This window comes from Empidonax traillii, unplaced genomic scaffold (genome assembly GCF_003031625.1).
Source record: "Empidonax traillii isolate 1590-97213 ecotype Southwest subspecies unplaced genomic scaffold, ASM303162v1 scaffold221:size740363, whole genome shotgun sequence".
NCBI classification, from domain to species: domain Eukaryota; kingdom Metazoa; phylum Chordata; class Aves; order Passeriformes; family Tyrannidae; genus Empidonax; species Empidonax traillii.
The window spans coordinates 630,756-683,527 of record NW_020955414.1 but is presented as its reverse complement, the minus strand read 5'-3'; the positions used below and the strand labels follow the sequence as shown (position 1 = coordinate 683,527).

The 52,772-nt window shown below is 39.9% G+C and overlaps 3 protein-coding genes and 1 non-coding gene across 10 annotated transcripts; 3 read left to right on the top strand and 1 right to left on the bottom strand.

The window, feature by feature from the left end:
* Nucleotides 1-3,456: 3,456 nt before the first annotated feature.
* Nucleotides 3,457-32,058, bottom strand: XPOT (exportin for tRNA). 4 transcript variants are annotated; one of them, XM_027887754.1, is made up of 25 exons: nucleotides 31,969-32,058; nucleotides 27,581-27,714; nucleotides 25,838-25,920; nucleotides 24,840-24,896; nucleotides 23,282-23,351; nucleotides 21,889-22,107; nucleotides 21,128-21,312; nucleotides 20,619-20,787; nucleotides 19,112-19,348; nucleotides 18,759-18,797; nucleotides 16,438-16,500; nucleotides 15,341-15,465; nucleotides 13,384-13,528; nucleotides 13,114-13,233; nucleotides 12,860-12,954; nucleotides 12,013-12,082; nucleotides 11,478-11,716; nucleotides 10,694-10,979; nucleotides 8,873-9,062; nucleotides 7,642-7,758; nucleotides 7,441-7,556; nucleotides 6,909-6,956; nucleotides 4,995-5,066; nucleotides 4,404-4,460; nucleotides 3,457-3,938 (listed from the first exon to the last, which is right to left on the bottom strand). In XM_027887754.1, exons 2-25 carry the CDS (start codon nucleotides 27,638-27,640, stop codon nucleotides 3,912-3,914), a joined length of 2,889 nt encoding a protein of 962 aa, XP_027743555.1. In that variant the 5' UTR covers nucleotides 27,641-27,714; nucleotides 31,969-32,058; the 3' UTR covers nucleotides 3,457-3,911. The 4 variants fall into 4 exon arrangements, with proteins under 4 accessions (XP_027743555.1, XP_027743554.1, XP_027743556.1 ...); XM_027887753.1 differs by lacking the exon at nucleotides 31,969-32,058 and adding an exon at nucleotides 31,007-31,138; XM_027887755.1 differs by lacking the exon at nucleotides 31,969-32,058 and adding an exon at nucleotides 28,644-28,747.
* Nucleotides 32,059-32,172: 114 nt separating this feature from the next.
* RPL18A (ribosomal protein L18a) lies at nucleotides 32,173-35,774 on the top strand. Its single transcript, XM_027887761.1, has 5 exons — nucleotides 32,173-32,259; nucleotides 32,679-32,858; nucleotides 33,458-33,587; nucleotides 35,092-35,201; nucleotides 35,625-35,774. Exons 1-5 carry the CDS (start codon nucleotides 32,242-32,244, stop codon nucleotides 35,715-35,717), a joined length of 531 nt encoding a protein of 176 aa, XP_027743562.1. The 5' UTR covers nucleotides 32,173-32,241; the 3' UTR covers nucleotides 35,718-35,774.
* On the top strand, nucleotides 34,204-34,335 carry LOC114059400. The gene has a single exon (XR_003571655.1). It is a non-coding gene; the product is annotated as a small nucleolar RNA SNORA68 (small nucleolar RNA).
* A 1,471-nt stretch (nucleotides 35,775-37,245) lies between the features above and the next one.
* On the top strand, nucleotides 37,246-52,507 carry CUNH12orf66 (chromosome unknown C12orf66 homolog). 4 transcript variants are annotated; one of them, XM_027887760.1, is made up of 5 exons: nucleotides 37,246-37,517; nucleotides 39,501-39,574; nucleotides 39,653-39,789; nucleotides 44,370-47,522; nucleotides 50,849-52,507. In XM_027887760.1, the coding sequence occupies exons 1-4, from the start codon at nucleotides 37,283-37,285 to the stop codon at nucleotides 45,184-45,186; spliced, it is 1,263 nt and encodes a 420-aa protein (XP_027743561.1). In that variant the 5' UTR covers nucleotides 37,246-37,282; the 3' UTR covers nucleotides 45,187-47,522; nucleotides 50,849-52,507. The 4 variants fall into 4 exon arrangements, with proteins under 4 accessions (XP_027743561.1, XP_027743560.1, XP_027743559.1 ...); XM_027887759.1 differs by having other exon boundaries at nucleotides 39,501-39,789; nucleotides 50,849-50,932; nucleotides 51,690-52,507; XM_027887758.1 differs by having other exon boundaries at nucleotides 39,501-39,789; nucleotides 50,849-51,224; nucleotides 51,690-52,507.
* The last annotated feature ends 265 nt before the right edge of the window (nucleotides 52,508-52,772 follow it).

Genomic DNA, 52,772 nt, shown 5'->3' with positions numbered 1-52,772 from the left:
TTTTTACTGATGTGTTTTAAAGCAAACTTCCCGGTTGATTTATGCCTTGCTATGTATTTCTTGTCTGTCTGGCAATGTTGATTTTCTAATACATAAGCTATATAGCTTCTATAATGAAAAATGTTGATACCTTTATAATTTATGCATAAGGTAGTCTGAACATCATCATCATGGCTAGGCTTCACGAACGAAGATTTGAGAAGGGCTCTACCCACGCTTGCTACAAGCACGCTGATGGCTAAAAAGGCCAATGCAAGATAGACAAGTCCGGTTGCAGAAGGTACAGCAGAAAGACTCCCCAGGTGATATTGACGAGATGTGATTCTTTCTGCGTTGTCTTTTCTCCTCGAGAGTGATCCTGTATGTGTTCTCAAAAGCAGCAGCAGCGTTATAGATGGTGTGTCTCCAGGCCTCCCGATTGGAGGCCAGGGTAGACCAATGGTGGTGATTGATATGGCCAAGGCTGAGGGACTGTTTCAGGCAGTCCTTGAATCTCCTCTTTGGGGCTCCTCTCTTGCGGCAGCCAGTGGCAAGTTCCCCATATAGCACGATCTTAGGGAGCCGGTGGTCCTGCATCCTGGAGACGTGCCCTGCCCAGCACAGCTGAGTTCTCAGCAGCATGGCCTCAATGCTCGTGACTGCTGCCTGTTCAAGGACAGACGTGTTGGTCACATAGTCAGTCCAGTGGATGTTTAGGATTGTACGGAGGCAGCGCTGATGGAAGTGTTCTAAGAGACGCAAGTGGTGCCGGTAAATGACCCGTGATTCAGATCCATATAAAAGAGCAGACAGTACAATGACAGTCTGTAAACACTGATCTTAGTACTTTTCTTCAGGTGTTTGTTTTGCCACACTCTTTTATGGAGTTTACCAAAAGCACTGTATGCCTTTGCTAACCTGTTGACAATTTCAGCATCAATCTTGCCGTCAGTCTGAACATAGTTATAGTGGGAAAATAGTCAAGACTGTGACGATGTGTCATTGCCCTCCCCCCCCCCCCATTGATCCTCTGCATTTGGGGAATTTGAGATGGAAGCTGGGAATTGCCATCTTCACAAATCTTAGAAGTTTCTTGAGGAACTGACATATATGAGATGGCAATCTTTTGCTCACAGGCTCTGTTTATTGTTATTTTCTTGCTTTACTGAACTTTTATCATAAGTCTGCACTCTCTGGTTCACTTTTTACAAGACTCTAAGGTTTTTCTGAAGTTCTCCTTTGTAAAACTGAGAGGTTGACTTTAGTACATTGTATGCTGTTAATATAAATGCTTTACTTACGTTGCTCAGTTTTTGGCAGCTGAGCTTTGCTTTATAATGTTTCTACGTTGTAGAGAGAATAGTTCTCCACCATGTTTATTTTCTGTCCTTGCAGCTTTCCAAACACTGCACCACTCCTCCAAAGCTACATGGTTCATTTGGAACCCTTTCCTCTATATCCAGCTTTGCAAGCTGGTTTTTTTTTAGCAGGTGGATACCCATGAGCTTTGTCCTCGTCAAAAATATTCATCAGATTGTTCAAACAGATTTTAGCAAGAGCCCTCATAAAATCAAGAAAACACCTGTGAACTTTGTATCTGGAACACATTTTTGCTTTCACTTTCAAAGAAAACTAAACTGCTGGCTCAGTATGATGATGCTTTTTAGAACTGGACATTTTAAATCATAGTCTCATGAGGTCTCAGGTCCAGCCACCTGCTCAAAGCAGGGGCAGTGCTGACTCCAGATTCCCCAGGACTTTGTTTACTGGAGAGCTGGAGTATCTCATCTGCCGTGGCACTCAGTCCCTGGGTCTGGCTGCTGACTGCTCTCATCACTCCAGTTACCATCCCATCTCCTTTTCCCAGTTCTTGAAGCAATGAAAATGATTCATACAGTTCAGCGATGCAAATGGTTAATTTTTTAGGGTCTGTCTGTAAAATCTTCTCTAACCTTTAAATGTTTCAAAGTATGAATCAGAGGAAAACAGTATGTTGAATTTAAGAATAGGAAGAAATAGACACCAAAAAGGAAAGTGGGATTGCAGTTTCACTCTAGAATTTTTTACTTTGTTTGCTTCAATTTCTTTTCAATGTATTAGTAAAACGTTTGGTATTCCTCACCTCATTTGGATTCTCATTCATGTTCACAAATTCAAGAGTCTGTAGCTGTATACGACTGCAACTCTTCATCCTAACAATACGGCTATGGGAATTGCAGCTGAAGCTGGCATGTTGCACAGTCTTCTCACACATGTAGCTGTGAATGCCAGAACTCAGAAAAACATGCTAGGGAAAAAAAGAGTCAAACTAAACATAGTCAATCAGAGCTGAGGGCACTAAAACAGGCAAAATACCATATGTTCTTCTAATCTTTTTCTAGGGACCCTCTGGGCAACCTAGCACCAGTGAGATAAGAACAAGGGAGAGTAGAGATCACAGAAGACGGACAGCAAACGCTCGGCGATAGCTGCAGTGTCAGGGGTGAAGCCTCTTGTGCTGGGGAGGCGCAGCCAGGAGGTGCAGGAGCACAACACATGCAAAGCACCAAGTCAGACAGGGAAACCTTCTGGTGCTACGGGAGGAAAGGGTGGAGTCGGGACCTCTAGCATTGGTATGGCAGCCAAGGGAAACAAAACAGGACTGTGAGACCAGGAAATATGAAGAGCACCACGAGCACCTACTCTGTGATACAATAAATCAAGTAACTAGAAACTTATTAAACACATATAAATCAGGAACAAAATCTTACAGAAGTGATATTGTCCTGTTGAAGAGTAGTAAAGATAAGTGTCCTCTACTTTCTGCACTCAGTGAAAAGGGAGGGAATGGCAGTGAGAATCCTCAAAACATTACCACACTCCAATCCTGGCTGATGTTTCTGATCTACTAAAAGTGATTTATTTTCCATTTAAATTGGATGAAGAACCTAATACCAGATAGTCCAGAAAAAATGCTCACCTGATTATGCTAGAGGCAAGTCAGCTTTTTAGTGTGGCCATCAGTTCTCAAGGAAAGTACTAAATCCCACACACACAGCAAGACTCAAGCTTCACCCTGCCCCTATCAAATATCTAAAAAACTGTAATGTTATAGAATTGGAAAAAAAAAGTAGCAGTGTGTATAGACCATTGATACTACTGAAATACCGCAGTGAATGCAATTCTTTCTTTCTGCCAGCATCTTCCACATGCAAGGGAACAATACAATGTATTATCTAAGCGTAAGAAAAATCACCAAGTTCTACTCAAATGTAACAGCCAGAAGGTTCAAGAATGCTTCAGCTTTGAAAGATTCAGCTAAAATGATTCAGAGAGACTATATGTTTCACTGCATAAAATTTTATTTTTTTATAAAAAAAGATAGAACCAGATGCTACTTTTAAGTGAAATCATTTATTACACCAATCTGTTTTATAGGAGGTGTATATATATATTTTATCATTAAGACAACTTCAATAAAATGACTATCTACAAGAATGACTTTGATTGTTTTATTTTCATGTCACCATACATGAACAAATGAATTTTATGTCTTATTAAAACATTTTACTCCGTATTAAAAAATGTACACATTTTAATAACCATTGCTATGGTCTGAAGGGATTTTTACATTTAATTCATTTAATTTAAAAAATAAGGGTCATTTCATTGCTTTATGTGGTACAGTGTAAGCTTAAATCATTCTATATATAATAAAAGTTTGTGTAGGTATACAGGTCATTTTTCACGTTGTCACATACCTTCATGTTTGAGACAGGTGGAGAAACTGCATTTCTTTTTTGCAAAAGGTTGAAGTATGTACTGATGTGAGCACAAAGCAACATTTCTTAAAAACAAAACCAGTTTGAATGGCACAAGAGTTAGCATTTTTATAAATTAACAACTAGAGTTCTGGATTATGGAAACAGGTACATGAGATTCCAGTACTTTCCTTAGGGTTTGGCTCTCTGGAAGAATACCTGTGGAAAATTATTTTAAAAAAATTAAAACAAAGGAAATACAAGACATGGAATGGTTGACATATAAGGTAATTAGTTTGACAGCTCATTTTCACTTTTAACATACCAGTTAACACATTAGATACAAGGATGTGACTTGTGCTATTTGATTACACTCATACCCCCAAAAATGATGCATTCTGACATTCTCTGCAATTACAGAATCACCTTTTTGCTATTTCAGCTATTAAATAAAAGCCACAAGCTATTGAGGAGATGGCAAGGTGCTAAGAATAGGTGACAATTTTATAGATATAGGTTTTTTGTTTTTTCCAAATAACTGGTTTTAATATTTGGAGATTCCCTATAGCTAAAAACTACTAAATAATTCAATATTTTGATTTTACTTCAAGTCACTACTATGACTGAATTGCATGACAAAGTTCAAATGGAACTAAAAGCTATTTAAAGAAAAAATATTTATACCTTTAAGTAATTTTTAAAAACTTTAGCATCAGGCTGCTGAAGTGCTTGACAGAATTCCTGTAAGAAAGAATAAAGAAATATTAAGTAACTAAATGAAGCAACAAGACAACCTGAGATACATCAGGAGCATATAAATACCTCATACATAAACCCACTGTTATTAGTTTATATTTTCCCTTATGCACAACCAAAGAAAAGCATGTTATGGATAAAAACTTGTAAAAGGCTATGACAGTCCAAGTGCATTCTGCAGTGAAAAACTTTTTTTGCCTTTTTTAAATACAGGATATCAGATTAATTTTTAGCTGAGTAGACAGAAACAGGACCATCTACAAGGATATCCTCAAGTTAAAATTTTAATTCAAGTAGGGAGATTGCTTAGACAGTCACATGCACTGGACTTTTTTTTTTTTTTTGCAAGGTATGCTTGCAGTAACTTTACTCCTTATGCTAAATTAATCCTATTCTAATACGCAGTAACTGAGTTTTACTGCTGGGGGAGGTTAACTTTGTAAGTACCCAGTTTTTTTTTCCCCATTTAACATTTATGATTGTTAAGAGTTTTCCAAATGTTCTTTTAGGAATTCCTACCTGGATTATCTCAGGAGCTACTTGCAAAGAAGGCAAATACTCTTGCTGAAGATACTGAATGCACTCAGGACCCTAAAGAAAAGCAGTACACATTTTTCAAATGGAAAATCATAGTCCTATACTTTATGGTACAGAAAACTGAAAACAGGTGGTTTATATGACTACTATAGAGAAGTAATAGCATATCAAATACTTATGTTATTCTCAGCTGTTAGCAAATAAAAAGATTTGTCAATCTTGGCATTAAGGATTCTACTGCAATTTGGTCTCTTTTGTTACACAGCAAAAGGATGCACAGAAAATTGCACTGAAATAAGAATTACAATAGAACCAATCAGTTTGTTACATGTCAACTGTAAAAGTCAGTTATGTATGAAGGCAGCCCTAATTTCACTACCTGACATATGGAAGAAATAAAAAAAAATGGCTTTTAGTATCTGCCTACTGCTTTACCATACTACTCCTGCTGCAAAATTTAGTAGCCAAGTGCAGCTAAACACAGTATTTCTCTTCTTGTAACTTTAACTATGTAATCTGCAGTGGACTAAGCAGTAATAAAATGGAACTTCCAAACCTTTGAGCAATACAAACATTTTGATTAACACTTTGGTTTTTGTTTCCTTTACTGTATTTATCAGGTAACTCTCATCACAGGAGGGATTACACTGTCAGAATACAAACATGACCCAATACATCTACCTGGGGAAAGTGAATCAACTTTATTAAGTTGATTATTATCAACTTTCCCCTCAGTACACATGAGGGGAAAAGATTTCAGATCATTTTCCCATATTTGTCTTCATTTGTCCTGGTTCCTGCCAGGTTGGGGTGATTTTTGCAGGAGGGGGAGTTATTCTGTACCAACTGTTGGGTAGCCTGGTGGTTCCATGGTGCTTTGGGTAGTACTGGTTTCTGTGCAGTGAGTTTTTTATCACATATAAGTAATTTTCTTTTCTTGCACACCCTTTTATTATTATTGTTACTGTTACTGCTTGTTTCTAATTTCACTGCTGTTTCCAGGAAATTGTTCTTATGTCAACCCACGATCTTTACTTTTGTGCCTCCAGTTCTCCTCTCCAGCCACCCACAGAGGGAGGGAGAGGGGGGAGTAAGCGAGCAGGGCATAGTTTGAGTGTTGCAGTAGGAACACTAAATTGGGGAACACCATTCTAAAGCCACAACAGTGTTAAAAGAAACAGTATTCATAATAACAAGTTATTTCCTTTACCAAAGCTTGATTTCCTATGGATTTCTCTTTTCATTGCATTTGAGTAAAAAAAAAAAAAACCAAACTCAGAAGGTCTCTGCAATTAAAACACAATCCCTTTTCTGCCAGTTTGTAACTTTTTACAATTTTTGTGTAGTTGTGACTTTACCTTGCATTTGACATAAAAGTTAGCCTGTAAGTTAAATGATGTAGGAAGAAACTACCATGAGCATAGAAAGTTTTTCCTTTCCCATTAAAAATGGGAATACACTATTCTGTTTTAGGCATTAGACAATGCAAAATTTATTTTTTCCATAATGTTTTTTAATCTAGTCTCCTACACATCAAAATACACATTTATTTTTCACACAGAAGTGCTCTACAGTACATCACTAATGATCTTTTATGTCAGTTTAATTACTACACTGAAAAGTGATAGTATGCCAATTGATCAATTAAACACACTACCAATCTGTTTGGTACTAAGCAGATTTTTCTTCTTGATGAAGAGTCAGTATTTTGCAGTAATTTATCAAGAGGTGGGAGTACTGGATCCTGTATCCCTGCACAGTATTACGGTCATCTGTTATTTTATGTAACAGTACAGCAAGAATTCAGCCTAATAAGTATCTAACTTTTAGAAACTGATAAAAGCACCAGAAGGAAACCTGCAACAGTTATTCCCTGTAAAGTATGATGAAGCTTACCCTTTTGAGATGAATTGTTTTTAACGTCACTGCACACTCTGATAAAGCCTGAAATGTAATATATAACATTAGATTGCTGCATTGGTCTGCTGGTTAAGTATTCAAAGCTAAAGAACCAAATAGGGACCAAAAAGGCTCATTCACGCTATTATTCTCTCATTTACCCATCACACAATTCAGAGTCTTGACCTTCCAGATTTTGTTCCACTCTAATCAGAAAAATTTCTGCACAACTGAATCCAAAATGAACTAAAGAACAGTCAGCTGTGTATGTTCACTTTCACTGAACATTAGTTAACACAGGTCAATGTTAAATACTCAGATCTGCTACTGATTTCAAGTGTAGGGAAACTACAGAACACATTACCATGATATTCAATAATTAATCAATCAGGTGTCCTCAATTAAAAAAAAAAAAACAAGGGGTGAGATGACAATCTTTAATACCACATGGCCATTGTAGGTTTCTTAGCTTGAATCTGCCCCACAAGAATGCACACTTAAAAAAAAAAAAAAAGTCCACAATACACACCAGTACTGTCTGGGCATCTGCTAAGTCAAATGTTTGCTTCAAAGGTGCTAAGAAACATGCAGGAACAATGTGCTTGTAGACAAAGTCTGCAAAACCTACTGGTCCATCTTTACCTCCTGAAAAGAAAAATAACATTCCAGATTCTATTACTGCTTCACAGATAATAGCAACTGCAAAGGAATTCTGGAAAGATAGTCTTACCCCAAAGCTCCACCAACTTAGAAAGAATAATAAAGCAGGTCTTCTGTGCAATAGGATCTGGGTAATCCACTGCGCCTTGAATGACAGTGAACATCACACGCTCCACATTCTCTGCACCTTAAACACATTAAAATGAGCTTATCATTTCAACTTGCAGCCTAAAATGTTTTGATATTGTTACACTATTTTATATAAATACTGACCTGGAAGACATGCTTCAACTTCAAAATAGCTCTTTTTTGCACAAATCTCAAATATTTTTGGGAAGTTTCCCCTACGATGCAAGACAACTCTTATTTAGGTTATAATTTTTTTTTACGTTTGGAGATTTAAATTGTTTTTCTGGCCTTTAATACACACAAGGTGAGGGTGGTACTGTGACCTGCTTACAAATACAAATTTTCTCCTCTCTACCTAAACCTGGTAGAGTTAATTAAAAGTGGCGCTGAAGCAGTTAGCCTATCATGCAACATATGGCAAGATATTTTTTACACATTTAAAATTTCCGTGCTGCATTTATTTGATGCAGCTTATTTGATTCCTTTAAAAATGTCTTGGCACATCGCAACTACTGAGAGCCTCTTTCAAGAAAGCTTTCCTTTCCCACTGGTGTTACTACCATTTGGTAACTGGAAGGGGAAGGATTTCTGAGCTCCTACCAGCTGAGTCAATTTAAAGAATCAGGCAACTAGATATCTGACTTGAAATTCCTGCCACGAAAAGAAGTAGCCTTCAACTGGCCACTATGGGTGAGGAAAACCTGGTAACTACATACATAGAAAGGCACATGATGCCTTTCACCACCACAGATAACAAGACCAGGTGGTAGTAAAATTTGCAAAAGTTACTGATGTGCACACAACAAATACTGGCAGCTGTGAGTAGTCTTGCCCAACAGTCTGAACACTGTAGGATGTATGATCTCCGATTCACCAGACAAATACAGTGATGCATGAGGATGGATATACCATTCTTGTCCTTACAGACACAGTGATCACATTAAGCTGAAAAGATCAATAAGGAGAATATGCCTATTACAGCTGGATTTCAACCTTAAATTCCTGTACAACAGGTAATTTGAATCAGGCAAGTTGAATACTGTATTTACATAAATCCATTCTGCCTTACCATAGTTAATGGTAATTGACAGGAACTAGGCTAATAATTTTAGTAGATAAAACCTAGTTGAGAATAACCATAGTATTATCTTTTGAGAAACTGAACTCATTACCTTGATTAGCTATGACTTCACTCATTCCACTACCAGTTACTGTCTGCAGAAAAGCAAAGTAACTCCTCCGTAACATTTGTTTTTCTAAAGCAGCAGACTGGTCATTTTCTTCTGCTGGAAGGAGCAACACCTCAAAAATAGCATGAAGTAGTGGCATAAACATCTGTTGCAGAAAAGGTGAAACCTGTGTCTGTGGAGATCAGAAGAGGGTGTCAACTCAAACAGTTACAGAAATCAAACATTTAGAACTTAAAACCTAAGGGCTTGTTACAATTCTCAGCTTTGATTCACTTTTAATATTAGTAATATCATGTATCAACTACTTAAAGCAAGCCCCATCAGGGTCATCGTGAACATTACTGGGTCTTGACTTAAACACCAACTATTTCAAACCTTTTGCACAAAAATAACTGGCCCTGCTTAGTCTCATTCGGAGTAGGAACGGAAGCTTTTTCAGGATTTTTCATCCTTCTGTTCAGACAAACCATTTCAAATTTCCTGAAATACCATCCCTAAGATGCTGAAGCTATCTTTTTGTAGAACTTTTAAGGATAACTGAAGAAGCTAAAACACTTATGACATTACAGAATGAATTTACAGATTAAACTTGTCACTTACAAGCAACACTTTTGAATGAGAAATATATGCAAGGGCACTAAATTAACTGAATACACATGAACTGAAAAACTGAAGGGGTGTGCTATTCAGTCATGCCTTATAATTCCATATAGAGGCAACTCAGATGTTTATTTCTTAATGCTTAAGCACGATTTTATTTTTAATCTTCTCTTTATTATACCTTGAAAGTATTCAAGACTGTAAGAAGTTAGGATCTTTATTTTACCATGTTATAATAATAATAGTACTATATAATACAAAGTTAAATATTTCACACAAATATGGTATTTGTCCAGTCTTGCTCCTGTGAATTTTTTCTTTTACTTTCTTCATCATTCACTGACTATTTTTAACTATCTGCTGTTATCCTGGATTGCTTTTAGCATAACTTGCTAGAAGGACTAAAGTAGTTAGTCTTCCTCTCTAATCTCTTAAATACTTGTTTTTTCAAAATTCCTTCTCTGCTCTGAAGATGGGATACTCCAAACAGCAGTTCACATGCTAGATTCACACATGTATATTATAGCTCTGTTCCACTGCTCACAAAATGCACCTCTCTCTTCAATTGCAGTAATTTTAATTTCAATTTTACATTCTGCTGGAAAATTTAAGTCTTTTTAGAGGACTTCTTTCATACAGCCATGAATTTCCCATACCATTCATAAAAGTGCAATATTCATGTGGTAGTTCCAGGGAATTAACAGAGGTAACAGGTTAGTAACTTCATCTATTTCACTGACTTTACATGTGAGTTGTTTGAAACTAGGAAGCTCTCAAAGATTACACGTGGAGAGCTTTTGCCAGATTATCAGCTGACAGTCCTACTCCTGTTTATTACGTATCTCATGTGTGCCATTTCCAAACCTCCATATTTGTCCATATATTTTTTATTGGAATGCATTAAGCCTCGGTGTACATTTTATGCAACACCACTGCATAGAGATCTTGTACATCATTATTCCTCCCTATACGTGCATCTGATATAAACACAATATAAATATAATCAAAGAAAAACCACTCAATCACTGTGAATCCAGCAATGAATGACCATGATGGAAGACAATGTTTCCCAGTAGCAGCCTGAAAAATATATTGATTTATAAGTTCTTAGCTAAGGTTCTAATAGATACCTGTTTTTCTGTAGTGATGAAAGAGAAGATATCAGCAACACTTTGACCCTGAAAAGCTTAGGCAATATCATACCTTAAACTTAGCCGTTATTTGGTTTATAAGAGGAATGAATTCTTGAAGATCTTTTGCTTCACAATCTTTAAGCATGTGTTCAGAGGCAGAAGGAATGAATGGAAGAACTTCTTCCTCTAGGCAAATAATCATGCGGTGAAGGAAAGTGCGGACACCACTTCTCAGAACTTCTTTTTGTAACGGACAGCTGAGAGCTGGCAGAAATGTTTGTAGGCAGTCCAGATAAACCTCTGAGCATCCACATTGCTTTACAGTTTGCTTATTGCTGAAAGCCTTGCTAGTTCGGCTGTAAAAGCAATACATCAAGCTTTATATAAGCTCATGTTCCAATATAATAAAGAAGCAGTAACACTGAGAACAACAAATGCTTTAAAACCCATGCACTAAACTAAAATATTCCATTTCATGAAATGAGGGTCAAACAGTGGAAGTAATGAACGGAATTATTTGATATGAAGTAGAATTGCTTTGGCAGTTTTTGAGAATAAATTCTAACAATTTACAAACAACATATGATTAGAATAGCTCCATACAATTCTTTGAGCAACAGAATAGATGCTGATTCATTATAAACTTGCTCAATATTCTCTGTCTACATCCATATCAGCCTTTTCAAAAGGACTTAACTCATTTTCTGGGCTACCATAATAAATTCTACAACCACTGATGATTTTCTAGGTCAATAAAGGACAGTAGAAAACTCAGCCCCTCCTCCCAATAAATCCTTTGTATTTCCCTTTTACTCAAACCAGAAATGTACACAGAGTCACTGTGCTGTACCTACCTAGCAAACCCAACGGCATGATTGAGGCAGTCAGCCAGTGCCATCTGTCTGTCCTCATCCTGTGCCATCATCAGTTTTTCTAACAATACTTTGAACTTCTCCATCAGCGGAGTCAACAAATTCCTCATTAGAACCTGTTTTCTTTCTGCAGAGTATTCGCTGTTAACTATTAACACTCCAGCTGTTTCATAAATGAAAAGTTGATCATCACTGCTTAACAGTGCCTGGTAACCATTTTCCTAAAATTGAAGATAACAGGCGTCATTCACTAAGTGTTCTTTATCAAGGTTGTCTTCCCAAAGTTTATAGCCTTCTATATATGTCCATCTCTATCCTATACTCCCAGAAGCCCACTTAAGCAAGATTATTAAAATTAGGTACAAAAGGTACATGCAAGTGATCTCATACCAAAAACTCAAGATTATTATTTGTGTTTAAATGCTTGCATGCTAAGCTTACAATTCAGCAAGTACTCAGACAACAGATGAGTAAGTACAGGCCTTAATCATTACTAAAATCTGCTGCAAATACTCACAGGAGGAGAAAGTTCCATCAGGTCTTGTATTCTATTCAGAACATCTTCAATAAAGGGATTCATTTGCTTACTGAAGTAAAACACAAAGCACATAACACTGTTTAGAAGCACGTGCATTTTTACAAGTTTCCTGATATTTTATTGAAGCTGTAAAGCTAGACACTAAACTGCCTTCTCAATACAGAAATCCCCTTGAACTATCAGAGCCCTGCTGCAGAAAAATCTGGCTTACAGATATGGTGCTAGCAGTAGGCCAGAAAGATACATGGCATAGTGAGAAATACACATTTCTTTCTTTCCCTCATTTTTTCAAAAACATGCATCATCTAAGTGAAATAGTTTCAATAACAGTTGAAAAAATAGGATCATGCTGAAATCCGAGCCACTTCTGAGATTCTTCTACCTTTACATTAAATACAAGCCTGTGAAAAAAGACCAACAAGATAGGACTGTTCAAAGACTTATATAACTATGAGTATACTTCATCAGTATAAATAACATAAATACTCAAAATTTGGTTAGAGATAAGGAAGAGTTACTTCATGTGAGTCTCCAGTTCCACTCACACTCAGCTCTGCTCACTGAAGAAAAGCAGAACAGACATGTACATTTTTGATCAGCTTTAACATCTAATCAAAATAAACTAAGCATATGTATTTCCACTTCTGTTATAAATTCTTTCACTGCTACCTTAGCATTACACAACAGGACAACCCCGCTAGAGCAGTGGTTTGATATATTACATCATGGCAGTCCATTTGAAGCCCAGCCTGTTTCAGTGACGACTGTGACTTGCAGAAGGGCTGTGTATGGTAAATTCAGTGCCATCTGGATGCATTTTACTCACTTAAGAGACTTGACAAATCTGGAAAAGAGGTAAGCTGTTCGACTTCGTACTTTGGGACTTGTATGGCGAAGACCACGGTGATCTAAGAATGCCATCTGCAATCAAGAAAAGCATCTCAGTCTTAGAATCCCTGAACAATGCCAGGGAAATCTAATCCTTACTATAGTGACTTTCAGAAAACAGGAAAATTTCCTGAGTCTAAAGAAGTTCCCTAATCTTTCCCTAGTAAAAAATGTAAATGAGGTGAAACTTACCAGAACAGCTGGAATGTGCTGAGGTTCAACAGCAAAGAATTTTTCATATCTAACCACTGTTTCAAAGAACTCCAGGGTCACTGACGTATGTTGATAGGCACTAACACCAGAAGTCACCAGCTACAAATAAAAGCATTGGCAAGTCAGTATTTCATCTGTTTATAAACCTAACTGCAATATAAGTGACATGCTGGTAATTAAGATGAGCCATTTGAACTGAAATGTTCCAGTCTTTATTGCCATTTTAAATAGCTCTCAACACACACTTACTGTTCTCATCATGTCTTGTAAAGCTGTGGCTTTAGTAACATCACCAGAGAAGTGAGCACCATGAGATACAGGAAGAGCTTCAGCCAACATATACAGCAGCCTTATTGCTACTTCTACTTCCATAAATCGTGTAGTCTGCCAGTTCCTAGAGAAAGAATATGAACATGTGTCATGGTTTTGCTGGTTCTTAGAAACTAAGCAGGAATTTTTTCCTTCCCCCTTCCCACTGTGTGAAGGGGATGCTGAATGGGCAGATTGACTGTGGCTTAGGCAATTGAGTAACACCAACAAAGTGGCTGATATAACCACATTTCTAGTTGATGGCCCTCAGGATCTTGTCTCTGGGGAGGGGTAAGGAGGTTTTTTTTCCCTCTTATCTCCTGGGGGGTAGGGAAGGCGCTTAAGGGGTGGAGGAGTCCAGGTTGCTGCCAGAGCTGGACCCTGTGGAGCTGGAACAAGGTCGGAGTAGTAGCTTGGAGGTGGCTTTTATCTCAGCCCGGCTGCCAGCTGTGCATTCTGCTTGGATTTTCACTGGAGAGGAACTGTGTTGGGAGGCTTTCCCTCCTCTCCGTTCCCGTTTTTCTTTCTTGGCAGCAGTTCTTGAGCACATCAAAAGGAGAGGGAAAACTAAACCACACCATTCAGCCAGCAGGACAGTGAGTTCCCGTTGGGAAGGAGCCTTTTTTTTTTCTCTCCCTCCTTTCCCGGTGTGGGGGGGAAGAGAAGACCTCCATTTTCGGTTTCTTCAGCACACCCGGGAGGGTGTCCCCCCACGTGACCACCAGTGATCCAACAGCGCCCCCTGCTGACTGTGATTAGAATTGCACCAAGGGGCACAAACTGAACTGTTTACCTTTTTTATTTGTTTGTATTAAAAGGGATTATTTTTGGGTATAGGAGTATTGTTTGGTTGTTTTTCTTGTTTTCTTTAGTTGTTTCTGCCAATACACATATTTCTTTTAATAAAGGGCTGTTATTCTTCCTTTTTCCACACTTTTTTTCCCTCAATTGGAACCTCTTAATTTTGGAATTACAATTGCTTAGAGGGAAGAGTTTGGGTCCTCCTCATAACTCATCCTCAGCAAAACACTTGTGTCTCATTTAAACTGAGACAACATGCTAGTCTTTAATACCCTATGAAATAAACACAGTTCTTTTCTTTTGAGCCTTCTGCAGATGCATAGCACAAAAAGAACATATTTATACTAAGAATAACACCGCAAAGGCCCAGGCAGTATTTCAGGATGCTTCTGAAAGACTTTATCCACCAACATACCACTTCTTTATCAGAGCGTTACCAATTTTCTTTTACCAGTTTCAACTTAAAAGCTACAGATTTCTTGAAGTGCTTACTTCGGTACAAAACCACCTACTGTGACATGGGGACAAGCCACTCTGCCTCACACAAACAGAGGCTTACTAAAGAGCAAGGTACAAGGAATCTATAAACAATATTGGATTTCTATTTGTATATACATAATTGTCCTCCCAGTCAGGCAATTAGTAATCACATTTTACTTACATGCAGTTTCCATGATTGGATCTATTTTTTTTTTTTGTAACAAAAATACTTCACTTACATTTTTTAACCCTTGTTTTTCTGATAAAAGTAATGCATAATATTTACACCTCAAGGAAACTCTTAGAGATGTGGCAAAGTGAACATCTGTCCAAATGGCTGTTGCTGTGTAGTTATAAGTGACAAAGATCAAGAAGCACCTCTAGGAAAGAAGCGCTGTCATTTAAGGTTAGAAAAAGAAAGCTTTTTCTTTCTAAGGAGTTGAGTAAAACATTATGCAAAGTCACAATTATCATTAAGTTGTAATGAGCTCATTCTATCAAATTGGCTTCACATTGCCGCATCACACTTAAGTTCATTACTAACTCTGACAGTTTACAAAAGGCAAAAAAACTCCCAAAGGGCATCATGCAAAACAAGTCAAAACCCCCAACTTACTGAAGCGTAGTGTTAAAAACTCTGCGGACAGCTGCCAACAGTAATTCTGGTGAAACCTGAGCAAGTCTGTCCAGCAACAGTTTTAACTGTTTTCTGTACTCCACAAACATTGCTTCATCTTCACCCTACAAAACATTCACATCAATAAAGTCTGTATTTTCATGTTTAAATTCATTCACAACCACTTTAGACAATTACACCTAAACCAAAAAACATGTATATACAAAACCAGTCTTGCACGCTCAGAGAATTCAATAATGCTCACCCTATGCTCTTGCAACATAGCAGCAGACTCCTTTCATGGTTAGCTGTAATATGTTAAGATGCATTGCATTCAGTCCAGAAGCATATTAAAAAGGCTTTCCAAACTGAAAACTGGCCAAAAGTACAAGAAAGAAAATGCTCTTGGCAAAGCCTTATTGACCCAATTCCTGAAAACTGACTCACTCCCCAAAGATGTTTTTTCTCAGCATCTATCTTAATTTTAAACTTGGACCTGATAGCAACATTTATGATGGACCGCATGCAGTTTAACTTAACCTTTTTAAGACTACAACTCTCCAAACAGCCTGAAGCAAAAGTAAGCCTGTCTAACAAACTCAATCACTATATTCAGCTGACAGAGATGTAAGCATGAAAGGAGAACTTGCTCCACCTTTATCTTGTTTTTGCAGAGGTTTGATCATCTCTAATAGCTGAAGCAACATCTCTTAAAGAGTTTCATTACACAACATTTCTCAAGTCTTTTTGCAAGACTGTGCAGAAACACATAAATTTGCACTGAACAAGCCACCTTAACAGCCATGTTTAGGTATCAGCACAGCTGTGTTTGTCTAGGAATATCTTTGCACAAACACAGCCAGAAACATTGTTAACTGAACTGGCTTGAATATTCCTGTACTATGTTGTTTTGTCCTATGCAGACATATCCAGAAGTTAAAAAAGCTTTCCATGTAAGAGAAAAAATTCAGCCTACAGACCTTTGCTTTCTACATTTAAATCTTTAGTTTAAGAAAAATATGGATTTTAAAAGTGTGAGCAAGTTTTACTACATATAATTAAACTGCATTTGCCTCTTTACTCCTATAACAAAATACCTCATTTTCAAAATTATATTCTTCATCATATGTCAACTTCTTCATAACAGCCAACATGATTGCCTAAGATAAAAACAGAACTGTAAGCATAGAAGCAGACAAGAACCAACAGTTAAAGTTACTACAGTAAAGAAAACAAGAAAGCAAGCATAATGTGTTTACAATTCTTGTTAATCCCATTTGAACTATTATTTTCAGAGATTAGGTAGAAGTTAACAGTCCAAATCAAAACAGATGGATTATATCCAAACAATACACAGATACTATTCCAGATAAACAGCATAGATGATTTGGAGCTCTCCGACAGTATTATCAGGCCTTATTTCCGGCTTGTAATCTGTGCTGTTCAGTTCACACTGAAAACAATCGACTGAACTAGGCAGAGGAAGCTAAACAGTTGTCCAAGATACTGTTTTAAAGGGGCAGGTCAGCTTAGCTGTAACATCAACTTCTCTAATAGCTCACAGTCACTGGGATGGGTGAATAACATCAGCCTCTACTCAATAATTGCTTTTTGCTAGCTTTTGCTTGCTGTTTCAACATTGCTTCAAGAAACAGTGCACTACACTCTAGTAGCTATAACTACTATCTGTAGCACGTAGTAAATACTACTGATTGTAGTATTTTAGTCTAACCATTAGTATCATCATCATCATAATCAATAAAATAAAATAAAATAAATCATTTATATATTTGGTTTGCCATCCTTAATCCTGCAGGACAAAGATTCAATTACACTTAAGCAATCTTGTATACATGAACCACTGACTAAGTCTGGGACTAGGACTGGATCCAACTGCACCTAGACTCCTCTCTGAGAAGGAGTCTAGAAAGCAAGGGGGTCCTTTCTGCACCTTGTGACTCAACAGGGAGATCTCTCTAATAAACCTTGTCCACTGCTGAAGCGCAATTCCACCTTAGAAGGGACTGTTGGTATGTCTTAAAGCAGCAAGATCAAGACTTTATTAAGTCTGAAACTCTAAATACGTCACTTTGGTATTACTCAGCATTTACTAGTTCAGGTTTTCATAATTCTCATTTAATGTTTAAAATACATGGAGTATTTAATTCCATGGATACTTGACAGGATGTACAGAAATTGGATTAACACACACAGTGAGCTAAAACAAGTATTTAAAAATCTACTATACTTTAATTCTGGGAACCTACAAAACTTGTATGAAGTCTAAAATACACACAACAGTAAGTTTTAGACTATTTCCCATTACTCTCTTATTATGAGGTGGATGAAAGACAAAAACAATTGATACAATTGCTTCTCAGTTTAACACAAATCCTCACAAAGTGCTCAGTAAAATTAAGAAATACTGGCAACATTAGGATCTCCGGTATGAAAGCAGTTTTAGCAAAACAACATATTTCAGGACAGTAACACATTCAAACTCTTAGTATATTAGGTGCACTGCAGTAGTAATATGATTTGATCTAGTTATAAGAATAAAAAAAGACAGTAATGAAAATAAAAAAATTCAGTGATAGTATCAAAGTTCACCTTAAAGAGGTACAGAATTCAGTTTTCTTTGTAAAAGAAAAGGAATCACACCTGTCAGATGTATCAGCTTACAAAATACCTGCAGTAATCTAACCAGTTCAACATCCAAATTAGGACATTTACACTGGTGCAGAACAGTCTAAGAGAAAAGAAATTAAAAGGACTGGGCTGCAGAATTCAAATAAGAGTTTACTACTTCCAAAACTGGACATAAACCTTACTTATTAAACTTTATGCTTTATATATAAACTGAAGGTTATCTCAAGCATATAAATTTGATCTGAATGTATGTTTAAGGTAATGTTCAATATATAAGTGTTTATAATTCCAACTGTTATGGCTGAATTGCTGCTTCTTTCATAAGTTTAACTTATATTATCATGGGGTTCTTTTTATGACAACCCTTCCTAGACTTCTCTGAATCCTTTGGAATTAGGGCAGGTTTTAATAAAAATACAAAACTTCAAGAACAGAACTCTTCTGTTTTGATTTAAGAATATTCTGTGAACAGTATAGCCTGTACAGGATCTTACCAACACATGTTTAAGAGTTGTTTGGGAAAACCAGCTCTAAAATAGCTTTCATCTTTATACACAATTCAATATAGGTTTACTATTTGAGAAGCAACTGTAGTTACTTAGCAGAAGATGGAACACACTGACCTTACTTTTAAGTCTTCCTGTTTGATTATTGTCACACACATATTTCGAGGCATATACATGAAACGTGATTTGTTTCAGCAAAAAGAAACATTCTGATTCAATGTGTTCTTGAAGAACAGAATCTGTAGTAAAAAGAAAATACTTACCTCCACATTAGCTTTTTGTTGGTCTGAAAGTGCAGGAAGCTGTAAAATAAAATTCAAGTGTTACTTTTTTTGAATACTAACTTCTTTATTACTAATGGGAAAAGATAGGCTTGGTTTTGAACAGCCGTATGATTTGCAAGCCTTCTTTCCAATTAATACAAGATCTAATCAAACTCTTTCAGACCTCTAAACACTACAGAAATAGCACAACCACAGGCAGTAAAGACACTAAATGCTATTAGTAAAAACTTATTTTGCAAGTCAACTTGCACACAGTACAAGAACTATACATTCACAGAAATATCAAATGAAATCGTATGTCAGAATTTGTATTAAACTGAAGTCACACATACTTGTTTCAGGATGTGAAGGTAATCATAACAAAAGCCAATGATGTTAGAGGAGATGTCATCATCTTCGTGAACCAGCAGTTGCAACATCAGGGCCACTTTTGCTTCAATAGCTTGTAGAGTGTCTTGAGCACTCTTCATATCACCACTTTTTATCAGTTTAGTCCAACTAGCTATTAATGCTTGCCCCATCCCATTGACCAGCTTAGAAAATCTGGCCAGAAAATCCACATCATCTTCCTGCAAGGAAAGACACTCAATTAAAAATACTAGCAGAGCTTATGTTTAAATGGCATAAGCTCATAGACTGTACTACACATCTAATATGTAGAAGTAAAACCAACATTTGTCTCCTAGACAGAAAGCACAATTGCCTGGTTCCTTTTCCCCTGGGAATGGAAAAAGAAAAAAATTAAAGCTGTCCTCCATTACACAACAGGAGCTTGCTTCATCTCTTCAGATTAGTTTTTTTCTCTTTTTACTTTACAGAAAGAAGCAGGTTCAAAATAAAAGCAGCAGCACATACCTACCATAAATTTTAGGCTGTATAAGAGGAAAATCTTTTAATGGGAATACTTCAAAGAATTAACAGCTGTAGCTCTCAGAAATACTGATAACAAGTAACTTTCAGTCCTGCCTGTAAGAGTGAGTTATTATTAAACATTTATGGTTTGCTTTTGCTGACATACCTTCATCAGAATTGAGAAATAAGCCTAGACCAGTCACCCCAAAAGATGATTATCCTCCCTGCCATAACTATGCAAAAGCTAAAAAATGACAAGTCTACCTCATAAAGACTGAGGTAAGCCTTTTTTAAAGGAACACCTTCTGAATTCAAGAATGCACATATTCTGCATTTTAGTTGGAATACAAATTTGACAAAGGCTTAAAAATTAAGAGCTAACTGCCTTGCAATCTAAGGAGTACAGCTTCATAAGAACTGGTTGCTCTTTCTCCACAGCAGGTAGCAGACAGCTGTTCCCTAAACACTGCAACTGCCAGGGAATATCTGTTTAGTTAGCAGGTATACTTTTCCAGCTTATCTATAAGCATTTCAAGCCTGATACTTGATGGTACAGACTGCAAACCAGCATACGTGTCCTTAAGAAAGCTCCTTCCCCTACCTAATTATGCATAGCTGATCTAATGTCTCACCCTAAAAAATCTCTACCTTGGCTACAACACCTACTACAGAATCATTCAGGAGAGAAGATTCAAAACACAGAAGCAGCATTAACAGTAAGCACAACAGGCGTTAGGAGAGGAACAGAGGAGTTACATAATACCTTGCTTCTAAAATAAAGCACTGCACTTAAATTAATAATGAACATTAATAACACACTGTTAGTTTAAGTATGAGAAAACTGTAAGAAGCGTTTAGCTTCGATGCAGAAGCATAAGTACTTCTCCCTAATCTGTGGGCTGGTTTATAGTTTCCTGCACATTTGATTACTTAAGAACTGTTGGAAACCTATGACTCATTCCTATTGTTAAAAATCAATACACAAACCTGATCGATACTGAAGAGGCCAGCAGACTGCAATACTTGACACAAAGATTCAACCAATTTTGTTTTATCAATTGGGTCCATTCCCTTATTTACAATTTCAAACAGACAATCACAGGCTTCTTCTCGGAGAACTTCCACAGACATGTGACCTAGCAGCATATTTATAAACCTTCAGAGAAAAAAAAAGTTAATTTTCATATGTAAAGTAGCATTGTATAGAAGCTTTATACTGTGTTTCTTCTTACAAAATAGTTTTAAAGTCTATTGTACTGACAAACTCCAGCATTTTACACATTTTAAGGAGAACACAGGAATCTGAGTAGTGTTTATTTTGGCCATTATATCAGCTTCGCTTGCAAAGACAATCACTCTACTAAAATTCCCAAAAATCCAAAGATTTTTATATAAAGGTCCTTCTTCCAAGATGAATTTTTGATTCTGTTTCATAGAAATACAGTCAGCACTATCACAGTTGTTTTTGCAAACATTTTCCATCAAAACCCCCTTACCTTTCATTGGCTATCAGGCTCAAATCTATCCAGGATACATAAGCTCCAACTACTTCAAGGCACTGGCATGTCAGCTCTGAGTTATTATATTGATAGTTTTGTAAGATTTGGTACCACGATTCCACCAAACTTGGAATGCACTGTTCCCTCATAGTATCTTTTAATAAGGTGTTCCTACGAGCCTCCTATCAATACAGAAAAAGGATAAAACAGCCTTGTTGTGGATTAGCATCTTGTTAAATTAGTAGCAGTTTCTGTATCCACTACCACACACCACTTGTCCTAGCAAGATATGTAAGTCAAACCAGAAACCCATAGTGAATGTTTTTTTTATTTTTCAAGAAATAAAACAAAAATATCCAAGTTTGTTTTCAGTTTGTTTGTTGGTGTGGGTTTTTTTACCTCAATGCCCAAACACTGAAAAAAAGGCTCTCTAGATCATTAAATGGACTTCTGATGTTAGAACTCCTTAAAACACACAATAGAAGAAATTAATATTTTAAAATTAGTCAGTCTAGTATTAAATTGGCTAACTCAGTACATTAGTTTTTGTTTGCTAGCTTCTCAAGCAAAAAAAATTCATTAGCTGAAAAGTATGAAGACATAAAAGGCATTAAGTAACATGTGGCTTTTAGATTTAAACCACCCAATGTTTCTAAGGAACAGCTGCCACAGAAAAAGACTGTATCTGCAAACCTTCTACTCTAATTAAAGAGAACTTTTTTGAAATTTAAAACAAATAAGGCAAAACAATAACTTGCCTCTGATGTATGAACAACATCCCGGTCCACCAGCTCAGCATCAACAGCCATCAGGATTCTGAGGTACATATCTACGCCTCGTGGATTAAGGTCAACTACTGATAGAATGTCAAAAAAAAACTTGGGCCATTTTGTGAGATATTCAGTAACAAAAAGCAATGCAAAGACTTGTGCTGCTTTGTTGCGAATGAAGGTCTTCTCAGGCTGGGGATTCAGCATCTGGTAGAAACAAGACATTTCATTTGTATATTAAATTATACTGTATTAGAGAAGAGTCTTACATATTTGTTGAACTCTCTATAGTGATTAACGTACTACCTCTCTTCCTGGTTGAGACCAGTAAAAAAAAAAATCTCACTTTTCCAAGGATTTTACAGAAAATTTGGCTAAATCATCATGCAACAAGGAAAACATTCTCTCTGGATGATACAGTCCTAAGCCCTTAATTCAGTACCAAGACATTAAGTGTACTATTCAAAGACTAAAAGGTCATTTGCCAGCTTGGTTAAAGAAGTAAACAAAAACTTCCAGAAACAAGTTACAGTCCTCTTGTAGCTAGCTTATGCCTGTATTAGATGTTAGCCTTAAGAATAGGAAAGGATGTTCCTAAATCTAAGATCATAACAGAAAAAAATCTGTCACTACCAATCTCCACCTCTCTCCTTCCCCTTTTAAAAACTCCTAAATGGAACAGTTTGCCATAAAGAGAAAAGCAATTTAATCCACTTCACAATGATCTGTTCTTTTTAAAGAGTTGTACTATATTCCATTTCCAACCATTAAGTTCTCTACACAGCAACCACGTTATTCTCCAGTGGAATGCCAGAAGTGGAATGACAACTAGATAATGGCAGGTATAGAAAATGACTTGTGTAATCCCGCTTAATGGTTCTGCTCACTGCAAACTCCTGGGTCAGACTGATATTACATGCTCAGCTGCATTAACTAATTCCACAAGAAAGAGCAGTTCATCCTCTGTCACAATACTAACAGAGGGGTGATGCTGTTGACTCATAAACATCTGCTAGCATTTTAAGTCGATAGGAGTTTGCTCAGGAGGGTCTTAGAATTACTGTTCTTTCTCCAGGCACTCAGGAACATCAGAAATCTGTATCATAATTCTTTAAAGGGAAACTTTTAATACTCTTTATTTCACACACAACTGATTAAACCACAGTCCTTATCTGATGCAAGGGTTTTATATTTAATGATAAGTTCAAGCACAGACTTTAAACCATTTGATTTAAAGAATTTCTCACAGACCTTTAACCATCAGATACTGAATATCTTCAGGAATCCATCTTTAAACTCAAATAACAGATTAAAGGTTTAAACAACGGTCAACGCCTTAGGCTAGGCTACTCTGTAACACTGCTGTGAAGAACAGACTGACCTGTGCTTGCAGCCATGTTATGAGCGTTTCCCTAATTAGCTGCTGCTGGACTTCAGTAAGTTCAGAGTATCTGAAACAAAACATATTGAGATTAAAATACAACGGCTTCATGACAAGCGCCAAGTAAGGCAAAAACTCTTGATACGGCACATAATGTTGCATGTTAACATAAATGGAAGGTTCCTAGCAAATGAATTTACAAAGCCATTTGCATATTAAAATTTTGAATGAAAGACAAAAATAAGGAAAAAATTATTTTTATTTTATAAATCCATATTAATGGATTACATTTTGAGGTACTACTGCCCCCTATATCAGAGTAGGAGCTTGAAACTTCACAGGAAGGGTGCTCTATCAGCTCTAAACAGGACTTAAAACCCTGACAAAAATACACATTTGACCATACACTGTGGGGAGAATGAAGAGACATCTATATATGCTCAAATTTGTTTACCGCAGGTGGAAGACTGTCAATAGTGAAAAGGAAGTCCTTCACTGATTTGACCTACAGTAATTTGTTATCAGACATATGTCAAAAACCCAAGCAAACAAGTAATTCTGCTTTATGTCACATGTACATTTTGGGAAATTTTGACATTATATCCAGCCCACCTCAAATACTACCCATACAACACCTTCCTAACACAAGCGAAGTTGAGAACACTCTCTTTGCAATAAAGCTAGCTATAGGTCTGTAAGTCCTTATCAGGAATGACTGCTGAATAGGACTCCACTGTTACTCAACAGTCTTAGCTAACTATTCATTAAAGAGAAGAAAAAAACAACCCCACTGAAAATGCTCCAAAGAAAATAAGCAGCAGGAGACCAAGAGAAAACATACTGCAGGAAGCAGATGACAAGAATGGAACAAGCAGAGGAAGGTGGACAGTAAGGTAAAATCAGGTAAATAAAATCATAGAAAATTAAGTCTTAAATATTTGCAGTCAAATAGAACTGTAAAAATTAGTCACAAAATGCATCTTATTTTTATCTAAACCTGACCCACATGTTCAGTGTATTGCAACCAGTCATGCAATATGCTCAAGTCCAGACAAAAAGAGTCCAAAACAAGACAGGAAAAAAAAAAAATTCCATGCAATGATAATGATATTCTTTCAAAGTATTTTCCCTAAAATTACAATTCTATGAAAATACCAATCAGTGAAAAGACTATTTTCTCTTAACATCTCTGCCATGGTTATTGAATGAATAAGGCTTTGTCTGAAGTCTGGGAGTCTGTACTGAGCAAGGCTGCTGCTTGCAGGACTCTCTTCTGCAAAAATCAGTGAGTACAGAATAAGGCTTGAAATTCCAGAAAGGAATGGCTAAGTAAGTTTCAAGAAATCCTTGGTAACTGGGTCTGTGTTGGGCCACACACAGGTGTTAGACTAGCTAAGAGTAAAGTGTGCTGCTTAAAACCTCTCCCAGGAAAAAGTGAAGAAATACAAGAAAGTTCTCTGGACCAGATTACAGCCACCTCATCAACCATGAAAAGACAACAGATACCATTTTATGTGCAAGTAAAATAAAAAGGGTGGTGTCAAGAAAGATTACTCACTTGAACTTAACTTGATGTTCCAGGACTTGAAAGCAGAAGAACTTGATATGATCATCACTAGAAAAGAAAATTCTGTTACTGGTAGCAATATGGTATGCTTTCCTGGGAAGAAAAAAATTCCTCAAATATTACAATAAGATTGCCCCTTTGGCATATCAAGAATAACTTGATAACAAGAATAACACGCAAAAAAAAAAAAAGATGCCGCTGCTGTTAATTCAGAGCAAAAATGAAAAAATCTTGAGCAGTTAATCTGCTAGAAATGAGCAACTGTAAACTGATATTTACACTTGACATTAGCCTTTTTTTTTCTACAGTCACCTATTTGTTTTGCTTTGATTTCAGTAATGAACATTCAAAACTACAATACTGATTGTATCCTGCCTTTATAAAAATCTGCCAGGCTTGAATACTATGTTTGAGGTCCGCTAGTACACCAAGTGTAAGTTGTACACTGCATCTCAAAAATCAAAGGTGAAGACAAACTGAGGTATAGATTAGGACGGTACATTATGCATGCTATATAATCTATACAACTTTATCTTATTATCTAAACATTGTAACAATTCTAATGTATTTTTTTTAAAGATTATAAAATGCTGTTTTTTAATATAGTGTTGTTTTGTTAATTACTGCACTATTTGAGTCAGAAATTTTGATAAATCATTTACAAAAAACCATTCACTATAAATTACTGCTGTTATTCAGGAGATATGCCCCCCTCAATTTCCTTCCAACCTGAATTATTCTGTAATACAGTGACAACCTAGTATTTTTTATGTAAATACACAGCCTTTAGGCTAGTAGATTAATATGGAGTTTAACTTATACATTGTTCTTCCTTGAAACGCATTATACAAAGGCCACAGATCAACTATGATACTAAAGACAGTATGAAGATCATATTAACTTTTAGCAATTTATAGTTTGTCTAACACACTGCACAGATAAATCTCAGCCACGCATATTAGTAATGAAGAAATTATTAACTACATTACCTGTATATACTCTGAGCTAACGCTTCTGCACAGACTTGCCAAGCATCCTGAGATATCTTAAGCTGCTCAAAGTAGGCTAGTGCCTGCAAAAAATTATTTTAAGTTTCATTTAAAAAAAGAACAAAGCACACAGCAAGACAATTAATTTACACCTGGCCTCATATTTAAACAGATCTCCTTCAAAAAAACAGAAGTATTTGGACACATTCAAGTATTTATATGGCTCCTCAATTACTTTAATACAAGACTGTTTTTTTCACCTAATATCATAGGTACCCATTTTCACTTCACATTCAACACAAATAATTTTGTTACTTATATACAAAAGTCATAGAATCAGAAATGCTGAGGTGCAACAGAACCTCTGAAGACAGCTGACTAGAGAAACTTGCTCAGCGCCTTTCTATTCAGATGGAAGTTCACATCCAAGTTAAAATTACTTCCACAAATTCCAAAGAGTAGGTGATTTAGATTTTCCACTGAAAACAATTATTTTTGTTATACCACTTTGCCTGTATCCAACACCCCAAGCTTAAGAAACATTCAAACACTGGTCACTTGGACAACTGTCAGTTTAGGAATCTACTACAGAAATCAGAAAAAACTTCTACTAAATTTTAGATAATCAAGTTGCTTATCAGAACTTCTAAATAGCTTTGGACAACAGGTAATTTAATTCAATTGCTTTAAGATTCAGCGTGCCCTGTAATACAAAACAGTAAAGTAAGTTATGAAACAGAGATTGTAATTATTCAGAAATAAGTTCTAAAATAAGAATTTACTTCCTGTAGTTAGTAGTCGTGATTTTCCTAAACTTAACAGTTTTACTAGAAATGGTTTGATACTTCCTTTATGTTACACCTTATGAATGAAAAGGTATGTCCCTTTCTGATATGAAATGTTTTAAAACTGGGCAGACTGCATAGTTAAAAGGTCAATAAATCTCTAACTCTCAAATTTTTGTGAAATTCTACTATCAGCACACTAAAGATTATCTATATCCACCCTTCCAAAAAGGACAAATACTCAGAACCAACACACTTAACAGGCTGCTTAGCAATACTGCGTCAAACCACATTTGTAACTTTCTTATACGTTCCAGGATTTGTTTTATGAACACAAAACCATGGTATTAACATCCTCATTTCTGACAGATTTTACTGGACATTCTCTTGTAGACAGCTGAATCAACTTGGTAATCAGTAAGCAGAGATAATTACTGAATAGCTATATAAATAGTAATGTCTTTTCATAGGAGCATCTCTTACAAAGTAACTGTTACCCACGCACCAAGACTACTTTCTTAAACTACGACAATACAAGCTGCACTACAGTTGAAACAAGACATTCATTAAAAAGACACTAAAGCTAGGTAATCCATCAAAATAATAATTAAAAAACACGTCTAAGAATCAAAAGGGCAATTTTAAGCAATCTGTTTTCCACAGCTGCTTTTCATTCCATGAGAACATACGTAAGGAGGTGAGCAACAAGTACAAAGAACTTAAAAGACTTAAAAACTCTATGCATGTTGAGTGTAACTTCATTGAATTGATAACATACAACCCTCAACTTACACGTTTGCAACGTGATTTCGTATTATACTTGCCACCACAAACCCTATGCGTTGGTTAACAGAAAAAAATCCCAAACACAACCCCCCCAAAACCAAAAAAAACATGAAACTTTTGCACAAGAACAGCAACCCCAGTTACTAGAGAGAAAAGGAAGTTAATTACATACTCTTTGTCTGAATTCTGCATCAGCATTTGGGTTTAGCCCTAAAAGGGCTTGTTCATCCATTTCTACTGCTATACTCTTTGTTTCCTGCTCCTAACTGGTTTGCCCACTTCTTCTAGAGGGGAAACTACGATCATCTGCAAATAGAGAAAGAGAAATTTTATTTGCTCAGCAAAACAAGAACAATTAAAAGCAGGACAGCAGCAACCACACAAGTTTTCCCAGAAACTCAAACACACAGTATGTACTCCAACTGAACATGAATGCACATACTTCTGATACAGATATCAGAATTTTAAGTCCTTTAATCAACTTTTCACAGTACTATATTTCTTACTGCATAAGGGAATTTTTAAGTTTCCATATATTTCAGGTCTCTTGAAAAGAGTTAACATCATCTGAATTAACAGAGAAATGGCATGATGTGTACAATTCAACTGAAAGGCTTAAACTCAACTTTCAAGCATGCAGAGGTTTCAGCAAGATATGACATAAACAGAAATCTGCTACTTAAATGATAGACCACAGTATTTTTTTCCCCACCACAAACTCAACTGCAAAAAAACCCTCTACTCATCTCTAATATTGTTAGGATGCCTCATAATCCCCTAGAGGGGCAAAGCTGTTAGGAGGTCTTTCTTCTAAAGTAAGTACACACAACAGAAGTGTCTTAGAAATTAACCACAAAATACACCATACTGAGTTTTTAACAAAGTTTCCTGTTCCTCCTAACGGGTGCAGATTTACTAGCAATGATTTTTATTTAGAAAATTCAGTGTAAAATTAACAAGCAAGCTATGCAAATGTTCTAAAGATGACATGCCTCTTCAGGCTGTTCTGCAATGCTCTGGTAAAATGTAGATAATTTAAAAAAAAATTAAAATAATCTCTGTCAAACTGTAGGATGCCGTTAGACAACAAGAGGGGACAAAAACCCATCTATCCTTCAAATTCCTGACCCACCTCCCCCCCCACACACGGTAACAGGCCTTGTTACGTAAGTATGTAGGAGGTAGGGGAAAGGAAGAGACGACAAAAGGGCTGTGGTTTGAAGCCGCCTACATACCCATAGGTAGTACTTCTAATTTCTTAGTATTGCGTGTCTCCTGCATGCTCTACTGTTCACCCTCCCCCACGGGAAGAAAGGTGGCAGTGACAACTCACAACAAGCAGGATTGAAAAGGAGAGCCCCAAATTTAATGTAGTGACAGACTTTTCTATAAAACTCAAGGCAGAATACACTATACCAAAGTGCATAATGAAAAGTAATTTAATAAGTAAAATTGAATTCATACAAAAAAATAAATTGCAGGTTTCAGCCGCATAGAAACCAGAAAGTCTGGAACAAAGAGATGATTCGTGGCAAAAGAAGCCTCACACACTGCCTTAGACAGTGATTCCCCTCGGGCAGAACCTTCAGGGATTAAAGTTGCTTTGCCAGGCCTTCTCCCTCCACATTCCCAGCCCCCAGTCTGTTTTCCCCATAATCAACATCCAGATCATCCAGATTAAAATAAAGGGAAACGATTTTTTTCCAATAGTATCTCGTCAATAGTTACACAAGTAAAACTATTTATTATACAGAAGCATTTTTTTGCACATTTACCTGCTGATATCACTACGTTACTACCTTTTGGACAGATCAAACGTGTATTCTCTTCACCTGTTATTGCTAATTTTATAAATGCTACATGAACATACTTAAAATTTCAACTTCTTTTCTAAAGAGTAACATCCTGACGACCCACCTCTGAAAGACAATTGAGATAAACTATCTGAATGAGCCTTTTGAGAAAGCTAATAAAATAACTTTTCATGCCTCATGGCTTTACTTAAGCAGATAACTTTTCCACCACAAATCTATTTCGCTAGCCGGATACACCTCGAAAGCAAAGCTGAACTGTGATTTTTAATAGTACTCACAGTTCACAAAATCCATTGCAAAATGCACTCAGCTATAACATCAAGTATGTCATTAAAGCAAGTTTTATTTATAAAAACAATCAATAACATTAATACTTAATATGCAGCTCTGTAGATAGTATTGTCTTTTTTACTTAGAGATAATTTTTTTATTAAGCAGTACACCATGCTGGGTGGAAAACTCATCGTAATATAATTCGGAAGGTGCAATTCCTTATCAAGGAAGTCATACAGGTACGTCTCATAAGGATACTTCATCCTCTTTCACTTACTAAATACAGAAGATGCATTTGCTAGTAGAGATCGTTTTCATATGGGAAAGCCAGGGGGGGGAAAATAAAAAGGCAACCCACTTTGCCCAATTAATAATGCAAATGTGGTCAAGGTGCGTAACTTCGGTCCAAATATGCCCCCATAATAAAAGCATTCAAAGCATTTTAACTACAGGTGCTAAGCACAGGAGCAATTAGTAATTAAAGCATACTTAATTTGCAGCACTCGTTTTAGGTATTTACAAGAGTGTGATAGCACAGGGGGAGCCTGTGATGTGCCTCATTTGAACTCCCTCAAGTTTTCTCTCTAATAAAACAAAGACAACAAAATGAATCTTTCACAATTTTTTTGCTCTGTTTTGCTTGCTGCAAACCTTGAGCGTATTCTTAGGGCTCTAGAGCCTTCATGCCGACCGAACACGCGGTTGGAGCGAACAGCTGTGTAGCTGTTGCTACTTCGAGAACTTTTCAACCGGTCTAGAAACTTTTTCTTTCCGTAAGTGACATATTAGCTTTTCATTTCAGGCACATTCTTACTGGCAGGAATTCCCCTTGAGGAGCAAGGCCTCCTTGCCCCCGCCCCAAATTCGGCCAGGAGCGCGGTCCCCCCTGCCTGGAGAGCCAAACGCGGCTCCGCAGCCCGGCCGGGGAGGGCGATCGCGGCATCCAGCTCCGCGACGCGGACGCCGGGGCTGCATTAACCCCCCCAGCGCCGTCCCGGGGCCGCTGCGAGCGACCAAGCACAGGGCTCTCGCGGCGGGGATCCACCGCTCCCACCGCGCCGGGACCGGCGGAACATGGAGGTGCGGGGAGGTCCCTCCCTCCCTCCCGTCACGCTGCGGTCGTACGATTTCTTCCTTCCCCCATCAGAGGGACGGCCACGGAGACGGCAGCTCCCGCGAACGGAACCGCACCGCAGGGTACTGCGCATATTAGCAGAGAAAAACACCGATATTTTTTGGCGGCTCCCAGAGGGCGGGCCCGGCGGGGACCAGTTGGCTGCGCCCCCAACAACCCCCAGCAGCAGGGCCGGGTGGGCGCGGAGGCGGCGGTGCCTTCCCCCCGCGCCTCGGAGCCTCTCGGCCGCGGGGGAGGCAGCGCCGGGCTGAGGGAGGCGGCCGGGGGACTCGCGGGAGCCCGTGGGCGCCACCAGCTCAGCCCACACCGCCCCTTCCCCGCCGGGCTGAGTCACCCGCGCCGCGTGTCGCGTCCTGCCCGCGCCCCCGGCCCGTACCTTCCTGGTCAGTGCTCCATCGCCGCCGGCTCCCGCCCACCCCCGCGGCTCCACGGCCGCCACGAGCACAGGGAGCGGGCCGGGCCGAGCCGCGCCGCCTCAGCTAGCGGCGGCAGGAGGAGGAGGAGCGGGACCTCCCCTGTCGCCAAACCGGCCGGGCGCGGCGCACGCCGGGATGCGCCCCGGCCTCGCGGCTCCCTGGGAACCGTAGTCCCACCCCCCCCCTTCGGTACGGCCAACGCTGCTGTAAAACCGACAGCACCAACGGAATAAACCGGGACTGCCCTGCCAATCGCGCTGTGTCAGCAGCAGCCGCAAGGCCGACCGGGTGGAGCCACCGGCGCGAGCTCCGCAGTCGCAACCGGAGCGACTTGTTCGGGGAGGCGCACGGGGAAGGGCCCGGGCTGGCGCGGACTTGCCCGTGAGGAGCGATCCCGCAGCTGTCCGTACATGTGGCACTGGGCTCTGCGCTGAGGGCTCTGCAACGCAGTGCCGCGTGCGGGGCTGGGCGTGATCAGGCGCCCGCAGGACCCGCTTGAAACCGACCTAAACGGGAATAACCGCAGCAAGACGCTGCAGCCATTTACAACCCGTCCCAGCAGCGCTGCTGTTACAGTATCTTTCAACAGTATAAAAACCCACTCCCGGCCCGCGGCTATGGCAGTACAGCTCTTCAAGGCGTGAGGCGCCCAGCTTTTGAAGACCTTCGCTCGCCCCCCGAGCAGAGCCACTGCCCCCGCACGGTGCGCTGGGGACGAGCGCCCGGCGGGACCAGCCACGAAACAGATCTCGTAGAACTGAGTGCGGGGAGGGTTCCGCAGGGGCAACCTCACGGTAGCCCCAGGGTCACTCTGCGCGCCCGGCTACCGGTCCGAGGGGAGCGCGGTGCCTCCGCCTGCAGCCTGCCTGCCACGTCCCCCGCGGCAATACGAGCAGAACCAGCGGGAGAAGGAGTCACGCACAGCCAGGCCGCCCATTCGGGTCGGCGGGCACGGTGCCCAGAGGAGGGCCCGGGGCACTGGGCAAAACAAGCGCCGGCCGAGCGGGGCCACGCGGCTCAGCGGACCCGGAACCCCCCGCGGCCAGCGAGACTGACAGCGGCGCCCTCCAATCGCGCTCTGCAGCCAGCCAATGGGCGGCGCGCACGGCCGGGGGCGGGCCCGGAGCTGGATGAGTGACGTGAGGCGCACGCGGCCGTCCCTTTCCTTTCCTGCGGGCCGCGGCGGAGGAGCGCAATGAAGGCTTCGGGCACCGTGAGTGCGGGCCGGGGCGCGGAGGGCACGGCCGGCACCGCGGCCGGGGCCGACACTGAGGCGGCCGTGGGCAGGGCAGCGGCGCCGGGTTGCGGCGCTCCAGAGCGACGCGTGCCTGCCCGTGCGGCGCTGCCCGGCCCGTGAGGAGGCGCGCGGCCCAACATGGCGGCGGCGCCGCTCCCGCCCGGCGCGGGCCCGGATCGGCGGCGGCTCCGCGGGCGGATCCGCGGGGAGATCCGCCCGCACGGCGCGGCGGGCTCTCTGTGCCCCTGGATTGAGCTGTTCTCGCCCCGCTGTTCTTCTGTAGAGCCGCCGATCCCGCCGCGGGGTCGGCGCAGGGCGGGCGGGGTGCGGCGGGCGCAGTGGTGGCTCCGCGGCTCACTCATTCTGCGGGCCGCCTGTGTTTCGTGTCCCTCTAGCTGCGGGAGTACAAAGTGGTCGGGCGGTGCCTGCCCACACCGAAATGCACGACTCCTCCTCTGTACCGCATGCGGATCTTTGCTCCGAACCATGTCGTCGCCAAGTCCCGGTTCTGGTACTTCGTCTCTCAGCTGAAGAAGATGAAGAAGTCTTCTGGAGAGATTGTGTACTGTGGCCAGGTGCGTGATTAAAAGCCTAAAAATGTGGGAGGTTCTTAAGGAATTCTGGGTGGTGTATGTGAAAGGAATTTACAGGAATTGCTGTTATTGGGGTGAGACTGAAATACACTTCGCCTTCAGTTCCTGTGAAAAGGAGTAACACATCCGTTTTTTTGAAAGTGGTGGTAAACTAAATAGGTATTTTCCAACACTTCAGAATTATGAACCATGTCACTAGTCAGTGCTGCTGTCTTGGATTTGCTTTGCTTCGCTTCATTGGGCAGCATACCTTTTAAGAGACATCTGGACATTCATAATAGTGGGAGAGTGGACGTTTGTATGCTTGTTCTTCTCTGCCTTGGTTGTTCCTGCTTCAAGAGCATTTTTTAAAGCTGAAGTCTTGTATTTTTCTTTCCATGATGAATTAGTAAAACTACAGTCTGAATTGCCCAGACATAAATCCAGTTATGATGTTAAAGGGAAAGAGAGCAAAGTGTTGGTTTTGACAGTAGAACTTAAAACAGTGATTTTGTAAGAGCTCTAAAATATTTATTCTTAAAACTCTAAAGTGGTGATAAAGCTTTGTCTCTAACCACTTTCACGCTCTTCTGTTATTCCAGGTATATGAGAAGTCCCCTCTGCGGGTAAAAAATTTTGGTATCTGGTTGCGCTATGATTCTCGTAGTGGAACCCACAACATGTACAGGGAGTACAGAGATTTGACCACGGCTGGTGCTGTCACTCAGTGCTGTAAGTATCTGTAAATGAGGTATAAAACGATAGCATCAATATATAATAGAAGATTAAATCTCAAACTGAGCATAAAGCGTGCTTAGTCCATGATAAGATAACTAAAAACTCTAGAAAAATAAAGTAGGGGCTTGCCAAAAAAATCTGTAGTTGTTAAAGTATGTATATGTGGAATCTTATTTGTTACTAGTCTTTATACAGTTTCACTGACTTAAAATATTCCCACTTCATCGTGGTGGGACTTTCTACAATTCTAGTAATGAGTTTTACCATACAAACTGAGAGTTAACGATCTTTTAAGTGCTACATGTATTTCTTGCACTATATGTATTGTTTTATGACAATCGAATATATATATTGCCAAGTCTTGTGGAAAGAATATTTCAGATTTCATGTGGAACGTACTAGCGTCAATCCTGTGGAGAGCAAGTAAATTAAAAAAAAATCACAGGAAAAAAATCTGTAATCTTTGTTACTCCAAGATCTCATTGTCTCAGTTCAGGGAGAGTTAAAGGTTGACCTGATTTCAGTCTGTTTTGTGAAGTACTTGAGGGATGGACCATTTCTATAGCTGATGCTGTTGATATTTTACTACACAGCGTTATAAACACAACAGAATGCACATAAAAACCCAAAGAATATTGTTCTTAATAATGATATTCTTGTCATGTGTGCAAATATTAAATGTATCTTGTCGCCTTTCAAAAGCTGAAGTGCTGTTGAAAGTGAAATTTAAGGTTCTACATTACTTTACAATGATCCCTGTTATTTAACACACCGAAGGACTGCTTAAGAGACCAGGAAACTTATGTATTATGATACAGTGACTGATACTTATATGTTCAAGAATACCTATGGCAGGTAAGTTTTTCATAGGTATGTTAGGTCTTCATGGGAAATGTTGTAAGCACAATAGTATTTCAATAGGCATATCTTGTGGAAGTAGCTATGGACATCTTGATTTGAAGGCAGTGATTTGCACTGCTGCAGGGAGGAATTTTCAGGTAGCCCTTGCACAGATGGCTGCCTCCCGTTCTGAAAGCCTAAGCATGTGAGCTGAATATCAGTTTCTATCACTGGTCAGTTTCAAGAAAAGTCAAGATATCCTCAGGTCTTAACTTTACTCGCACCTTTCAGTAATGATACTTCAGTTTTGACTGTGAATCAGAGAGACTTTTTTTTGTGCAAAAAATTAAATAGTCCCACCTATATTTCTTCTGTACATGTGTGCCTTCTTGAAATAAGGCAAGAGTAATAAAATAGCACTTTCTGTCTGGGAGGAGTTTGGTAATGAGTTACTGGAAGAATTTGCTGCTGCTCGTTGGTTCCGTGATATTTGTACCATCACTTTACATACTAAATCCAGTATGATTTTAACTAAAGTTGATCTGAATTTTAGAAAGTCATAGGTGGCATTATGAACATTTCCTGAAGAGGCATTTGTAAGATTTTTGAACTAAAAATGTCCTTAAGATTCATTTTTTAATGAGTTCTCTTGTATCAGACCGTGATATGGGAGCCCGTCACCGTGCCCGTGCTCACTCTATTCAGATCATGAAGGTTGAGGAAATTGCTGCCAGCAAGTGCCGCAGACCAGCCGTCAAGCAGTTCCATGTAAGTGAACCAGCACTGCCGTGGCTGGTGGGTCCTGGTCTGACACTGGACTGGAAGAGGGGAGCTATCTTGTCTGGTACATGTTTGCTTTGCAGACAGAAATAGGGAGGGAACCAAACTGGTATGCAGAGCTTTACAATTACGATAAATTATGATCAAGGCTTCTAAAGCTAGAATTCTTTGGAAGAAAGTCACAATAAAGTGAATGCGTGTTACAGTGCAGAAAACATGCCTCTAATGGGCATTTCTTTAAAAAAATGCAAAATTTAGGCATTTCTCCTAAGGCCTATGAAGTATATCTAATTTGTGGATGCATTACTTCTCTGTAAGTTATTCATGGAATACGGCTTGGTTATTTATTGCAAACTGATTTCTTTTGTTTATCTAATACCTCAGTTAACATAGAACTATTTTTTCTTGCAGGATTCTAAAATCAAGTTCCCTCTGCCACACAGAGTTCTGCGTCGCCAGCACAAACCACGTTTCACCACCAAGAGACCAAATACTTTCTATTAAATACAAAAACATGCCATCAACTCTGTGTTGCAATAAAGGTCTTATTTGAACCTTTGACTCCCAGTTGTCTTTTGGAGACAGTGTCCTGACTCTGTAGAAATCTCCCCCCCTACTCTTTATTTTCTGTAAACCATTGGCAGCCTACTATTTACAGCTGTGATTGTCTTGAACAGGTGAATGTTTCACATGCTGATTTAAATTACCAAAATACCCCATCAATAAACCAAATTTTAATAAACAACATTCCGGGTAAGAGAAGTTTTACTGAGCAGCTGTACAACCCTACATGCATCTTGTCTCTTCGGCACACTGAATAAACAGTTGAATTCAGGAAGAAGGCAGCACACATTCTGGTGCGCGGAATTCAGACATGTCAACTTCAGTTAAGCTGCTTCAAATTTTAAGCGTTTAAAGCTAAAACTTTGGTTCTAACCTGAACCTTTTCAAGGATGTTACACACTGCTCAGAATTAAGTAAGCATACAGAGGTGCCTGGAAATGTGACAGAGGGCTTAGGCAGACTTACCTTTGTTATTAGATGACTGAAAACTAGGAAAATTAATTTTTAGATCCAACCCCAATCCTTAACGTGTAAAGCCACAGTAAAAAACTTGCAGGCGCTGTGTAGTTAATTAAGAAAGCTGTTTCACACCTAAAGCCAGCGTTTGCATCTGATGCCTGTTTTCAATGAAAATGTTTACTGAACAAGAGGCAGTCAGCTACTTAAGTTCATTCATGGATCTTTCCGTTGTTAAAGAATCGATACAGTGCTTTGGGTGCCAGCTTAGAAACCAAATGCTGGTGCCGATAGGGTGCAGGGAAGTGCTGTGCAGAGGGCAGCCTGGGAATGTTTTCATTCTGGGTTAGCTGGAGGGGAACTGTCCGTGTAAAGGCGTGTGGTTGTTCTGCAGAACTTGGACTCATCGGTGCTGCCACAGCAGCCCCCCTTTCACAGCGTCACGGTCCTCTGGCTCAGCTTTGCGCCTCTCATCACTTCCACAGGGAATCAGTTCAGGGAGCTCATCTGTCCAAAACATGAACTGGAAAAAACGGCATTAATTTGCCGCTACCTCCCAGGGAGGGGGAAACTATAAACTATAAACCCAAAGTAGCTGGAGGGTTCTGTGGGACTCAAAGGATGGGAATAAGGGCATCAGAAAGACGTTGGTTTTTGGAACGTTTCAACTGAAAGAACGATTTAACATGAAAACGAGCTTCAGAGTTAAGTGAAAGCACAAAACGTAACAGCCAGAGTGGAGGAGACCTCAGCAGGAACCAGCGCCGGTGTGTCCAGCCCGAAAATACCAACGTGCAGTACGGACGGGCGGACCTCTGGGGCTCCTGGGTCTCCCGCAGGCGGAGGGCTCTGGAATATCCCCGGACGCGCCGCTCCCGCTTTTGCCGCTGCCCCGCCCACCAGTACTGCGCGCGCCGCCCGGTCACGTGACCCAGCCCCGCCCACCGCCCGCCCCGCCTGTCACGTGCCGAGGGGCGGGCACGAGAGCGATTCCGCGCGCGCGGGGTCCGACCCCGGAAGTGGCGGCCGCTGCGGAGGCGCCGGGCGGGATGGGGGAGTCGATCCCGCTGGGAGCGCCCGTGCCGGTGGAGCAGGCCGTGCTGGAGACCTTCTTCTCCCACCTGGGCATCTTCTCCTACGACAAGGCCAAGGACAACGTGGAGAAGGAGCGGGAGGCCAACAAGAGCGCGGGGTCCAGCTGGCTGGCGCTGCTGGCCGGGCTGGCGCACCTGGCGGCGGCCGAGAAGGCCTATCACAGCATGACCTTCCTGGGACAGAAGCTAGGTACCGCTCCGGGGGAGCAGGGACTGGCTCCGCCGCCTCGGGCCGCGGCTCTCCCGCCCCGCCCCGGGTGCGGCTCCGCGAGGGGAGCGTGCGGTGTGAGGCCGTGTCAGCCCGTGGGTGCACAGCGCTGGGCACCTGGGGGATCTGAGGACTCTGCCTCGGCCTGGTGCGTGCCTGTGCCTCTGAAAGACAAGTGCCGGCTCAGCAAGTGTCCCTGGGCCCGGGGAGAAGTCGGCTGTGCTGTTTATGCTGCCGCTAAAGAATAAACAAGAGTGCAGGTGCAGTGCAGGTGGCACGGTGGCCCCTGTGCCAGTCGATGTAGCTCTTCGCTGGCCGGCAGGCTACCTACTTGCCCATCCCAAGATTTAGCCAGAGGTATTTCTGTGCTGAGAAGTTCTGGCTGAGATCTGGGCAAAGGTGAGATCAGTGAGGTGACGAAAGGCTTAAAGCTTGTATTAGATCTGCTTATGGGCAAGCACTTGGGGCTGGAGATAGCATCCTAAAAGTTGTTACCCGTGCAGACTCTGCAGGGTCTCAAGAAGCTTCGACCACAATCTTGGCTGCTTGTTGCTTTCTCAGTGCATGAATAGAAAAATTCCAAACCGGCACAGGATGAGCTGTCATCATGTTGCCCTCTGGTTACTCTTTGAATTGCAGACAAGCATGGAAAATGGATCAAGGGATATGGGTCTGATGTGTAACAGTAAAGCATCAGGAAAATTCTGCTTTGGTGTTTAAGTGGTGACTTGGAACTATTTTATAAGAAGGTCTTTACAGACAAAACTGTCTATAAGACTGACTTTAAAAAGTTAATTTGATGCTTACAGAACGGGTAAAATTGACAACAGAAGGGACAAAGTTTTGTTTGTTTATATACTTCACGAACAACTGCAATAGATGATTTTTCATCGTGCCCATGACACGAGGACTACTCATGGCTTAGGAAGGGAGCTGTTTTACAGTGATATCCAGTTCTCTGCCTTTCTACCTCAAATTGCTAAGGTCACCTTTGAGCGTTATATATGTAAAATGGATCCATCCTTAAAAAATTTATAAGCAGTTTCAATGTAGAACCTAAAACTGGAATCTTTTAAAAACTTCCACCAGCCCTGTGATCCTTGCTCTTCTGCAGCTGTTGAGTGCCACAGTGGCACATAAGGCCTTCTGTAAATAGAAGGTGTGAAATAAGGTTAGTACATTTGTGCAGTCTTTTGGTAGTGTAAAAGTTAAATATGCTTTACTTTGACCCTTTACTTCTATCTTTTTTCTTTTTAAAATTCCTCATAGTGTTGAGCAGGTAGAAAGAAGCACAGACAAGTTCTTTCCCCTTATCCCCCTCACCCCAGGTTTTAGTTATGGATTAACCTGCACTGTGGTCTCGCTGAGATAAAGTGTGACTGTTTTCCCTTTGAATTCTGGTTTATATTAAGACCATGTAGGGACTAGGAACATTTGGTTTGTACACACAAATGTCCCATGGCTCTGGCTTAAAGGTTGCTTTGCAAATTTGAGTGCTTCCTGATTGTAGAGGGGTTGCTAGGGGAATTATCCCCAAAAGATCTAGATGTAATTGATTCGATGGAGGCTATTAAAATTGGATCAGTCACATCATGATGACTTGATTCTTCTGACTCCCACAGATGACAGTACTTGAGGTCATGTATCATAGCAGCAAATTTAACTGAACCCTTGTTTTCTGAAAAGTCACACCATAACTGAGGGAGTTGAAGTTTTGCAGCAGTCATTGGGTGCTGAGATACAAACTGGACAAGAGTAGCTTGTGTGAAATTACATAAAGCGCTTCTGAGCATATGCCATGACAAAATACTGAATTTTGTGTCTTGGTTAAAAGAAATACTGTGATCAAACAACACTTAGGAACAGCTAGAGGAGAACAAGTGTGGTTATGTAGAATTTTCCAGTATTGCTGTTTGTCTTTGCTGTCCCTGGATTTTGGTAATACCTCCATATTTATCTGAACAGGTGGTCAGTCATTCTTCAGCCGAAAGGACTCCATCCGAACCATCTACACATCTCTGCATAATGAGCTGAAGAAGGTGGTGGCGACGGGTCACAATGCACTAGGAGGAACAGCTCCTCACTTGGAAGAGCTGCTTTCTCACCTGTCTGAACAGCTCTGTTTTTTTGTTCAGGCTCGGATGGAAATTGCTGACTTCTATGAAAAAATGTACACGCTCAGCACCCAAAAGTTCATTAACTCTGAGGAACTGGTAAACATTTTGGAATCCATCTTAAAGAAATACAGCTCAAGGTCAGTGCTTGTTTGCTGGCAGTACGTTCTCAGACCCGTGATCTGTAATAGCTGATGTTGAAGTTCAAAGCAAGCCTAAAGACTTTGCTGTCCTTTGACTGCTGAGCAGCACGGCCCCTTCACGAATGCATGTGTGAAGTCTGTGTTGGCCAGCAGCATCAGATGCATGAAGTTTCGAAATATGACTCCTCCAAAGAAGAAAAATAACAAAAGGAGAGTGTTTCTGCTCACGGTGTTGTAGGAGCCTTCCTCCCTATTCCTTAATACTCAGTATATTTGTTTTCAGCAGAGAGGAAAAGTGATTTTCATTTTATATAAGATGCAAGGCTTCTTGTGCTTTTTCTTTGGGAGGGGAGAGGAAACGAGTCTTAATTCCGTATGAACTTCAGTAAAAGTGACATATAAATAAAACAAGATACTTGTGTGACAGTTTTACTTTTTAGGCTAGAATGTATGTCTACTTAATTCTAAAAGCTTCACCATAGCTATCTGGCCTACCTGGAAGGGTTTTTTGGGGCTCTGTGAACCACTTCTCTTGAGATGTCTTGGAGCCAGTAGAAGAAGCACCTCTGAGCCTTCAATCCCATTATTCTGTGTTGAAGTTAGGATCTAACAGTTCCTGTTAAAAGAATCCCAGAATGTTTCTAACTTATGCTGGGGTGGGTACTGCACATCTGAAATATGTGAGCCTTGAAAGTGAAGGCAGTTTCAAAAAGAGAGAATTTTTGAATGCTTGTCAACACACTGAAATTCTACCCCTTCATTTTAAACCAAACCAAATCTTCGTTAGTGAGATAGTGTCTAAGAAGATGTTTGGGGAGAATATTCTTAGGTCTTACTTTTTTTTTGGTTATGATAAATCTTCGCCTAGGAAAAATCAAAATGATTCAGGGCTGCTTTCTCATATTCCCGATTTAAACACTGCAGGTGACTTCTTTTTTTTTTTAGGAATAACCTTAGAAAATTGCTACGTAATTTTGCAATTTGAAAATCAAAACTAGTCTAATATGGTCTTACTAGTGATGTTTTGCAGTTCTTGGCTTCTGAACCCTTACAAAGGGTCAGGGCTGTTAGTACAATAAAAAGCGGGAACTTACATGTATTTTCTTTAGTGTGATAAACATGAAGGAGGAAAGGGAAGTATGCAGGGAGGGGGGTTGAAAAGCTGATTTGTGTTGTACACAAACCATTGCCATCTGTTCTGAGCCTGTGCTGAATCAACAGCACAGTTAAAAGTCTGAAAATCAAAACTCATACTTTGATGAATTGATTGGAAATTGTTGGATACAAATTGTTTTACTATCCTATTTAAATAAATTTCAGTGACACCTCTGTACTTCTAAGGCATTGTTATATAATGTGTTTATATAACATACATTATATAATTATATGTATAATAACATCTTTCAAAAAATAAGTAGTGTCTCCCTGGGAAAAATACTGATGTTTTTGCTTTGGGTTAATGAGCAGTTCTAAGATGGAGACAATATAAGATGCTGTTAGAGCTGATTCAGTAGCTGCAGTGTGGTCCTCCCCAGTCACATAGTGAATATTTCTGAAAAAAAGTGGGCATAATGATATCTTCCTTTTGTCCTTTCTTTCGGTTTCTTCATATGTCAGATCAGTTTCTGGGAACTGTTCTGTTGATGTGTACTGGCTGGAAGGCATTTCTGATTTACAGTCTGTTGACCCTCTCAGGTGAAAGGTCAAATAAACTCATTACCCAATCTCTTTCCTCTGTCAGTATATTCCTCACTTGTCGTTGAGGATGTGTGCCATTATTTCAGCCCGCTGTGCTAAGGCCAGACAGGGCCTGTGTTTTCTAGATAAGTTCTGGTTTCAGTTTCTTTCCTTTGCATGTGAAAATAGCTGTTCAGATGGTGTAGATAAAATGCTTGCTGGTAAAGAAACGGCTGAATTAATTGACTGTTAACAAGTCATATTGTCTGTAGAAAAATCATTAGTTATTGAGTAGTCTAAAGGTATTTTGTTACTACTTTTTTTGTTACTACTTATTGCTGACTTGTACACAGCCAATACTAGACATTTTCCTTTCCATTTCTCTTTAGAATACAACCAGAGAAGTAACTTTTCCTGACATTTTTGACTGTTGGTTTGGGTGGGATCTTAACTGAAATAATTGAAACAGTGTCAGAGCAGGTTCCTTTAAAAGCTTAGTATAAAATGAGTAAGTAACCAGAAAACCCATTTTGATGTAATCCTTTTTAAGTGTTGAATGTTCCTCATCCAGTCAACATTTTGTAAATACATGCATGAATGTGTGATATAGTGTGACTTCTTCATAGTCTGCAAAACAAAACTCTACCATCCCTCCACTCTGAAGAATGATTAGGGGGGGAAAACATTTCCCAGTGTCTTTTTAAGTTTTTAGCACTCTGACTTATTAAAATATCATAAAAACATGTCTGTTTTGCATGATACTGGGCTCAGATGCTTCTGTGTTACGAAACTCAATTTTATATCAGCAGATACAGTTAGTACATAACTTGTTAGCTTACTTTGCAACCATATTAGCATACTCTGCAAGCTTCTCAGCTGTGGCTGAGGTGTGTATTTGTTGATTAAAACAGTTTAGCAAATCCTGCTGTGAAGTGAAACATTAGGAAAGCCATGAAGCAAAGTAGAAATGGGAAGCTGTACATCATAATTTTAATCAAGAAGACTTTAGCAGTACTGCCTTAGTTTAGATTTTTAAACTACTTTTAAGATTGAAGAAAAGCCTTCTTGATCTGACTGCAGGTGTGTTGAAACCACTGTGATGGGACTGTCTGGAACAAATAACCTTGTATAATGCTTTTTTACAGTCTTCATAATACACAGCAACAAAATTATTTTATTTGGTGAATACCAAAACCATTGGAGATCTTTAGTGTTGACTGTTATCAGAATGTTATTTTTAATTGACTCTTGTTCAGTTTCTCAAAGAAATGTAAATATGCTCTAGCCTTCTCAGAGAGGCCAGTGAGCACTTATCTCTGCTCTAGCAGGTTGATCTGATGGTTGCTGGTATTGTGTACAGAAGGTGACCTGTTTGCACAACGTGGTGCATCTGCTGGTTTATGATATTCATATTTCATTCTCTTCAAATGAATTTGGACTTGTATCTTGATAACAAATCCTTTCAAGACTCAAATTGTGGCTTTCAAAAAAAGAGCTGCTTAAAAATAGTGACAGAATTGTCAGACAGTTTTCACAAGCCTAAGAATTAATGTTTTGACAAGAACCTGATAGAAAATCAGATATAAAATAGTGAAGGATGAGGGTAAGAAAAGCATAAAATTTTCATTATCTCTTCTGCTCCACAATAAAATGAAATGTTTTGGTTTTGAACCAACTATGTCCAAAATGGGTTGTATATACTGTGTCTGAAAGGAAGCTGAAGGGAATAATGGCGTTGCTTTAGCTTTGTCTGAAGAGGAGCTGTTAAAAGTTGGAAAAAATCAATGTGAACTTTTTTGTTTTAAGCCAATAATAAGACCCAAGATATTTTTCTGAAGTGAGAGGATAAATCTATCTTTACTTAAATGGAAACCTCATCAAGTCTTATCTTTGAACTATTGGTTGTTCTTTGTTGAAGACCTCTTTAAGTATCCTAAATGCTAATGAGGGAACACATTTATTAAAAAGGCCACTTTTGTCTTTGCTGAAGGCATGTTCTTCTAAAGTTACATATCTTACATTACAGTTTTTCAGTTTCAATTAAGTATGTTATTATCAATGATGTTATAAATTCACAAGTAATGTGAGTATCATGGGAAGAGAGGTAGGCTGCATCTGTTTTCTTTTTCCCCTGATGTTTAGAAAAAATAAAATGAGAAGAGAAAGCTGTAGAATGGATTTTTAAAATTCCATTTCTTCAAGATTTGTTCTAATAGCAGGATTGGTCTTATGAATAAGATGTGCATTGAGTTGTTGGTTTTGTTTGGGGTTTTTTTAAACATCTTTTAAATTGAGAGCTGATTTTTTACCTGAGTTTTTGATAAGTTAAATTGGTTTTTATACTATCTTTATTGTGATAGGATAAAATCCTGTCAAATGTTTTTTCTGCTCATTGCTTTTAGTACACCAAAAAAAAAAAACCACGTCAACTTGGCTTCCTCATAGCTTTCCTATACAAGCAACAAATTTATAACATAATTCCCGTGATTAATTTAACATCTTTCTGTTATTCCAGAAGTATCAAGACATATTTTATTGCAAGAAGGGATTTAAAGTTGGAAAAAGACCACCTGGATTTAAAGAAAAATGGTGTTATAGTAGTTAATGGATCAAGATAAACAATGATTGTTCTTGAAATGATGAAATGTAACTCCCTTGCTTTGATAGAGAAATGTCTGATGGCTGTTTTTTCTCAAATGTGAAGTGCTGTTTGTTCCTGAAAATATTTACCCTAATTATGTAAAAAGAACTTTTTTTTTAAAATTAACAATTATTATTTAGTTTACACTTTGCTCTGCTTTCGTGTTTTATCTTCTGTCTGTTAACTGGCAAATGCTATCTGATTATTTCACTGTTGTGTACAGCAGTTCTCATGTCTTGACTAAAATTATGTTTTCTAGATTTCATCATCCAATCCTCAGTCCTCTTGAAAGCAGTTTCCAACTGGAAGTAGATGTACTTGCACATCTCTTAAAGGCTCAGGCTCAGATCTCAGAGTGGAAGTTCCTTCCATCCCTGGTCAACTTGCACAGTGCTCACACAAAACTACAGACTTGGGGTCAAATTTTTGAGAAACAGCGAGAGACCAAGAAGCACCTGTTTGGAGGGCAGTCTCAGAAGGCTGTACAACCTCCACACCTTTTCCTCTGGCTGATGAAACTCAAAAACATTCTCCTTGCCAAGTTTAGCTTTTACTTTCACGAAGCCCTTAGTCGACAGACAACAGCATCTGAAATGAAAACTTTGACTGCTAAAACAAATCCTGATTACTTTGGGAAAATTTCCAGCTTCATCCGGAAGTATGATGCCGTTAACGTTTCCTTAATTTTTGACAATCGTGGATCAGAGAGTTTCCAGGGACATGGTTATCACCATCCCCACTCGTACAGGGAAGCCCCCAAAGGAGTGGATCAGTACCCTGCAGTGGTGTCTCTGCCCAGTGACAGGCCTGTTATGCACTGGCCCAATGTGATCATGATTATGACTGATAGAACCTCTGACCTCAACAGCTTGGAGAAGGTTGTTCACTTCTATGATGACAAAGTCCAAAGCACATACTTTCTGACTCGCCCTGAACCTCACTTTACCATTGTAGTTATTTTTGAGTCCAAGAAGTCAGAAAGGGACTATCATTTTATTTCTTTTCTCAATGAAATTTCACATTCCCTTAAGAACTCCAAAGCTTTTGCAAGCTTGAAGCCTGGATCCAAAGGGTGAAATACAGACTATTTACAAGCTGTCACGGCAGTATGTCAGCCTTGAGGGAGCTGTAGCTTGCAAGAGTTACATAAATTCGTGATTCTCAGAGTCTAATTGAAAAGGAACCTTTTTTTTAATGTTATAAGTTCCTTTCTTTTAAGCTAACAGACACTTGAAAATTATTTTTGGGCAGTACTCAGTGGGGCAATTTAATTGTGGGGTGCTAAATAGCCACGGTGGGATTTTTTTGGTGTGGTTTTCAATATTCAGTATGACTTATTTTTTCAGTCCACAATTTTGTTGCCTGTATCAGAAAGGAATATATGCACTTTATCTTAGTCTGATCATTGACTGTCTTCTACAGAGTTTATTGAAAATGTGATAAGGATGTATCTTTTCAGAAAACTGCATTGCCTGAAAGGAATGATTTCTGGGAACTAAATGCTGATGCAAGGGAATATTAGAAAAAGTGAACCTGCAAGGATACATTTTAAATAAAAATATGAGAATCAGGAAAAACACTATTGTTAATTATAATTTAGTTTTCAAAGGGTTTAAAATGATAATCGAGGTCTCTGACACTCTCTCATAAGCACCAGTCTCAATTCTAAATGCCCTGTGTCACAAAAGTCAGTCGTTGCTCCAGAACTGGGGCTGGGGCAAGAAGAACTGCAGCATGGGCTGGAAGGCCAGTATTCACAGGAGCACTGTGACAGTGTGGGTCCAGTAATAGTCTTGGCTCAGACTAACTGAAGGAGACAAGCTGAAGTTGTGCAGCTGTTCTAGAAGGAACAGCTCCATGGAGAAAGCAGCAAAGCTGTTTTCAAATTGTGCTTTTGTCTGACTAACTTGAAAGAGAAGCAAAGAAAGGCAGCAGGAAATGCCCTTTGTAAATGATTTATTTTCTAGTTTGCTGCTCATCTCAACCTGGCTTTGTTTTCACATTTTCTAAGTGTATAGTTTTTTCAATCTGTTCAGTTTTAAATAATTTAATAATTAAGCCAAAACACTGGGGATTTGGATTTAAATATATAGCCTATGCAGTATGTTTACCTCATTCTAAAATGTCTCCTTCACCACTTCTAGACTGCAGGTTTGGAAAAAGTATGTTTTCTAGTTACCCTGAAAGTGCTTTAATTTGGAAATCAGTGTTTCCAAATACAATAAAAGGGTCAATTTGGCTGTACCTGCAGCCTTTCATTGCAGGGTTCTTCTGACTGTTAGCTATGCAGCTGTGCACACGCTTTTGTGGGGATTCGGGAGGACTTATATACATATGAAATTGTAGTAAAATTAAGTCATTAGTAAGGTATAACATCAGGTTTAATTTAAAAGGGAGCTTAGGTCAAAATGCTGGTTTCTGTTAAGACTGAAATATGAAAGGTACCATTGCAAACGTGTCTTTTAATGATCCCCTTTCTCTTCCACTAAAGGTTCTGGTAACTTGTCTTGCCTGGCTGCAGTGCTGACTTTTTAACAGTCATATAAGCACATTCTGTTCTCAGAATACAAGCTCTGACTTGCCACTTTGTGCCAAATGGAGCCTTCCATGCTTTGCTCTAACTGTTGTGAATATCTGCTCTATTGCCTTTCACCTGAAGTCTCGGTCTGACTTCAGCATCACTCTCAAAAGCTCAGTTTGCTCTTTGCCATTGGAAAATAACCAGAGTTGCAAATACACCAGAAACCGAGGGGTACCTGTTTGTCACAGCGTTACACTTTGCAGCTTGAACTGCTTTTAACAGGACAACGTTGCAAATTACAGTATTGAGAGAGTTTGAGTGCTTCCCTCCCTGGGACAGTGACCTTGTAATAACATTGTAATTTTGACTTCCTCAGTCTGAGTAACAAGAGACTGTTGCCAGAACTGATTGGCAGTCTTCAGCAGTGTAATAAAGTGTTCTACAAAGTCTGTCTGCCTGTACAGTATTTCCCTGGCATACTAACTATCTGTGGAAAAGGGGAGAGAAAACAGGAAAGAGACTGTGCGTGGTACAGACACCCTCTTGCTCATTTCTGAGTTGCAGGGGATGAGTTGGAAGAAGTGAAAGAGAAATCTGGTGCCCTTTGGAGCAGCTTTTAGCTATTGTTGAAATGACTAGAGGCTGTTCCCAGTGGTTTTGATGGGGAGAGGAAAAGGAGGTGACTGTTCAACAGACTTGGTAGCTCACTTCTCATGCTCCTGCCACTGTGTTTGGCAAGTGGTGTCTCAGAACAGGGAAGGGATGTTAGGTGATGTTTCTGTGCAGGAGGAGGTGAGACTTGCTTTGCCTCTTATCAGTTCTAAGATGGTTTGTTGCAGTTTTCTTCACAGAATCTTGGAGAAGCAGCCAGAGGGGCCTTCTGACTCATGAGTAAGAATTTCTGAATATTTTGGTTGATGAAGAACCAAAAGGAGGCATAACCATTACCCTCATGGTGTGGGAAGGGAGGGAATGGGAGAGATGTGCAGGCAGTGGAGAGAATTGGGTGCTGGAGAAACTTTTGTGGAGCTGTCTGGGTCTCAAAGTCCTGTCCTTTGTTAAGATCTCAGCCTTAAAATAATACAAGATGGGGAGCAGAAAACTGAGACTTCAGGAAGTAGCTTAGATGAAAACAGGTGAAGCTGAAGAGAGGTGACACTAGAATCAGTATCAGCTAGTTTTGCAGAGTTGAGGTGTGCTATACCAAAAACTCTGTGTGCTGTGTGTGTGATTAATGAAGATAGATTTGTCAGACCCGTGAAATCTTCTGGCGCAGTTCTTATTTGTTGCTTTGAGGGGTTTGTTTTAAATTACAAGTGAGGTAATTGAGAGACTGAGTTGGCTTCAAACTGAAAGAGGGGAAATTTAGGTTAGATATATGAAAGAAATTCTTTGCTGTGAGGGTGGTGAGGCACTGGAACAGGTTGCCCAGAGAAGCTATGGATACCATACTTGAACTGGTGTTCAAGAGCAGGTTGGATGGAGGTTTGAGCAACCTGTTCTAGATCAAGGTGTCCCTGAACATGTCTGTGGAGTAAGTAAAGGAACCAGAAACTCAGTAACTGGAAAAAAAATACATTCATTACTGACTTCAGTACTGGAAAGACTGATCAGTCTCTTTACTGTAAGAACTGGAAAACAAATACACTTTTGCTGAACTGTGTGATATCCTGTCTGTCAGCTTTTCCTCTGCACCAGTGTAGCTAAGCAAGATGAGATGTACTAATGTGCTTTAAAAGTCTTGTATAAATTACTGCTTCAAATGCAAGATATAAAGATACTTGTGATGGTGTACTGAAAGCCATCACTCCCAGATGTATGTAAGCGTTTTGAAACAGGTATTGAGATTTGATATTGCAAGTGCCAGTCAGATTGCTTATAATAGCAGTGTGGAAGCTTATCTTGCAGTAAATTGCATGTACCTCATCACTTACTTCAGTCCATGAGGATTTTGGCAGAATATTTAATTCAGTATCCTTTTGCCTGCAGTGTGGTTTTTGACAGCAAATGTATTCTAAGAACTCTTAGGTGTTTTATATTTATGTCTTGTAAGCTGTTTTCTTCAACATGTGGTGTTCAGGTTTTTTTCTTGAATAAAATATCTTTCCTTTTCTCCTGCCTTTGCACGAAGAGAGTGCAGGGAATGGAGACTATTAATATATTTTGTATTGTGCTGCAAAGGACTGCAATATATGCATAATGTACATAATATTCAGGTTTTAATGATCTAAAAGTAATGTAAGTTCCTGGTGCCTATTTGAATACTAACACTTATGGTTTATCTAATTGACTTAAAAAAAAAAAAAAAGCTGCTTTAGAGCTGGAAGCAATTTTCTGGCACTCACATAGTTAATTATCGCTCTGGCGTGCTCTTCATAACAAACATATTGAAACATTCGTGATCATTCTGGTGGTAGTTCTTTGACGTCATTTATCTGAGTATTCCTTGTGTACATGCCGTAGGTCAGTCTGCTGCAGCCTTGTACTGCACTGGATTCTGATCTTCTCATAACCAAGATTTGCTTAAGAAAATCAGCAGTGTGCTATATTTCATTTCTCAAGTCCTGTTTTTTGGCCCAGTGCCTACAACCCCAGTAAGCACAGCTTGGCTGGTCCTGGGCTTGTGGTTCGCTTTGTGGTTGCTTCCAAAAGTGCTGGCACTAAGCTTAACTGACTGGAAAATTTGGTGTTTCTGCCCTGTTTTCTCCTTAAGTCCTGTTTTCAGACTCTCAGAGATGTCAGCCAGCCCTGCTGAGGTGGGTGCAGCTGAGGCCAAGCACTGCTTATTTACTGGGGCTCTGCCTGAGCGGTCAGTGTCCTGCCCGCTGGGGACAGTGGCTGTGTGGCTCAGCAGGGATGGCCTTCGGGCTGCAGCTGTGCAAAGGCAGGAGCCATTATGAGAAGAGCAGGAGAGGCTCTGGAAATGAGAATGCTGACAAAGGACAGCAATAGCTTAATGCTTTGCAGAGCAGGCAGAAACAATATAGAAGTCAAATGCAAGATGGAATTGGACTTTGATTTCCTGTTAGGAAAGGACTGATTTAAAGATTAAGTCTCCTTTGGAGGATAAAGGTATCAGATTTTTGCCATGAAATTACTTTAGGTACTCAATCTGATTATTTTCCTCCAGGACCTGCCTCTTTCCCTCTCCTGTGCATGAATGCATTCAACATATTGCCTGACTTATTTTTGCAATTGTTATGGGGCTTTTCTGGGAGAGTTTGCAGGCCTGAGTTCGGTTCTCTCCTAACTTTCAATGTGGCATAGCAGCTGCTGGGTTTGTGGTAGAGTAACAAAGTTCTCCACCTTGTAGCTGGGAGCTGGCTGTGCCCTGGCCGCACGTGGCAGCCTGAGAAGAGCAAAATGGGGAGGAGACAAGTCATTACAAGATGGGCTGGAGTGGGTGACAGCTCTGGGACAGACAGACAAGGAGAAACCAGATGCTGAAGGACTGCATTGCAGATGGACTGTGAGCAGGTTTTTGCTTGCCCCTGTGTTGTAGCCTAATTTCACAAGAATCTGTATAAATTTTATGTCCTGGAAAAGCTGTGCTAGACCCCACCTGCAGTTGCAGCTGCTTGTTTTAATGTGACTTCTTTGCAATAACTATAGTGTTTCCAGGATGGTGGTGTTTAATCTCTAGGTACCAACAATCTTGGCAAAATGGCCGTTTTTGGGCAGGTGATTAAGACAACCTTTGTGGTATCGCACTGTTAGATGGGATGTGCTGGTGCCGTGCTATAAGCTGACATCGGAAGCTTCAGAGCAGTGCAGTGTTGTACTTTATTTGTGCAACTCATTGCTGATAAGATAGAATATTTAGTGGCACTAAACCTTTGACTCTGTGGTGTATGCTTCATTTGCTACAAAGCTACTGAGAGGATTTTTAGTGTGTAAAAGTTGAATTCTTCAGATCAGAGCCATAAAGAGCCAACATTGCCATGTGTTGTGCACTGGGATGCACAACACAGAACCAAGAATTGTAAATTTTCTGTGGGAAGGATGACGTGAACTTTGGCAAAATGAGGGCCAGTGAGAGATGCTAAGGGAGACTGGAGGTGTCTAATTCCCAGCCTTTGAGTTTTTGTCTTAGAGTTAGTCCTCTCTGGGAACACAAGCAGAGGGCGTTGTCTCCTGTAGTACAGAATGGCCTGACGGTCTCATAAGCATTTACTTAGTAAAATGTCATACCCAAGTTCAATGTTGTCTTTGACCAGAGGATTCCAAGTCAACTTCTCATTCTCCTCTGTGGTTGTGCAGATGTTCAGCAGACCCTCCAAGTATTTCCCCTGCTTTCTCAGGTGAGGAGCAAACTTCCTCTCCCTGGATCATTCTCTTGGCAAATGGGGGGTGAGAAGTTCAGTTGTCTGAAGAGGAGAGACTCATCTGCGCTGTGGGTGGGTGCAATCATCACTGTGTGAGCAGTGAACAGTAACAAAAGGACCACCCTACTTTCAGGAGGATCAAGGGTAGCGTCTGCAGCCTGGAGTTGCACATCCTCCCAGTGCACTTGGGTCTGGTTCTTCAGGGACTGGTAGTGATGCTTCACCAAGGACTGCCTGTGACTGCCTGAGGCCTCCATATCACCTAGAGGTAAAACTCCAGGAATGTACAAGGCTTAAAGAATGAAAACTTGGGTTATGGTACCATGCATTTTATGTGAGGGATCAACATGAGACTTGTAGCTGATGCTGCTTTTGCCTCCAGCAGTACAGCTGGCTCACGTCCCCACTCTGAGAGATGCCAGCTCTTGTCAGTGGGAATGGGGTGGGGGGGTGGGAGCACTAACAGGTTTAGCCTTCTGCTTTTAATCTGATGATGCAAATCTGTCCAAACTGTTCAAAAAAGTTGGTGGATTAATTCCCATTCTAGATGTAGAGCTTGACTCTGAGTAAAGTGCCTGGAGCTCTGCTGAAGGCAAGATGTGTAAGCTGCATAAAAGCTATCTTTCCCTTTTCTTCATGCATCCCTGTCCAGAGAGAGAAAGAACAAATTACTTTGAATTGTCAGTGGATAATACCTTTTTGGGAAAAACTTGATCCTCATTTATTGTTACAGAAGCAAGGACTTACTGCAATGAATCAAGTCTCCACCCACCCTCCTAAGAAATTTATCTACAATTTCACCGGCAAATTCAATAAAGAGAAATGTAGCTGATGAGCCATCTCCACGATGAAGTTATACTCTGCACTCAAGTTGGCTTTGCTTGGAGGGCTCCAAAATTTTGTACACTGAGTTTTTCCAACACAGCAGTTGCCTCAAGCTGGCTGACCTGCTGACTGTACCTCACGGTGAGAACGTGGGAGGCAAATTTCCAAAACTGTGCATTACTCACTCTCAGGTATAAAAATAGATGGGTATAAATCTTGGTCCAGCCTAGTGGGATTTGTGGCACTAATTTTTCTTGCTGTCCCCATAGACTGAAATATCCCTTAGAGGTAAGGCTCTCAATATCTAAATATGCTGTGGATGCCTCAGGCTCATCTGTACTTAGGAATGATTTGTTAAAACAGTGGCTGCTACATTAGGAATGGTTCATTCTAATTGTTTCTGACTGAAATTTTAAGAGAATGGTGAAAAAAAATCCCACCACCACCTTATTGCTGAGTTTGTAGTATGTCCAAGAAGGAGGTGCAAGTTCAGAGACAGAATAATCACAAGCTTTTCCCATGTCTACCTTTAAAGGTGTCAACCAAAGTATCTTCAGGGGGCTGATAAGGTAATAATATATTGAAAGTGTAAGGATTATGCTTCAGAGTGTAATTTGCTCACCAAGCACTGAGGGAATCACCTATCTGCATGGTTATTCTGCAACTGTGCATTAAAAGGACTTTATTGTTTTATGCTTTTCACGGTAGCATTTCCTTAAGCTCTTATTTTTATAAGTTATGCTTGGAAAGAGCCATATACAGGTTTTTCCAAAGCTGAGCAGATTCACAGACTGCAGAGTGTGGGCCCTTAATTCAGTGCAGGTAAACAAATTCCTATTTGCAATTTTTGTACCATTTCTTAATGCATGTGATCAATATGTTAAATCACATTTTTGCCTCAGTAAAGCCGAACAACTGCCACTAGAGGGTGGTGTTAATACAAAAAGAAAAAAGTAATTTGTAATGTCTTTCCAGAATAAAATTATTTATG

Bases quoted from the DNA above. Each gene is read 5' to 3' on its own strand.
- XPOT (XM_027887754.1), bottom strand. From the start codon at position 27,640: ATGGATGAACAAGCCCTTTTAGGGCTAAACCCAAATGCTGATGCAGAA. The intron at 12,955-13,113 runs GTAAGTTTCACC...TCTTGATTGCAG, and splicing joins AGCACATTCCAGCTGTTCTG to ATGGCATTCTTAGATCACCG. The intron at 12,083-12,859 runs GTGAGTAAAATG...GTTTTACTTCAG, and splicing joins AGATTTGTCAAGTCTCTTAA to TAAGCAAATGAATCCCTTTA.
- RPL18A (XM_027887761.1), top strand. The intron at 33,588-35,091 runs GTAAGTATCTGT...CTCTTGTATCAG, and splicing joins TGGTGCTGTCACTCAGTGCT to ACCGTGATATGGGAGCCCGT. The intron at 35,202-35,624 runs GTAAGTGAACCA...TTTTTCTTGCAG, and splicing joins CAGCCGTCAAGCAGTTCCAT to GATTCTAAAATCAAGTTCCC.
- CUNH12orf66 (XM_027887759.1), top strand. From the start codon at position 37,283: ATGGGGGAGTCGATCCCGCTGGGAGCGCCCGTGCCGGTGGAGCAGGCC. The intron at 37,518-39,500 runs GTACCGCTCCGG...TTATCTGAACAG, and splicing joins CTTCCTGGGACAGAAGCTAG to GTGGTCAGTCATTCTTCAGC. The intron at 39,790-44,369 runs GTCAGTGCTTGT...TATGTTTTCTAG, and splicing joins TTAAAGAAATACAGCTCAAG to ATTTCATCATCCAATCCTCA.